We start from the raw sequence: 63,464 nt of genomic DNA on the forward strand, positions 1-63,464 counted from the left end.
TTCATGCCTGCATGGCAAAGAGCTCTCTGAGGAGAAGGGACGTGGACAGCTAGGCTTAGGAAGGCAAAAATGAATGGGAAAGGAGTGGAGGGACTTAATTAGGGAACCATGAAAACCCAGCACGTGGGAATCTGAACACAGGGGAATAACTGAAGCCACACGTGCCCCAGTGGGCTGAAAGCTCAGCTCAGTGACCACCGCGTTGTTTGCACGTCCAGTCTTTGCACCAACAGGGCGGGTTTACCAGGTGGAGAGTGTTTAGCGTGCCCCCTTCCACCTCCTCATCACCAAGCACACGATTCATCTGCTTATCATGCACAGCCAGGAGTGACCACACCAGCTCAGGGACCCAGTCCCAGCTCAGAGCTCACGTTCTCAATGCCAGCGACCCCTTAATGCTCACACTGGTGCCAGCCAGCAGTGGAGGGCTCTCTCGGTGTGGGAAGCCGAGGCGCTGCCGGGAGCAGAGGGGATGTTTTTCATCTGATTTGACAGCTACCGTGGATACAGTCAGCTCAAACCTTCTCAAAGGTTGCAATGTGGCAGGATGTATTGTGGGGGTCTTGCGGTGAAAAGCACTGGGTTTCTGGGGTGTAGGTGGCATGTTCCTGTGAAAGGTAGCAGAAGTCTCACCACAGCTGCTTTGAAATCACTGGGGCTTCATCAGAGTTAAGGAATTTAGATGAATGAGCTGCTCCAGGATGGAGCAGTAAGGCTCTGAAAACCACCAAGCGTCACTGAGGGACCAGCTTAGAATTTCTTCCGGTTAATAGATACCATGGGGAAATTTTGAAAACTCCAAAACCCGTTTTATGCCTTTGAAAAAATCTCCCCCCCCAAGCCTAATGCTCAGCAGTTTATGCAAATTGGAAAGCTACTGTAACAGCCTCTGAGAGGAGGACTTGCTCTAGCTAATGGTCATGGCCTTACCTCCTTCCTGCTCAGATTTGACTCAAAAAGCTGTGCTAACACTCGTAGCGATATGGTGAGAATGGAAAAATATCCCTACCAGCATTTCTTTTCATTTGGATCATTATTAACTGCATGGCAAGAATATTAGCCATGTTAAAGCACTAATATGGCTTTCTTCTTTTGGTGCTAAATGTGAGGACTGCAGTTTACTATAAACCCATAAAATATTAATTTAGGCTGTAAGAAACTGTTAAGCTTTCCCAGTCCACATTAGGTCATCTATTCAGGAAAAATTCTTCAGTAAAAATTCAATAATGTTTCTTCAAGAGGACTCAAACTGAACATTTTTCTCCTTTGATCTGAACCGTGGTCATCGCAGCAACGTTGATCTCAGCCACAAATCTGTAGCCACACCTGGTCCCAACTTCGGCTGGATTTGATCAATGGAATCCATACAGGAGGGGCATGAGAGGTCTGCCCGGCAGACACATGCTCAGTGGGAGTGAAATAGTGATGACTGTCAGCACTTCCCTTCTTCAAAGGGCCCCCAAACAGTGAATTCTTGATCTGCCTCAGGAGTCTGGGTCTTGCTCTTGGGGACGATTTATTTTCTTTTTTTCACAAATATTCAAAATTGTCGTTTGGTATCCTTAAAGTTTCACCATTGATGAGGTAAGAAAAATTTGGCCTGGGAAGCTCTTGTTTCTCCATCCCTCCTGACGTCTCAATGCTAGGCTTTGTTTTCTGTTTTGTTTTTGGGTTTTTTTTGAAATGCATTAGTTTTTTATAACTATTTGGAAAAGAAAAAAGTCAACTAGCTGAGAAATGTATTTAGCTGTTACTCGTCTCTAGTCAGAGAATAGATTTGTATACATTATAAATAACATAATATAATAAATATAACATAACATAATATATGATACAACATAACATTGCATAGCATAACATAATATAAATAATCTGTACATACTATAGTACATATTATATATAAAATCTCTCTGCCTCCCATTTTTGAGAAACTGGTGATACCTAAAATTAAAACAATAATATGAATGTTTTCTGCAGGTGTGGAGGTATGGTGGGAACAAACCCTGTTTTGTAAACGTGAGCTGTGTGCATCAGGGATAAGCAACACTTTTAAAAGGGACCATTGATTTTGCTGCCTAATTTTTAACAAGCCTTGAAAATGCAGGATTTCTGCCATGAGAAAGGTTGCCTTAATTCCTTCTTAGATTTTCCCTCTAGAAACCAAGACACTCTTTAAATGTGTAGCCACCTTCTAAACGTCAGGCCAAGATAAAATTTTGTTTAGATCAAAGAGTTTCCTTGTGGGAGAGCCTTCTGTGTCTCTGTAGCAGAGGGATTATCAACTAGTCTCTCATATCACAGCGTGGCGGAGCACATAAGGCACCGATGTGTAGTGATTCATGTCCCCAAAAGGCAGCACAGCCTTATACAGAGATTTCCCTGGAAGTCCTTCTTGGCAGAGGGGAAGTTGCTGCTTGTGTTCAAGAAAATATGTTGGGAAATACTTAATCCTCGAGGAACCACATTGAGATATAGTGAGTCACACCAATGTTGGGAATGTAGTGGAGAAGGGAGACAGGGAGGACATGCCAGAATGGGGGCTGGATTGGCTGCTGTACCTGGAGTAGGCTGCTTTGTGTGGCGTCACAACGCGTGTTTATGCCTCTCCTGGAAGGACTCCTCATCTGGACTGCGTGCAGAGCCCAAGAAGCTGAAAAGCTGCAATTAAACCCAAGTGAAAATAAACGGACAGCCTGTCTGTTAAGAGAGAGGTGGCTGGGCATTCCCCTCCTCTTTGCTGCCAGGGTCGCGGGAGCGCAGGGCTCTTGTACGAGAACCAAGCTGTAACCATATGCTGGGACTGTCAGATTTCCCTTCCTGAGCCATACCCACAGCATGAGGCCACCACTCTATTCTAACAATCCACTTTTTCTCAAGGTGACAGTCCCTGGGATATGCAACTTTGTCTTCACAAGGTTCTTGTTTCGGGGCAATGGAAGGTCTCAAAACACAGGAGTAGGAAAAGAAGCCACGGCAGTCCCTCAGAATCCATTTCTCTTCTTCAACGCTGTAGTAACTGTGCAGCATTACACATCTGAGCTTCTTCCTTTGCATTTCCCCTCCAATGAGCACCTTCTCCTTGTTTATCTTCTTTTCTGTGTGTTGCTTTTGTCCAAATTGGAGGCTTCAAATGGATACCAGAAAGTTAATTTGCGCAATGAGGCTTTCCCCCAAAAGAGGCTCGTGGTTCACCAACAAAACGTTGCAATCAGGAAGGTCCTTCTTCCTCAGAAGTGATGACGGTAGACTTTGGTTTGGAAATGAGGAGACTTTTTGAAGTCATGACTTGTGAACACATTTCCCATTCTACTCAGTACAGACTCAGTCAACAAAGACCAGATCTCACCTTGTGCTCCAGAAAATTGCTTTAGAAATCATGGTGGTGAAGTGAGTGAGACTGATCGTATAAGAATGTAGTCATACTACAGGATTATTTTGTCATATTGTCTGCCCCCTCTGACTCTTTGAAACGGTCACAGAGATGTTGCACGAACCTATTTATAAACTCAATTATGATTGTAATTACTAAAAGTTATATTGGGAACACTTCGTCAAAGGTTCTGCCATGGTCCCTGGGCACAGCAGACAAGCTGAGTCAAGAGCTGTGTTTTTCTTGGGTCACTGTTGTCAGTGGTCCATGAGATTTGATGATAGGATGTGTAGTAACCTGTAACATCTCTAATTGATCCAGAAGGATATATGGCACATCTTTCTTCTCTTTTGGGCCTTCACTTAGGATATTAGTAGGATTAGAGTAGGATATTAGAAAAAAAGTGTGAATAGAATTAACGTTTTTATTACATATATTAATGGGATACAGCAGTGGAATGAACATTGTACATTGTAATAATGACATATTTTTTTAAATAAGAAACAGGAAATACCAAATGATAGTGTGGAAGGAGAAGAAATGAGTTAACGTAGCTAACCACTGGATGGCACAATTGCTCTATTTAACTATTGCAAAACTGGCTTGTTTTTTTCTTCAGATGCAAGGGAATAAACAAATCAACCCAGATGCAAGATACTTATTTACAGTGTAATAAACCAAACTAGAAAAGTAAAGCCATACACTAAGTGGGAAGTACAGTTTGTCGTTGTGCAATGTATGATGTCCCGCAAACATTACTACTTTAATAGGTCAATCAACCAAACCCACTATTTGAACAATTGTCACAACAAAGAACTTTGCTTTCTCTCCTGTTTATGCAGCTCCACTGTCTTTAAATTAATAAAAAAAAAAAAAATAGTAAAATGGATGAAAATGTGGAAGTATAAAGATCTGACAAAATGAAATTAGGCTTCCTGGTCAAATACTTATTTTTTAAAAAATAAATTACAATTAATAGGTCTAAACATTGAATTTGCAGAAATGTCCATAATTTCCCAGTTGAGATTTTTGGAACCCCATTGCCTATTTTGTTTCAAGGCCTCTGTTTCATGGTATCGAGTGTGCTGTAATTACTTGATTTTTTTCGTGCTAACATTCTTTGGGTCCACAAATTTTTTCCTCCCTTGAGGAAAAGCGAGGAAGATTTCTGTAAGTCATAGCACAGAAGGCTATGACATACGATGTTCGCCTCCAGTGAGATATCTTACTTGTTGCCCAAGTAGTATTTCAAGAACAAAGCAGTCATATAAGGCTGATATTCAACCTTGGTAGTACAATAATACAACCTTGGTAGTACATAGCAACAGCAGCAGCATCCTTTTGACAGGCTTTACTGGCAGCCTATTGCTCATATGGGACCTCTCCCCAAATCCATTTTCAGCTGTGATTTTGACTGTTTTTTCATGGGGAGAGGTAAACTCAGTGACAACTGCAAAGTGGGTGGGCACCGTTGTTAGCCCAGATCAACCATGGAAAACAGCTTAAGAAGTGCTGATTTAACTTTTATTGTGGTTTTCTAAAGAATAACAGTAAAAAAAAGCAGGAGAAAAGAGAAATTTGCACGATCACATTGTTTTTCAGTTGGCTGCTTGCCTTTAATAACTTCTGAAAGATGACAGCAGCCTACAGTTCTTAAATATAGAAATTTCTCCCAGTTTGGGGTGGGATAAAATGGTACCTGGGGACACAAGACATGGAAACAGCAGTGTCCCCTTACCCTTTCCGAAAGCTGGCTGTTGCTGGCCTGTCAGCACAGCAGTCTGCTGATCCTGTGCACACATTGCTTCAACCTCTGGTCTGCCAACCAGCCAAATTGGGCATGGGACAGGGTGCTGGAGTTAACAGGGAGTGATGGGGAGGCTTCTGGTGGATGGAGAGAAACCAGACTTCATTGGATCCACAACTCATGCTTTTTAAACTTGTTTTAAAGTCTTAAGGGCACAATCAGATGCCTAGTTTCAGATGCACATCAAAAAAAAAAGAAGAAATAAGTAACGACACCCCTGAAGGCTGTGGAAGCACGAAGCCATGATGGAAAGGCTGAGAGTAGCTCCAAGGGTTTGCATGTGGAAACAGTGGCATGTGGCCAGTTCCAAATCCCAGGGACGCCGCTCTCGCAGCAAAGCAAATTCTTTAATAGGCATAATTCAAAAACAGAGGAATAAACAGTGTTTGTATGAATAGCTAACCAGTTCATGTGTGGAGGAGGGATCCCCTTGACGGGGAAAAGGAGTAGCACCCCAGAGACCCAAAACCACTGGATGAAACTGAAAAAAAGCCTGTACTTAGTATTACCAAAGACTCCTACACAAACACGAGGCATGAGCATAAAGGAAGAGTTCGCTTTTCTGTAAGGAGAAGAGAAGTCGTGGCACACCACCAGTCTCTAGTGCACAAGTTGGCGCTCCTATAGAAGGCATGTGAGTTAGGGATCTTTTTTTTTTTTTTCTCAGAGCATTTAAAATGCAGAAAAACGAGGTGAATAGGAGTATGATACACTAACAGAGAGGGCAGCTGCTGACTTGTGTGGGCACTGCTATTGCTGAGCAGAGCAGCCACGATGATGGAGTGCTGGTTACAGTGCCCAAATCCTGAGCTGGGGCTGGGATTCCCCTGTGGGGCTCCTCCCGAGCTGGCCCTCTCTGACTGTGGCCCCCCGGCACTGCTATGCTGCTCTCATCCCCCTCCTGCTTTATAAAACAGCTGCTACAGAAAGTGAGGAGGAAAGTACCATAGGTCCGAGAGGTCCACCTCGGGGGGGGTTGGCTCGGTGTGTCCTACCCAGCCCTCTGCCCTCCTGCCTGCCCTGCTGCTCCACACGCATCTGTGCCCGCCTGTGTGGTCCTACCCAAACGATGGAGAGCAGGTTCCCACCCTGTCACTCTGGGGCACCCACCAAATGCCCCCAAACCAATGCTCCTCCTGTTTGCACCATCCCAGATGGATCATCCTGACTTCGATGGACGCCCAGGGAGGGGACTGTCTTTTTGCCTGGGGCTTGTGTTGCCCACAGCACAATGGGTGGGTAACCAGGATCTTGGCTGCTTTTGTAGTATAACTAATAACCCCACTTTGAACAGAGTTAAAGGTACACACAGAGTTATTTGGACCACAGGCAAAATCAGCAGTTTTTTTGGTATCTCTGAAATTAAAGCTTTGTGGATAAAAGCCTTCCATTCTGCACATTCAGTGCTTATTTCTCATAAAGAATTTAAAGCAATTGTCAAGAGAATAGAGCCCATAGAATAAATATACTGTAGGCCCCTAATTTATTCTCAGAGCTTTACTGATGCCGCAACCCACAAACAGCAACAGATCCCTTCGTGTGAATTAAAGCTTGTATTCGGTTACAACCATCTGTTTACAGTGCGTAGCTTTGAGGCCTGATTCATTATGGCATAACTCCATTTTTGCAAATGGCATTTACAGTAACATTAGAATGATGCTTGGATGAATCTGCCTTTTAAAAGTTTTAATAGTTTGTTTTTCCTTCACTATCAGAGTTATTACCTGTTGAAAAAGTAACAACTGACTGGAACTTTCATGGCCAGAAGAAATACACTGCAGGTCTCCTACTGCTGCCTAAGAAAAGGAATGTGACTATGGACTAAGAATTGGAATGTGTTATAAAACAGAAGTGTTGTGCAATGTATTTGGGATAGTTAATATTTGTCATGGTGTGCTAATCTGTCACATGAAGACTTAAGCGTGTGATAGCTTTGTGGGATGTAAATACAGCATCCGTAGGAAGTTCATGAGACATCTGTACTGGCAAGCTGGTGTTTTTCATGTTTTGCTCTGAAGCCATGTCCTCCTGGTCACCCAAATGGCACACAAAACCTGAAACAAGCCAAGCGGCTCCCCAGGAGGTGAGACAGCCTTACTCATGGCGCACTACTATTGCCTTTCCTGCGATGCCAAAGTGACAGGTCTGTGCTACACAGATTACACATGAAGAACCCATACATCCTGGCTGGAGGCACAAAGGGCTCTCCTGACACCAGTGACAAAACAATGCGAAGAAAACCAGTATGAGCTGTCCTTAAGGTGGCTACCTTCCCAAGTTGCAACACTGAGTTTCTTGTAAACCTGATGAAAGCGCAGTGTTATTGACATAAGAGATCTGCTATTGATTTAAGTCCTGCCAGATTTCGCCCTTCCCGTTTACTATCCTGATGCAAAGTGAACAACGCAAACGTCAGAATCTGCACCTTGCCAATAGGGAGAACACTGGTCTCACGAGTAGTTTGTGTCCGTTGTTCTCAGGTGAGGACATAATCTATTGCAGGATTAAGTTGTAAGAAAAAAAAGTTAAGAGTTTTGTGGTTTGTTTTTTTTTTTTTTTTTTAAGAATGCTTTTCCCACTCCAGGTATCTTCTGAGATCTTAAACTTCCTCATATCCATTAAAGAAAGGAAATATCATGGACTACAACCATGTGATTTGCCATCATCATGACCTGCTGATAAAGATGTGGGTCATTGGTCACATCTCTAAGTCTTGTCCTTGCAGACCCTGCCCAAGGAAGTATAAGTTGACCTATTAGCCAGGAGTATTTGAGAAGAGACCAAGTTTGGTCAGATGTAGCTGTTGCACTCATGTTTGAAAATGTGGGAAAATATAAGACAGTAAGTTGATGACATGTATTTCTCTCTATATATAGCCCATAAAGTAACAGAAATCAGGTCTTGTTTATTTTAATTTTAAACATTGCAAAGTTAGTTGCAGCTCTATTTTTTGTTAGTTCCAATTCCTACAGGTATATGCTGTATTATATTTTGAATTTCAAGGAAGATTAAATGAATATGTATTGGTTTAGAATTTATTTTAAAGAACGTTTTATTGGAGCTCCTTTACAGATTAAGCTAATAACGCATATTTTTGGAAAATATTCAGTTTGTGTCTTAATCTTGGACTTCTACTACTTTTCTTTAGCCTCATTGTTGACATTTTTATTACATAAAATGAGAAATTAACATCAGATTGAGAAATCTCCATTCTTTTTTTTTTTGCTTTCCTTGAAATATCAACATTACTGCAGTTTCACTTTAGACTGTCAATCAGTCCATTTTTTGACAGGAAAAGAAAACCATTAATAAAATTATACATATATCTAGTGTCTTTTCCTTCTTTTTCCCTATGAAATCAATCTACCTTCCCTGATGTAGTATCACAGTGCCTTCCTAAAGTTATCTTGAGTGGCATTACATTTTGCCTTGTTTATAGAATCTCTCTGTTATATTCCTCTGTTTAATATTTAAAATAGCTTGGAGCCTGCAATTTGATTCTGAAATGCAATAAAATATTTGACAGTGGATTAAGCTTTCTCATAATCATACTTTTCCCTGCCAAACTCTGTTTTTTTTATAAACTATCAGTCAGCAGTTAAGGGCTTAAGTCTCTCCCTCAGTTATAGCCATCCCTGCAGTTGTTTTCACCTCAAAAATTTATGAGAAGAGTTTTCCCCTCAGGAACCCAATTTAATAAGAAAAATGTTACTGCTGCATCACAATAGTTTAGGCAATATTATAGATGCCCAGAGGGAGAAAAACAAACAAACAGAAAACAACAAACATTTCTGTATGACCTTGAGCAACACGCATATGTATTTTATGGTTTCTATTGCATCGCTTCAAGATTTTTACATGGAAAACTCAACTGTTTTTTCCTGGTCTGTTCAGTGCATGTTAGTAATGACTTGCTGCCATACAACCCTGGGCTACAGTCTTCTAATATCTAACTAGGGTCACACCTGCTTGGTGCCTCTGTGAGAAACCTCCAAGAAAAATGAGGGTTTGGGAGGAGGTGCCCGTGGGGCGCCCATGCCCAGCAGAGCAGTGGGGACAAGTGCTGAAGAGACATGAACCAAACGCCACCAGCACCGAGGTGCCTTGCTGAGCAGAGGCTCAGCTGCTGGACTGTTAAAGCTGGTGTGTCACCCATATTTCATCTCGTGGCATTACAATCTCTCTAGTTAAATTCTTGCCGCAATTCAACTAGGAGAGCCTTTTTTCATAGCACCCCCTCCTCAAGCGCAGCAGCGTCAGGCGGCCGTGGTGTTTCACCATGAACATGACTAAGCTCAGCCCATGGACACAGTCATGTCTTAGGACAAGCCTGACACACTTCGCTGTCATTATTCCACTGAAGACAGAATATGGCCTAACAGTAAGTTACTAAGAGTAAATTTTAACGTGGAGTTTGTAAATACGCTTCAGGATCTTCTGGGCTGAAAATGTTGCAGTTGTAAACAAGATGTTGCTGTAGTGTAAAAGCAGTCCGTGCTGCGCTTCCTTCTGCGCTGCAAAGCAGAGGCACTTGCTGGTTGGGCACGAGGGAAGGGATGAGATGTTAGAAGGTGGGATAAGGCATCTCTACCCGCTCCCCAGCAATTCCCAGTGAGCCTTGTGAGGGGCCACCCGAGCAAAGCATGGGCCTCTGTGTGTGTAAACTCATTCCCTCCTCCCCCTACCCCCTGCCTCTGCCTCCAAAGGCAAATCAGACCTGATTTCACACCCACCACAAATGCCGCGGCAGACAGACAAGGCCAGGACTGGTTCAGAATGGCTGTAAGGTTCAATTTTCAAGTTTTTATAATGCTACGTGAATAATTCTGCATAACCGCTTATGCATATCTAGAAAAAAGGCATCTATGCCAGCTGTGTTTATTTTGTAATATTTTATCTTGCTAGCTCTATGGATTCAGTCTGTACCTGGCTTTGGACACTGCAGTCAGAACAGATCTCGTGTACTCACAAGGCTCTCCTTGGGAAAGCCACAGGAGCTATCCTGTCCATGGAGCTGGGCCCGGTGAGATAAGGCCGAAGTGCATTTCGTCCTGTGTTGTTATTTTCTTATGCCTTGTGGCAGTTGCCACTTCTGGCCAATGTTAATATCATATAGAAAGTTTTCTACACTGGTACACCTTGTTGACATATGGTGGACGTCACTCTGTTGCGAAGTTTCTCATACACATGCAATATATCCCCTTTAAATTCCAGTAGTTCTAAACTGCAGTGAACCAAGATATGCTTTGCAGCTTCGTGGACATGGATGATGTTACCCTGGTGTAATGGACAAATTTCAGCTTAATGCGGGAAGGAGAAGATTGTGAGAAGGGACATTTTCCATAGGAAATGCGAGAATGGACTATATGAGGAACATTTGGCACTTCTCTGATATGTCATATATATTCCACAAGCTTTTCAAACCCAACTCATGAGTGGGAAGAGAACATAAATTACAGAACAATTGCATAATATTTGGTCTAATACCGCTGTGTGACACTTTTGGCCTGAAACGATCTTGTGAGTCTTTCTCAAGAAATCTAATTAGGCTTCAAAGATGTTCCCACTAAATTGAACTCTATAAGTGCAGCAACAGGAATGACATCAGAACCTTTGGAAAGGAAAAAGATGAATACTGCAAGAAAAAAAAGAACGTAGGAAAAAAGCTTTTAGGAGGCTATTGACCATGGGCCAAACCATGCCCTCAGCTATGTATATGCTATTCCCATTGAAGCGAAGGGGATTTGTATATGCCTCAGAGCAGAATACAGTCCCTTGGTTTAGATGGCAAAACTCTTCTGTGGCCAAATGAGAAATACACATTCAAAAATCAACATATGCTATAAATTTCACTATATTGAGTTTCCTTATTTAGCTATTTCTTCAGTGAAGAAGATCTGTCTGCTTTGCAAAGGAGTTTGAAAATCGCAGCTTTTCCTTCCCAGCAGATTCTTAGTAAATTGTTGCTAGCAGTACTGCTTACCCCTTACACATAGCAAGCCTCTTGAAGTAAATGTAGGTAATAAGGAAGGGAACAACAATGTATTCTTTGGAGTTAACCAGGTTCCACATCTATCACAGGCCTATTCAGGTTGGAAGGGACCTTGTGAGGTCTCTAGTCCAACCCCCTGCTCAAAGGAGAGTCAACATTGTATCAGATCAGTTTGCTCAGGGCTTTGTCCAGCTGGGTTTTGAAAACGCTGAAGGACAGGGACCACAGAGCTTCTCTGAGTAACCTCTTCCAATGCTTAAATCCCCTCAGAATGAACATTTTTCCTTATATCCAGTCTCAATCTCCTGTTGCGACTTATGTCCATCATATCACCATGGACCTTAGTGAAGAGGCTGTCTCCATCTTCTTGTTAACTTCCCCATAGGCCCTGGCAGGCTGCTCTTTGGTCTCCTGAAGCCATCTCTTCTCCAGGCTGAACAAGCCTAGCTCCCTTAGCTTCTTCTCACTGAGCAAGCACTGCAACCCCAATCATCTCAGTGGCCCTCCACTGAACTTGATCAAGGTTCTCAATGTCTTTGTTGTACTGAGGCCCCAGAAGCGAATGCAATATCTAGATGTGGTCTAATGAGTGCTAAGTAAAGGGGAACAATAGCTTCCATCATTTTACTCACTATGCTCCTGTTAATACAGTCCAGGATGCTGTTAGCTTGCTCTGGTGCCAGGGCTCCCTGCTGTCTCACATTCAGCTCGTGTCCACCAGGACTCCCAGATCCTTTCCAGCAGAGCTGCTCCCCAACAAGGCAGACCCTGGCCTGGATTGCTGCAAGGGGTTATTTTGCCCCAGGTGCAGGACTTGGTATTTGCCCTTGCTGAATTTCATGAGGCTCCTGTCAGCCCATTCCTCCAGCCTGTCAAGATGTCTATCTTAATCCAAATACTCACCCCATGTGGAAAACCCTTACAGATTCATGCTGTGGAAAATATCTTAATAGATTTCCGCCGTACTGACTCTTACTTTCAGAGTTATCCCAGTAGTCTTTTCTCGTTTTTTAATTTTCCACTTCTTGGGATTCAACAAACGTAGGAGTGCATTTCGGCTTGTACTGTGCCAAAAGTTGGAGGGATCTCTGCCAAAGTTTTTAAGTTCAGAACTTTAGACTTCGAATGAAGCCTAGGAGTGAAATAAGGTCCCCCCAAAGACCATTTTTAAGGTGGTAGTCACTACAGTAGAGGACACGATAATCCTTGTTTTAACAGTTTTCAGATAGACCCTTGTTTCTGTCTCATTTTAATTTTTGTCTTTGAAACAATCCTTCCCATTGCCATAGTTGTGTCTAATTAAAAGGTAGCTTGTAAATCAGGGAGCCTCACTTACCGAATGACGTGGTTATCAGATGATATAATTCACAGCAGGACAGTTTAGGGCCCATATATAAAACTTCATCTTCTATGTGACTCAGGCATAATCCCTTAACTCTGCCCCCCTAACCTTGAAGCCTTTCTAGACTCTTTTTCTAAGATCTACCGAATTTGAATCTAAGTTATCAAACCACAGATTAAGGTTGGTATTTTTTTTCCCCTCCTCCCCCAAAAATACTTTTGCAAAAGTTCTGAAGATAGGAAGGGATAGATCCCAAAGAATACAGAATAATTGATGCACAGGAAACCAGGCTTACACACTGAAGGACCTGTGCTATGAAGCATGGTGAATGGACAGAGAAATTTAGCCAGGAGATAGCAAATTTGTTGAGTAATTGTTGTGATGTTATAGGTACTTTCCCCATTGTGGGAAGTTGTGGACTGGCTACTAGGTAGAAAAGCTAAAAAGAAGTAATAGGCCGATCTAGGATCTAAAGAACTTAGTTCTGTTACAAGAAAATTTAAAGTATTGCAGTCCTTTCAGTTGTAAATCTCATTGTCTCCCTAAATAAAATTTGTTTCCACATCCCTCTTACAACTCTGCAGGCTGTAGGACTAATTCAATATCACATTTAAGAAATTTTCCCTTTTTAAGAACCCTCTGTATGGAGGTGCTAATTAGCCAATCAAGTAGCCAACCAAGGGCGTTCAAGAACAGCAACCCAGTCTGGGAAGAGTTTGGATGGGAGTAAGTAGGAGGAGGGCAGCCAGACACAGGTATAGAGCCAGAGGCAAGGCAAGAATGCCCTCCTCTGTGAAGGCCAGCTCTACCACGGAGTGAGTAGAAGTCTAGAAGTGAGTGGCTGGACAAGATTTTTCACTTTTCTAGAGTCATAGGAGCAGAAGAGGTTGGTGGCTTTCTGGTTTTTGTGCTATGGGAGGTTAATGGAAGAAGGAGCAGATGGCAAAAGAGACTGCTTTAGGAATTGCTCTTGCACCTATTCAGAAAGGGCAAAGGAGGGAAGAACTCTAGAAGTACTTTTCCTGCAGGGAGAGAAGGAGACTTATAGAAGTGCTTCCCCTGTGGGGAAGCCAGCAGATGTGTGTATGGGTATCAGGGTAGGATAGCTGACCCAGAGGAAGGTGGGTTAATGGAGATGTTCATTGAGGACACATTGAAGTTGCTGAAGAGTTTAGTCTTCAAAAAAGCAATTTACTTCTGCTGAGACCTTCATTCAGTGGTTTCAGAGCTAAACACAGTAGGATGGTAATTCAGTATGAGACCTCTGTTGAGGAGAAAGACATAAAAACTCTGTATCAAATGAAATCATACAAATGTAAGGAAGTATTATGAAAGGAATAGTAAAAGACTCACGTCAGTATCTTCCTATGTAAACAGGTGGTTCGTCTACATTATGAATCTTGAAAATAGGTCTATTCCCTCATCCTTAAGCGAGGAAAAAAGATGCCAGTGAGGATCAGAAAAGGGCAGCGAGTATGATCAAAGACAAGGAAAAGCTTCGGTATAAAGAATGACCACGTATGTTTGGATTCTACAGGCTGGGAAAGGTGACTTGAGGAGATGTGACAAGTTCTACAGAAGAGGGTGGCTGAGGCTCAGTGTCCACTCTGTTTGAACGCAGGAGCTATGGGCCACCAAGCGAGTGCTGGATTCAAAACAAAAGGAAGCAGTTCTTCATGCAGTAGTTCCGAACTCGGTGATATTTTTTTTTTTAAGTAAGTTCAATGGCACATACCTGAAAGTGAGGGTTACTGATTAAACAAACTAATCAGATGTAGGAAATTCCCTAAGCTGAAAAATGATTGGAGGCTGGAGGAAACTCAGGGAAGTAATATACACTCTACTGTTGGAGACAGCTACACTGGGCTAGATGGACTCTAGGTCTGAAAAAATGTGTATATTCTCATGAGAGACTGGTATAAAAAGTAAGCACTCTTGTCAGAACATGGTTCTGGTGCTGCGAGAGCACTCTAAGATAAGGACGGCACAGTGCCGCTCACCTTCCTTTTGAATACTGTAAATGGAATCATATTTTAACCTCTTGTAGGGAGGCACCCTGGGGAAATGAAGTATCTGAAAAATATCATTCCAAGGGATATCTCAAAAAGATTCTAATTTAAAAAAAATAAATTCTTCAAGCAAGTCCCTCATACAAGAATCCTTAGAATCAGCAAGATTTCAGGTATGCTACACCAGTGATTTCAGGAGTAGCTGTGTATAGATTGACTATAAATTTTACATTCAATAAAACTTCAATAACCCAGGTGTTGTAATCATAGCAAAATTATAATACCATTTTCTTTGCCAAAGCTTGCTTAGGAACAGCAATTCCCTTATCTCACTGGTTCAAAGGACGTTGCAGACTTCACTTTGTTGGCAAGCACCTGCCTCGGCGTGGGGAAGCAGCAGTGACTGGGCACTCACCAAGTGGGGAGTAAAATTTGGAGAGGTAAAAGCACTTGAATTCCATAGGAACTAGGTCACCAAGTGTATCAAATAGCTTAAGTGATAGCAATTAAACTCAGTAACACACTTTCCTTCAGGACGTTTCAAGTAATGTTGACAGGCATTTATAAATTTTTCCTTCCTCCCCCCCCCCCTGCAAAATAACTGAGTACATTAATACACTTGACAAAAAGCCAGCTAACTAGACAAGTAAAATTCCTGGGTAGTACAGGAATTTACAGTGAATTATACATTGCATTATTTTCAGGTAGTTCAAATCCAAACTATTCTTTCGGTGAGTGAAAAGGGGATAAATAGAAAATGTAAGAATACTCCACAGTAGTTGCTAGCATAAATTCTTTGTGATCAAAGAGGGAACATCAGCTAAGACAATAAATAAAGCTTCTTATGTTTTGGTTTGCCAAACAGGTTCTGTAAGATACCATTTTTTTTTTTTTTGGAAGAAGGAATATAACCCATGTTACGTTAACATTCCTAATCTGTTATATATCTGATCTCAAAAGAGACCTCATGGACTTGATATTCAAAGATGCTCAGATTTTTCACTCCTAATATAGTCTGCAGCTGAACGGGCACAGAAATTTCAAAGGATTGAACCTTGGACAAAATTGTTGAAACAAAAGTTTCTTTTTTTTTTTTTGTGTCCGGAAATAAATCTACTTGGTTTTCTTTATAGGCAGCATGAAACACTCTCCATCTGTCATATGACAATAAATCTTCCTTCTGAGAATGCCACTTTTTTTTGGTTTGCAAAATGATCTGTCTGACACACTATCTTCTCCTCCTTTTGACCTACTGCTTCTTTCCTTTTTAAAAAGAAAGACCTCACTTTCAAAGCCACGAGGAATAAATTGGCTAAATTGGCTAAAGGAATATTAATTCACTATTTTTAACATCATGATTACAACCTACTCGAGAACCAAGAATCCCTTTGTAAGGTGCTGTGTCTGTCTTCCATGCTTTAGGTTTAATGCGCAAGGCAGCAGCTAAAAAAGATAAAAGCGCAAAGACTCAGGAGATGAACATTGGGGAACACTTCAAGTTGCAGTTTCAATATGATAGCAGCGTTGCCCTTAACAGAAACTGGGATAGGTATAGAATTTTTCAAAGGAAGATCCTGCTGTGCATGAGAAATTAGGAGAGGAAGCCCATTTTAAATATATAAAAAAAAAAAAAAAGTGAGACTATATTTGTATATATAGTACATGTATTTACACAATTTGGTCTGACAGGCTATTTAGCAGTCAGAGATGCACTTCTTGATGCTGAGGAAAAGTTAATTGGGATGGAATATACAGACACACACACACACAAATGAAGAAATATCTACAAATGGTAACAATTGCCATCAAGATGATGGTACTGGAAGAGAAATGGGTCTCTGTATGTTGCATACACCTTGCAGAAGCTGTGAGGATATCAGATTTAAAGCTTACAGGAGGAGAATCCCTGTGAGTATCTGAGGACTGGCTAATTCACCAAGAAATAGCCCTGACTGCTTAACATTGGAACAGAGCAGAGGAATGTGACTGCGTCTGATCAGGTTCAGAGATGCTCCATTTAGCTTTGCACTACAGACTGTAACTTGTTCCTGTCTGCCCCCAAAATAAAAAAGCTCTCCTTATCACTGATGAAGTCCTCTGATTCAGTGTCTGCAGTTTTTGAAGAAGGCACAGGGCGGAAGATTTTCTCTGATAGCCCAATTTAGATACGGAAAGATGTACATGAAGCTGAGAAAGACGGGAAGTATTTATTTTAGCATGCTTCCCCCCCCAGGAGCCAAACCACAAGCTGTACACCTTAAACACTGCTGAAGACAAAGATAACCTAGGTAGAGAGCACCACGTCTTAGTTGCAGAAGTCTTTACAATTCCTGCTTTGCCTAAAGCAAAGAGAAGGTGTGTCTAAAAACTCTGTGGAAAACCTATTCACTGACATGTCCCCTGTCTCCTCAGCAGTTCAGCCATGTATCTTAGAGCCTCGGTGATGCTTTCAGAACAGATGTCTTAAGGCTATGGTTAAAGGGTAAAGAGTCAGAAGGGGGTTTGTGGGAGAGGCTGCTCCTGTCAGTGGCTTTGAGAGCAGAAGAACCGCACTCAGGAACATGTCCTGGGCTCTCCAGATTGCTGAGGCATAAATGAGAGGTTTAGGATGAGGCTTAGGGCCACAAAAGGGGGACTTGGCAAGCTGCAAAGCTGAAAGAAATACATCACATGCACCAATTTCAATAAGCATATGTGACAAAACTTGGCAGTATTAAGCTTTTGTGGTTAATCATTTAGTGTTATCAGCTTGCATACACATCATCTTTATTAAACAGTAACTGTCCTTCATGAATCATGCAGTTCAAGGCCAAGAAAATAATCTGAGGCCATATTATGCTCTGGGCTGAGCAGATGACAGAACGGTTTGCAAAAAGGAAGACACTGCTTTCTGCCACCCACCACTGTCTCCCTGGGGTGAGGGGCCAGGAGATGAGAATGTCGGGGCCCATCTAGAGCTAATAAGTCAGACTGGCAGCCTATGTCTGGGTAACATGAATTCTGTACAGTCCAACCCAGCTTGGACCACCCCAAGACTCCCAAGCAGAAGACGAGCAGCCAGAAGCCCCTACACCACACTGACAGTACTTGTGCACAGTACCTGTGCTCTAAACAGGGCTTCAGACCATTTGGGTTTCTGTGAAACTAGAATTTTTATTTAATTCATACAATACATTTAAACTGTTTGGTTTTAAACCCAGGGTAGCAGGAACGTATTTTCAAGGTTCTTGTCTTTGTTGTAGACCTGAAAGCAGAAGAAACCACTCACTTTTCAGCTTAACTCCTTACCAGTTAAAATTAGTCTGTTAAGAAAGTCTTTAGACCTAATTCTAATTATTGCCTTTTGGTTGTCATCATGCATATTGAGATCTTCACTCAAACCAACTGTCCTTCATGATAACCGTTCTCTTTCCATCCTCTCTGTATATTGGATCAAACTCTGCACCTACCACAAAGGAAATCATGCAGGGAGAGAAATTCTGTAATAGTGTGCACCTACATGACTGGTGTCAAAAAAGTGGCTGAAATCAGGATCTCTTTCCTCCTCCGGCTTTAGAGGCTGTAACTTAGGTTTCTTCCCTCTTTGGAGAGATTGAGTGGCAAGCCTTTTTCTTGTCAATGGCATCTGCAACAAAATAGCAGTTTTGTTACATTAGAGCCAAATTAGGGCACTGTTGTGCCCTCACTGACAACTTCGTGGACGTGAATAAAAATTGGCTAAATACAATGCCACTAGTGTCAAAAATCCTATCTATCATTATCTGGACATTTAAAGGTATATAGGCATGATTTAATCGCTGGATTTAAGGACACAGAAAGAAAGACAGACTTCGTACAGGTCACTTACCATCATTCCACAACATATAGGGTACACAACACAGCTTGGTGCCAGGATCACTGTCTACAGGAGACTTAAGTGTTAACACTAACCTTAGTTTCAAGATTACTATCAAATGGCACAATGAAGCTCTATGCCTGTACCTCGAGTTACGTGCTTAAACTATGTGCCTGAAATTCAGATCTAGATTTATGTTTACTCTGAGTTGGTGACAACATTAATGCTCCCTCAGTCAAGAGCTTTCAAGGAAAATGTGTATTTCTTAGTTTGTAGGACTGGTGGTATGTGCTTGCTCTGCCTGGCATTGAAGGCTGATGACTGCTTCTGTGAGAGGAAATTTCTCACCCTCAATCTCATCGGGCATATATTGGGATTACGTTCCTTGCTTTGATGGAAGAAGCAACAAAGATGAACAGATTGTCCTTGTAATATTCACTTATTTTAGTTCCTAGTTTTGCTGGACACCTTTCCCCAGGTTTTTCTATTGTACTGTTAAGTCCTGGACACTAAGTGATGTTATGACTGAGCATATACCAGTTGTTGCTCTCTCTCTCATCCCCAGAGCAAAAACCGGATCATGTGAGAAGCGTGAACAACTAGTTTGACCAGTGATGTCTGTCAGGTGTCTTAATGCCACAGCTGTCTCTTACTGAGGTGTCATAGACTTACAGCACAAATTTTGCATGACCTTACACACAGCATGTCTGGAGTAATTTTCATGAGATATTTCATGGCATTGTGCAACACAGACGCTGTTATTGTCCCTGCTCAAGAACAGAATGTGTGTTATCTTCCCAATCTAGCGATGCGTTTTCACCAGTACTCATAAAGCAACCCAAGCCTGAAGCGAGTGGCATAAATGAGGCATCTGCGGAGAGATTTACCCATTCCCAGAAAACCAGCTCCTCTACCACCCTACACAGCAAAGCAGAAGAAAGGCTACCGTAGCCACCTACCAATCTATAGATTGTATTTCAACAAAATGTATCTTCTTGTCCCCTACAAAGTGCGAACACCTCCTGGTGCATTCGTGTTTCAGTTGGGTTGGGGAAGGTAAACCCGCTGCCCCACCGAACTGCTAACTGCTCTCATGTTCCTTCCCACCTTCTCAAAGTTCATCCTGAATGTGCATTCATCTGTTTGCCTACATCTGATAAAGAGGGTATTCTTCGTATTTTATCTCTCCATTATTCCATTTAAAAACAACTGTAGTCATATGCTTCCCTTTGCAGACATTTGTGCACCTTAATGAAAATGCTTTATATTTTTAAAAGGAGGTGAGCATCTCTTCCTTAACTTATCACAGACATATTAAGCATTAAAAATATGAAAAATCCATATGGATTAAATATTGATTTTATTTTTTAGAGAGCAAGTACAATGATGTTGCATTAAAATAATGCTATGTCATAGTTGTTACAGCTCTGATAGAAAAATAAACATCTCAATATACTACAGTGTCAACTCATTAATAAATATCAAAATAGAAGTTAGTAGTCAACTGAAATTAATAAACAGCTATAAAAGTATACTATTTTAAATAATAAAATATTCAGTATATTTCCAGACAAACAAAAGTAGTGATTTAAAATGTAAAATGAACACTAAGAAGTTATAAATTTTTTTAAAACCTCTTCCCTTACTAACATTCTCTATGCATAAAATCTAGAGAAACATTATTTATCTGTATATACTTTTTTACAAAAGGTAGTATATGTTAAATAGAAAGTTAAAAACTGTAGTATTATTAATAGTTGTCACACCATTGCTAAATAAGACACTTTAAAGTAGCTTTCTTTTTTGAAACAGTAGTAGGTAAAAGTGAAGAAGATGTGAATTCATCCAACACTAACGCTTTCCCAAAAGAATCTTTCATCTTTCAACAACTCCCTTCAAAGTACAACTGAAAGAGCCCAAACACAATATAGGTATCAGGATGAAACATTAGGATTTGGGTAGAAGCCATTATTTTAACAAACGCCAGATATTTAATTTTTTTTTAATAAGTAGGTACCTTTTTTAAAAAAAATGTGTGCAGAAAAGGAAACAAAGAGAACATGCAACCCAGAGCAGCATTTCTAAAGCTTAAGAATCTATTAATTTTAGATTTTTTTCTTTTTCTTCTCCCTCTGCCCCAAAAAGGCCAACCACTCTGAGCTGGCTTGCACTCAGTGAAACCCCACTGATTTGGCTCACTATAGAAATGCATTGAGGCTGGCTAATTTTAACCTTTTTTTTCCCCTCCCCACAAATTCCAATCCTCTGTAAGATCCATGAGATGTCTGTGCATCGGAGCAGCGTCAAGATCATCATTAAAAAGTAGTGTTCTTCTTAACTGTGGCTCCATTTCTGCTTAGCAAATAAATCTTCCCCCTCTCTTGCAAACGGACAGCCAGAACACTGGCACTACGCTCCACTCACAGTCACAGCAGAGTAAGTGTCGCCCAGCACTGACTCAGCACGAATGCCCCGATGAGAAGTGCCCTTTCCCAGCTACAGATTACAAAGGAGATCCTGGGGCTGGTGGGAAGTCAATGGGCAGATGCCCAAAGATGTCCTAGAAGCCTTATTGGAAGTCGGCGGCATCCAGGTTTACAGTATGTACTGGCACAGGCGGTCCCTTGCTATGTCACATGCAAGCATTTTTTGATGAGCAAAGATGTGAAAAGCCTGCAGGGCTGAGGATAGCGTCTGGCCAAGTGCCTAAGACAAAAACTGTACCACCTCTGTCAAGCCCACCTGCTTTGAAGAGGCTTCCCACCCTGACATATGGAGAAGTGTGGTCTCAGAGCACCATCTCTGCAGGGGTGCTGTAGGATCATTCCCGATTCCGGGAATTGTAGGATGTATTGCGCCTGCCGAGGACGTCATCCCTCTTCCAAATCCCTGCACAAGCAGCAGACCCACCCGTGCATCTCTCTGCCTTGGGCATCTCTAGGCCTTACGGCTGCTTCCAGGACTAAGGGTTGTTTGAAGCTGCTTCACATGTTCGCTCCCCCAGTTTGCAACACACGTACATTTAGGGATGCACACTAAGCAGGAAACAAATATTGCATATGCTCAGAGTGGGAAAATAAATTTTTCCACTGCGTTCTGAAGAATACTTTACATAGCAGGTTTTCATGACACCATAGAGAGGAAAAAATAAATCCGGTTGATAAATACATGGATAAAATGTAAACTATGCCTATACAAACGTCCTTCCTTTTTAAGGTTCACTTCCAACATTCCTTGTGAACGTAAGGGAATTTCAGCTGGGCACAATGAAAATTCCTCGCATACCACGTGCACGTTTTCTGGATGAAACAGTTATTTTCCCACACACTTCTGTAGCAGTGTTATTAACATACTCATGATGCTTGGAAATAATCAATTCGTAGTATTTCTTCATTTTAGAAGAATCTGAAGTAAAATGCATGCTTTTTAATTGCACAAACATGTAATTTCTGAAATGTTAGACAAATAAGCAGTTAAAGGTAAAAAAAGTGGGATTAGAATTTGAAAATTATACATATGGATTTTAACATTAACAAATCTGCTGTGAAAAGTCATCTAAAACCAATTCCCAAACCCAATGATGAGATGCAACAGTATCTGCCGGTATATTTTTGGGTATAGGCATGCAGTCGAATTATTGACTTTTTTTTTATTTTTTATTTTTTGAAGAAGCCCAGGATAAGAAGTTTTATTTAAAAAGTTTGGAACGTTCTATTCTGAGGCTAGATATTTTTTCCTCTATTTTTACAAGCATCTTTGACGCACAATACATTGAAAACTAATATGAACTAATTTGTCTTTAATATCTCCCATACTAAGCACTATAGGAAGCAGAGTCCTTCTGCAAACGCTGAGGAAATTCCTTGTGAATTACAGGCTGCTTTCTCATTTAAGGTCATGTGCTGAGGGAACACAGCTCCCTAAATAGTGAGGCTTTTGTTGGGCTATTCATCTCCTGCAGCAGCTCTTCTGAAAAACATGGTCAAAGGCAGAGGGAAACAAGTACCAAGCAAAGCCAGAGTTTCTCATGGATAGATTCCATGCCTAGAAACAAAGCCTTCTCCCAAGGATCCTGCTCTGTATAAGCTCCCCATGGGCCTTCTAAAAGCCTTGACCTGTCACATTAGCAGCAGCTTACTCTTTTTCACTAGCCTCCTCCTTCACAATACAGCAGAGCCAGGAGGGAGATGCAAGAAAAACTTTTTTTCTTATTTTTTTTTTTCTTAACAAACTTTTTTTTTTTTTTTTTTAACCTCGGGACACCAAGCAGCTTACGGTGCACTTTGTCCTATGAGCCTGCTCTATTTTGACCAGAGCATTTTAAATGTTCAGGCAGATATCCGATAAGGAACTACTGGCCGTGCCCCTTCACAGGCAGCACTGCAGAAGAAAAGTAGTAGCAGTGCGATGTGCCTGGAAGATGGGTGTTACAGCTCAAATCTTTCTTCCACAAAGACCCCAGCTCCATTATCCCCTACCCACATAATTTAACTCCTTCTAGCAGTGAAAAGTAGTTTCTAAAGAAAAAACATTAGCTATCACTTCAGTAAATGCTTTAAAGGCCATTATGGGAAATACATGTGAGGAATCTTTTTTGTTAAAACACACTGTTTAAAGAACATAATCACATCTTTTGTTATATAGTCAGATATTGTCCGCTGAACTTTTAACTATTTTTTTTTGGTTTGTTTTGTTAAGTGAAACAGATAACCAGAGACTTTGTTTCGTACTCACTTAAAAATACTAACGTATTGTGACAAGGACAATAGTGGGTAAACTTTTATCAACCTCTTATCTTAATACCACTGAAAACAGTGTGTTATAGAATCTTTTAATTTACATAAGAGGAAAATGGTTCTATATGTTTTGAAAGAAAATGAAAGTTTAAGGTATACTTGATAGATTACAGAATTAATCTATAATTAAGATATTACAATGAAGCTATCACTAAAATCAGAGTCAGTGCAAGGAAACAGCCTTTTCTTTAAATGAGACACTTTTACCTATATTGTAGAAAGCCCAGGGACTACTTTAGAGACTGCTTTAGAAACATTTTATAGTCCAGTTTATATTTAAAAAAAACCCAAACAATTTCTAAAATCTAAAGCTTTTATGACAGTTTAATGGAAGGCCCGCTGTCTCTCTATTATTTTTCTCAATCCCACTTGATCCATGACCCAAGAAACTGTGCACACTCACATAACGCTTATCATTTGTTCTGCATCCTGCCTTCCTTTCACACGTATAGCCCTCAGATTTCAGTGGGAATTTACGGAATAAATACAGAGCAGGAAATACAAATAGATACTAATTTCTAAAAACTGCATATAAAGAGGTCCTGCTTTGTTTCTGTAACTCTTATCTATGACAAGTACAGACCAATGGACACTTTCAAGATTTAGCTGGGCAGGGTGCTGGGCCATTTTGTCTAGACTGTGCTTTTGTCCATGAAAGGTTGGACCAGATGATCCTTGAGGTCCCTTCCAACCTGGTAGTCTATGATTCCATGATTCTATGATTCAATATTTAGTGTCAGTAATTAATGTTGCAAAAATGATACGCTGCATACTGTCTTTTGAGATGATTTTTCTTTTTGCTAGCAAGATTTTAGTGCATTAGAGGTTGATCAGATTTTCGTAGGGTTTTGGCAGCATAAAGTTAGTAAATCAGACCCTTGGCTGACTTTTCCAACTAGCACAGAACAATAACACATCTTCTACCACTATAGCTGTGTTCGGGGTAAGAAAATGCTTCTGCTTAACCTTGTAGCTCAAATTCTGCTCTCAGATAAATCATATTGGTCCCGCTGTGTTTACGAGAGTTCTGCCCATTTCTAAAGGTGGAATTTGATCCCACACTTACGAAGTCAATGAATGTGTTCTCTTGAGAAAGAGACTCCTGTTTTCCTCACCTTCTTCCAAACTGCAGGTTCTTTTCCACATCACACTGGACACGTTTCTCAGTGCACAGTCACAAAAACTGAAGTGGTTATGTAAGGATTCATGAAATCTAATCCTGTCAACTAATACACGCAGGAGAAAGGAGCATGTGTGTAAAACCAGACTTATGTCTGGCACCATACAAAAAGAACAAAGGCCTTATTTGGCAAAACACTGACATGTAGCTAGCAAACCAAACACAGCTCTGGTGCAATTTATCTGCTTGCAATGGAGTTGATGCTGCTGACCCCAAAGGTGAAGTCAGCCGGCAGTGATCATCGTGTAGACTACGCTGTTGGACAGAGGAACTCATTTTCTGTAGCCACTCAGTTTCCAAATACCTTAAAATTCATATATAAATGTATATGTTGAAACAAGTACAAAAGCTAAAAATTACTCTTTAGCAGATATAAATTACCTTTAAGTGACATCATAACATATAAAAAACTATATACATATATAATTTACTTGTGTGTGTGTGCATGCATGTGTGTGCATATACACACACAACTATACACCCACACCAGTAACTAAGCACTCATTAAATCCAGTCATTTTTATTAAGTAATGAGGAGAACCTAAGAGGCTAAAGCAGACAAATCAGTGGAATTTAGTCAACTGAGAGAACTAGAAAAGTACCGTTTACTCTATTTAAGAGCATTTCAATAGTTTTATCTATTGCTATAATATACAGCAACGTTAATATTTCAGTCACAGTTTTTGTCCATTCCCACAGAGCACATCAGTACTAGCTACACATAGAGTGAGATCAGTGCTTTGTCAGACCAGTTCATATCTACATTCTAGGCCGTAACTAAATAAATTAGAATACGCTAAAGTGCTACATCAACACTAACGTTCCTGAACAGTAGTAACGCACATTTCTCTTTCAAAAAAAAAAAAAATACAGCAGCTATCGTTTCAAACATAGTCACATTACGTGAATATGCTTACATGTCACTTTGTTACAGTATTCAACAAAATGCATGACACAAAACCAAATGGCAACAGTCAAGACTCCCACAGAGTACAAAAGGCAACTTTAAAAAAGTTGAGCATGATGGAAATAGACATTTGCAGAAAACACACTGTCTTCAGAATTCACACTTGAAAGTTTCGTTTAATCGTAACTTGCTGATGTCGATATTTATTTCCTCTGGTTTGTCACGTCTGTATGTTACAGTTCTTGTACAAACAGTAGGCAAAAACATCTTATCCTTGAAGGAGAAGATACAATTTTTGTCAATGATTAGCTAACTTTTATGTGCAAGAAAAAGATTACTGAATATGATGGCTCTGAAATCAATTACCTTCTTTGTTGCAGATATTCTGTAATCAGCTGAAGATTTAACTTTATTGCTACTCCCCTGCAGAATTATCTGCCTGATGATAAGGACAACAAGCAACCCGATCAGAAAGGTAACTATAAAGATTATGGAAAAGACTCTAAAGTAGCTTCGTCCAGAGAAACATTCTGCAACAAAAGGAAAACACAAGTGTAAAGCCTAATGTATGGAACACATTCCCGAAACACAGTTATACTTACCACTGCATAGTAATGTCTCATAAATGTAACAGGAGCCTAAAAAAAGCTACGGGAAAATCACTTCAGGGAAGTTAAAGGGAAAAGTTGCCATATGCAAGCTTTTAAAGCGGGGCATATTGGGAAAGACAATTCCGATTGAGATCCACTGTAGAAAAATGCCAAAACTGTTATTCCTTTCATCTACAGAAGTAAAACTAAGGCTTCGCTATGTTGGCCACCATAAATTCTCTGTAAGCCATCGAGTTTATAGCTGAAATAGAGGGGATGAATAGTTAGAGTTGTATGGGGCCAAGACAGTTTAATCTTCACAAGATTATAGTGCAGATCATTGACAAAATATGAAAGAAAATGTGATTTCTTGAATCTTTGTTCAGTGCTCTCCTCACTGGTAAACCTCTCTCATACATCAAGTTTTCCTTTAATTAATACTAAAGTTATGAGACAAGTATTCGCAGTTAGTTTTCTCATTTATGAACAACTGTAAGATAAAAAGTCATACAAAAATGTGAAGTGACAAAAGGTAATAATTTACCTGCATTTTTGTTGCAGCGTGGACTGATTAAGCTTTATGAGATTTTATTTAAAAAGATTTTATTCTTCCACATAACGCATACCTGTGCATTTTTTTTATACTTGAAAGGAATATTTAAACATTACTGAACGTGAGGTAAGCATTCTACTGCATTCTTCCTCGTTTCTGGTAATGTCAAATAATGTAAGCATATCCAAAGTAATAAAACATACAGATGCCATAACAGATTTTTATAAATATTTCTTTAAGCATTGCTCAGGAAGGATTCATTATTATTAGATGCGACTTCTCAAGGAGCTGGGAAATCTGATTTAGCAATGCTTGACAATCACATTTCCTGTTATTATTTATCTTTTACTTTCCCTGAAGCTATGAGTGATTTTTCTCTTTTTCCCGCTGTCTTTGTTATTGTAATAATATGACACACTTTTGAAAGACATTGTAACAGTGGTGTATTCAATTATTAACCTCAACAGATTTTCACCTCTTCTTAAAATTACCTAGAAAATGTCACATACCTGAAGTTTGGTCAATATAATGCAGCAGGTAAGCGCATGAGGTTGTGCACTGGTCAAGTTTAGCTTGAGATGCATTGTTAGAATGATGGCACTGAACACAATTCCTGTAAAAAAAAAAATAATTAAAAGTGCATGTCTTTCTCCCCACTCCCCTTAAAGAGATTTGCTGACGTATCACTTGCACATAATGCTTTCCTGTTGCTAGTAAAAACATTGCGACATTTATTTATTTTTTTTCTGAAATGTGATGCCTCTCAGCATTTTATCCCGGTGATGATTCTCGAAACCAGCTAGTAAGAAGTCATGAAGTAATGTCAACATGTCTTTGGCTTCGAGCCACCTTCATCTGGCCCCTGCTCTGCATTTCGTGATGCGTGCTCTTCAGGGGATGTAGCTAAGGGTCTAGCACCCTTTCTTCAGCTGTCAGCCTCTAGTTCAGCCCTCGTCTTTCTTTATCTATCAATGTCACTAGGATACACGCTGGGACTGAAGGGAAGAGATAGGTGTAGGAGACGCAGTTTTGTTGAGAATTTTTTGGATGCTCTGTTACGACAAAGCCACATAAGGTCCCACTGTTGGCCAGTTTGGAGGGTCAGCAGCACAGCGGGAGGCAGCGCTGTCAGTCTTGCCATCTTCACTTTTCAGCTTTGCGGAAGATGGACGTCACAAGTGATCCTGAAACAGCCCTGACTGAATTTTTAAAAAAAGCTATGCCATCTTCTGAATTCATTAAAGGCACCCATTTCACAGCGACTTTGAACAAGTGTCAGCCAGCAAGGCTAACTGCATTTTATCGACCGAAGTCTTAGCAGTCCCCTTTTCAGAGACGGCCCAGCTTGTCTCTCCAGTATATTCACCAGATGAGCTATAATTCAAATGAATATGAATAAACCGGAATTCTGTTTTGATGAAAATTCCCTTTCCAACTAAAAGCTGATCTCTCACCCTCTCAGCCACAGTGGGATGTGGAAGACTATACGTGCTGAGGGGAAGGTGTAGAAGAGCCGTGCCCAAAGACAGGGCTTCATTGGCTCTTCAAGCCAGCACCAGCCAGCGTGCCACTGACCGCTTGGTCTAGCTTCTCTCCTCCTTGGGCTGCTCATTTTGACCTCCACACTGTCCTTTCCTTTACATGGCTAAGGAAAAATGGTATGTTTTAAACCTAGCACAGCGAAGACTAAGTGTTTTAAAACTGAGTAACAGAGAATGTTGTTCTCTGGGGAAGACCAACTGCGCTGCTGACTGATGGCAATGATAATGTGCAGGTACCACTCTTGTTTCACGTCTCCTTCTTTCAGCTGAGATGCACGAGGTGTGTGCAAAAACAAACTTGGAGAATATTATTGGACTCGGTGGCATTCAAGAGTAGGAGCTACTGTCCATTTTTAAAACTCCACCTTTATGGGCTTTATTTCCCACCCAGAAGATTTCACATGAAGAATCATCTTTTAATAAATATACGAAAAAAAAGATACTCATAGGACACACTTCCTTTGACTTCAGAAAGCTGAAAGTTGGACAGAGTGCTGAACACAGATAAGGACATGCAATTCCCTTAATTGCCAGTGTGAACCCCTCAGCTACATAGAGAAAAGTCTGAAGTATGAATTGTTTCAATTTCCTACAGCCTAAATAGCTCAGAAATATAGCACACATCTAGCCAAGCAGAAATATTTCTCCTTGTTTCAACACTACAGAGTTAAAAAGTCAAGTCCAGCACAAGAAACGTACCAGTTTTCTTCACAGGCTGTGTTACAAGTAGGGCAATATTCACACAAACGGCCAAAACTTCTTGGATCTGTGCACTCACACTTTCCACAGACGCATTTTCCTCTTCCACTGCAAATCTGGCCCTTTGAATTCAGGCAGTGCTTTGCTGATTGTAACGAGCACTGGCAACGGTCACCTTCCCAGCCAGCAAAGCATTTGCATTTACCAGCTTCACATTCACCATTACCTACAACATCAGACAGCCTTGAGTCATATGCTTTTATGAAAACATAGAAAGTCAATTTTTATATGCATACGTTGGTATTGATGCTGCTTTACGTTAAGCAGAGCTAATGTAGACCTTGGCTTGCTAATTAGTATTTAAGTTAACAATTTGGGCTGAAGTTAAAAGCATCATAGATATTTATGACTGCGGTTTGTTGTTGAGCAAAAGCTGCTACCTTGATGTCATCCTAAAACATTTTACTAGAATTTTCCCTGTTGCCTTGGATCAAAGCAATGTGGATTAAAAATTACACAACGACCAGGAAAACAGTCTTCAGGCAAACTAAACAAACATCTCTTTAGCAAGAAAGCATTCAATTCAAATAAACAGCAAGATTCAGTGGAGGAAGAAGTATCAAGTTCATGTGCACATGCCAGGTTGTTTTTTTTTTTTTTTTTTCTCTTTTCTTTTGAGGAGCACACACGATAGCACTGCTTTTTAGTCTTTCTAAAGGACAGATGGCTGAGCTGGACAGGTGGGGATGCTGTGCTTATTGCCTGTAGGCTGTTTAATAAGAACTTAAAACACACAGCCTCAAGGATTCAAAGGCTATGAAGAACCTCTGGTGGCCTTTACAATTTTCCAGGCAAAGCAGTGGTAACCTTAGGGGAAAATCCGTGTGTTTCCCATGTTGTAGCACATTTAGGCAGCTGTACAACTGACATGCTGACAATGTTTAGCCACATTTTTACAGCATGGGAAAGCACCTTTAGGAAATATAGAAACAGAAAGCACAGAAAGCACAGGCAAATCTCAGGTGGTCTCCTCAACTATGCCTCGGCAGTACCTAAGTTCATATCTACATTCTAGCAGCTGCAGGAAGCCAGGCTATTCTAGCAGACAGCGTCCCCTAAAAGGGAGTGAGGTCAAGGTATAGGCTGCCATTTTTTTCACTTGGGCCAGGCAAGATGGAGGGGGGATCATAGGACGGGGGATCATAGGCCACTTCAGAGCAAGGCTCTGCAGTGGAAAATACCCCATGAAGAGACACACTGCTCAGCCACGGCCCCAGGTGGCAGGTTCCCCTTGTGGTACCCAAGAGCAGGACTCCATCACATGTGACAATCTCTAACACCTCTTAGACAAAGACCTCCCTGTCTCCTCTGCCAACCAGGGCAGCGCATCTCAGGCTTTAGGAGCTTGTAAGTTTGAAAGGTCTGCTTAGGTTAAGAAATAGTAAATTTGAAAAGTTGGTTGGGGAGAGGGAAGAAGAGTGAGAAGATGAACCATAATTCTTTGTGTTGGAATGAAGTATTTAAAGGATCAGGTAACATTATTTCTCTTCATTTCATGTAAAGTTCACAGTCAACAGTAGAGCAAAACTGAAATAGTTCTACTAAAGTTCATGGTATTACCCTAAATTTATCCAACTGCAGTCGAAAAAATTGATCCCTCAACTGGTCCCTCAGTATAGATTTTAAAATATTTAATTACTTTGTAAAGGGGAAAAAAAAAATTCTGGTAGAGATACAGTAATGATACTGACTCAATTCCATTTTTCCTTAGTAACTTTAACTTAAAATTACATGCTTTGTATTTTGTCCATATGCAATTTCTATTTGCATGCTTCCTTTAAAAAACATAAAGTAGACCACAAAACAAATAAGAATTTCAAACTCTCCCTGTTTATGTTGCACTTCCACTCTCCTTTTTGGAGCAGGTGTTCTGAACAGTGTTAGCATATATGTCAGTATTTGAAATCAAGTGTCACTGTAGCTCTGAGAAGACTCATTTAGGGTGTTAGAAAATCGGAACCTCATTTGGAAGTTATGATTCCTCCTAATCTCTTAGTATCTCACATTCCCATTAGACTGAAATGTACCAACTTTCTCGAATAATGTTACTGTTTATCAGTATCATTACCTCTGAAGAAGTTTGAGATTTAAATCTTAACATAGCTGAGCATAGAAAAAACTCAATAAATCTCCTAAAAAGCAGCGCTGAAGCTTAGAAGACAGTGCATACCTCTGTGGTGAAGAAAGCTCAGGAGCTTGAATTCCTACCAGGCTGTTCAGGACATTTCACACACTAATTCCGCACACACAGTTCTTGTACTTGACAGCCTTCTATCATTGTTTTCAGCTGCATCATGTATATAAGCTTCAGAAAACAAAACCAAACAAAACCAAATCACAGACATAAACCCCTAAAGCTTACCAGAACATAAGTTTCCCTGGTGATACGGGCAGGAAAAATCATCCATTTCACAGTACTTGCCATACACCTTGCCTAGCTTGTTTTTGTAGCAGAAACATTTTCCATCTATGCAATTTCCTTGACCACTGCAGAGGGGCTGGTCCTGGTGTCGTCTGCACATCTCAGAAAGAAGTGTATCTTTATTAGGGCTACAATTATTGTCCCCGCAATGGGACTGTTTGCCATCAGAAAAAGTTTCATCAACCCATACTCTTTTGTGCCTTGCGCTGTCTCCATACTGACAGGCACAGCTTTTCTGCACATTGACGATGGCAGTTTCATTGAAACCAATAGGCTTAAGTATTGCATATTCTCTTCCTCCAGTTGTATCACATCCTTTCATTGTAACCGATACATTGAAAAGTACCTAAGAAGAAATAAAGACAGATTTTACATCATCATCTCCTATAAATTGCTAAAAAATTTTAACACATAAATAAAGCAGAATCTTACATTGTATATGAATGTGCACTAGCTAATAACAAAATACACAGTGGCCATTTGTCAAATATGATATATTAGCAATGACAGGCATCACAAATACGGTTTAAATCCTAACAATAGACGATTGACAGCAGTCTACTTTTCATGCTAAGAAAACATAGTTGCAGACGACAAGTTTAATACAAATTAAATAGTAACAACAGAATTACCATCATCGTATGCTGATCTTATTTAACGTGCACATTCTGTTATATTATAGAAAAACTCAGATGAGAACTGGGACTAGACTGAGCAAGACAATACACAAACAGAAACAGAGATACTTTTCATAAAAAGAACCTATAACGAATGTTCTTGCTGCAGAAATGGTCTGTGCAAATAGAAACGACACAGGTTTTTTGGATGGGCCTATCTACTCCTACTAAAACACAGAAACGGTTCACACCTTAGTATCAGCTTATTTTTCCCAATTCCTACAATGGGGATGGAGCAAGAGAGTCTTGCTGCTCTTGCTGTGGTCCCAGGCAAACCAAGTGCTGCTTCAGAGTGGACCCAGTGCCTAGCTCCTGGCCGTGTCATGGCCATAACCACCATGCCCCAGGTCCTCACCCCAGTAGTGCTCACTGCAGCAGCAGCCCCCATGGATTTCCAGAGTCCTGGCACAGGACCCTGGATCACTTTGGTCATTAGGTGACCGCCGTAGAGTTTGCATCAATCACTACCAAACCTCTTTGACAGCATTTGGTCACTGGATCACTTTGGTCATTAGGTGACCACCGTAGAGTTTGCATCAATCACTACCAAACCTCTTTGACAGCTCTGACATCTCTGATACTTTCACTGGATAGCAATCTTGTATTTCACAATTGGTTTTTTTTGGTTTTTCTTGACCGGTAGGCTTCTGAAAGGGTATTCTCACGAAGGCTATTTAGCTTGCTGACAGAAAACAACTCTTCCTCGCCTCCTCATAGAGAAAACATAACCAAGAGGAAAAGGTGAGAAAGGAGCCTCAGAGAAGCAATGATTTCCAAATTAAAAAAAAAAAAAGAAAAGGAGAGAAAAACTAAGAAACTGATTACATACGAGGTGGAAACTACCCACAAAGACTAAGACCATTCATTTCGCATCGCTGTCTCCCCCTCCCGCTGTGCTCTACCACGAGAACAGCCGAGCCCTTGGGGACAATGGTGGCTTTGTGGCGAGTGGGGCTGCGGCTGCCTACACGGACAACAGGCGAAGAATGCTGTGCAGAAGCATGCACTTCTTATAGTTGTATTGAGAGGGCACACAGGCTTTGTCTCGCCCTTTGCTTTTCTTCTTGTTTCTTAAATGCGCCACTACACACATAACCCCTCAGTTGCCTACACTCTCCGTGCATGAGACGTCTTCCCTTTGGTTATGGGGCAAAAGTGTGGCTATGCACTAATTAATTCATGTGGCAGGTGCGCATCACATGGGGAGGACAGGCTGCAGCTAGAAAACGTGCTTTTTATTCAAGCCAAAGCCCTGCTAGAAAACATCACCTTCATCGACAACAGACTCCTGGAGGAACAGCAGGGAGATGGGAGGGAAGGCCAAAGCATGTCTTGTGTCCAAGTCGTGAAATTTGATGGGTCTGAACACAGCAGCAGAAAGACTAAATGTATTGCAGCTAAATAATACACTGTGAACACTGACGCTTGCTAATAGCCAAAGTTAGTTTTGTGCCCTGAAGGGGCCATAGGATTCTTCCAGAATATAATACACTTGATGTTTTGGTAAGAAAAGGAAGGAAGAAGGATTAGACAATAAAAGGAATGTGAGAATTAAGGAAAAGCATTTTCACTGTAAACAAATACTGAAAGGATGATTTACGGTTAAAATAAATGAATCTCTTGAGGGTGGCTCATTTTCAACAACAGTAGAGGTTCAGGACCACATGCAATCTTTTATAATCAACTGGCTTGGCTTTTTATTAAAAAGAAACAGATCTAAATATTTTTCTTTTCATTAAACAGAACAAATTCCTCTCCTATTTCTTATGACATGCACAGGGAACAACACTGGAGAAGAGATGAGTTAGGAAAAACATAGAAAATCTCCCTTAAACTGTAGAAGTGAATCAGCAGCAGGGTAGGCAGAAAAAATTCAGAAGAGTATAAAATACACCTCAGAAGAGCACAAAAGGCATCTAAATGAACATACTTAAAATTCACACCTTTAGTCTACTGATTTGTTTTGCTATTTCTACACACAGACACAAGTAAAATCACACCAGCTGAAACGTGTGTACATGTCAAGAAGGAAAGAACCCCTTGACCCTGCTCTCCAGAAACACAGACCTCTTCCTGGCAGGCTAAATGAATTACTCTACTAGTCCAAGCAATTAAATAAATATATCAAGGCACAGAGAAGGGAAGAAAACCCTTTTCTGGGAAGAAAACCATGGTCCTTATATTAGCCAGACATCTTCCCCCACATTTTCACGGTGCATGATGCTCCAGTTTTACAATTCGTTTCATTCAGTAGGTGGCACCGATCCAAATGGGGATAAATCATTTTATTAATTTGATTTATAAAATAAACTAATTATCCACAACCCTGATTGTGCATGAAGACTGCTACAGCAAAGAGAGGGAAAGGTGGCACCTAGTACAGACCCAAGGAACACGAATTCCAGTGATTCTTTTCCACCGAGTGATTATCTTTCAATCTCTCTACTTACAGATTTCATCACAATGAACAAGGCCATTGTGCCCAGTGGAGGACAAAGGAGGAGAGTTTTAATGGACGTTAGCTTTCAGGAAAAGCTTTGAGCCTTAGTTCCATGAGATTAGTGAGAATTAAAATAAGATTCAGGAAAAATAAAACCAGAGAATAATAGAGAGTCTGTGGTCATTAATCACATAAATCCATTTTCAGTTTAAGTAAATCCCTAGAAGATTTCACACGATTGAAACCCAACCCAATCGAAAAAACAAGTATTCCACTTCCTTGAAGAACAAAAACCATCAACATACTTCTTCATTATATCCCACATTTTTACATCCTTCCATGCCAGTTTTTTTACTTCCATCAGGACAGATTGCAGTGATATTGAAATGAAGACCTTGGATCTGGTTATCGACTTGAATTTTCACTTCAGAGATTAGTTTCTGTAACCAGAAAACAAGTTTTAGTCACATTGCATCTCAACATAGAATGTGTGTTAGTGACTAACACCAAGTACGGCTACTATGTCTGACTGAAAATGAAGAAAGCTTGTCTGTGTGAATAAAGCAATGAATTAAAGCATTGTTTCCCATATAAAGACCCGATTACATTCCAAATATACACAACCAGTGAACTGTTAATTCTGATAAAGAGGATTACGTTTTCCAGATAAAAACGTTTTCAGCTTTTCTAAAATGGTTTTGAGAGTGTATTTTTTGCAATTTGAAAATCTAGTCTAACAGCCATGCACAACAAAAACTGCTTATTGTTTGAAAGACTACACTGCCTTTTAGCCACATATTTAAAATAAAACAGTAAACATATATACAACTATTGTTATCCAGCAGAAAAAGTTCCTAATTGACTTGACACTTTATAAACTTCTGATATTTTGCATCTGTCTTGGAAAAGTTTTGTCTGAACAAACCTTAGGGTGATCTAAAGGCTATTGGGATTATTCTTATTGATTTATTTGGGCCAGCTAGGACCGTATAAGTCAACAATTGGTTGATTCCCATTATGTTTTTTTACAATATAAAATAAAGAAAAAGCCAGCTACTTTGTAATTCGTGTTTACTGCATGCTCTAAAATCCTACTTCGTTCCAAGAAGGAATATTGCTTCTTGACCTTTTAAAAATCTATTAAAGCTGTACAAACCAACGAGCTGAAAATTGCACAAAGAGATTATCAAAATTCCTGGTATATTAGTATTAAAAAAAATTATTTAGTGGGATATTTTTACTGCTACAAGTGGAAATTTAATTACATGAATCTGAGCACATGTTTATCTTCGTAACTTTTTGAAAATTCGTGACTCATCTTTGGCTTTTTAGCCAGGGATTTTCAGCCAGGGTTTTCCACAACTAAGCCTAAGGTTTCCCTGCTTAGAACAAGAGTGCAAGAGGCTCACTGTCATCAAGCATCAACACTAAATTTATTTTCTTATCTAAGTACTTTTGCTTTCAAGAAAGCAAAACATTCAAGCGCTGTTCACCCTGTGTTTGTATATTACAAGTCCCTAAAAGTATGATAAAAATCTCAAAGTATCAAATCCAATGAAGCTTAGGATGGGAAGGAAGATACTGTGTAAAAAATGAAAATAAGACAAGAGCAAGCTGGGGGTGGCTGGAACAGGAAAGTCCCACAGAATCTTCTATTGAGCTAAATCATTATTTTGTAAATTTTCATTTCCTCTCCTTGAATGTTTGCCCTGCACAGTGCTCTAAAAACTGGGATACAATTTAGGATGGACAGTGTAAAAGTGGCATACAAAAGGACTACGATCTCCAAATTTTTTGCCAGCAATTACCTGCAAACCTCCATATTCAAAATGAGATTTCTCCATTTTGTAAGAGAAAGTACAACATCAATGAGAACTTCTCTGCAATTTGATTACGTATCACCTCCTCTGCTTTTGAATGTATTTGCCTTCTGCACAACGTTTCCAACATGACAGTGAGGAAAATGTACACAAACCCACTCTATTGACTAGGAACAGACATGGGACTTTGCTCTTCATTATAGCCAATTCTCTGAAAGCAAAATGGCCTGATTTAGATGTTTACCCTAGTACAATGGATAATTTCAGCCTCCTATGCACAACTGATTAAAAATAACGTGATACCCGTTGATACCTTGCATTTAGTTTGTAACTGATTTTTCAACTTTTGGAACTTGCATGTTTGTGTAACTTGCACACCTTAACAGCATTCAACCATCTAACCCATCATGTTAATCTTGATGTTGCTCTATGGGCTCCCTATGCTCTAGCACATCGAATGTATAGTACTTGGCTTCATTTCCAAAGCTGTTTATGCCCCCTTTCACCAGGTTATCTTTCATTCACTACCAAGATGCCAGTTTCCATTTCAAGCTGCCATTCCTTGTCAATCATTTGTGGAAAACGACTTTATGCTCTTTACCATACTACTGCTCTCTCTTTCCCATACTATTATCTTCAGTTGAGAACTCCAGGGAAGAGTTCACAATGCCATTTGCATTGTTGTCTCCCAGATCCCTATCAAAACTCTTCTTCACTGCCATGCCTCAAAACCCTGAGTCATTACGCTGCTTTGTGCAGTGTAAATCCTGCTTTCCACAACATCCACTGTTGTCAAACTACCTCCTCTAAATTCCCACCTGTTTTCTATTTTCTAAGAATTATGCTGTAAACCCCTCTTGATACTGCACTAGCTTTTTGCTTGGAATTTATATGGTGCCTAGACAGTGGTGTCTTGTCTGTAACTAAAGATCTGAGATGCCAAAATTCAAATAAGTCAGACATTTCTTTTGAAGTGACACGGCAACAGGTGCAGAGAATCAAACTGCATATTTAGAAGCATCCTTGGAAAGGAAAAAGTGCTAGTTCTTGGCTTTGAGACCCCAACAGCCTGGGAATTTGAGAATTATCGTGGGACAGTGTCACCCACCAACCTGGACATTCATAAAAATAGGGAACTTATCCCTGTGGACTTCAGGTAGAAGCCAACATCCTGGAAATTCCAACTTTAGGCTATGAAAGGTGAAAAATCCCGGTACAAATACGGCACACAACATTGTCACTGTTATCATACCTGATAGGCTTCTACCACCAAATCATTGAGATTTGCTGCTTGCGATTCTATCTGTCTTGCAACAGTACCAGGCAACAGAGGTAACAGATCCTACAAAAAATACAATCGTTTATGCACAGTTTTAATTTTTAATATAAATATTGTGCTTTCAAAACTGGAAAAACAAATCAGGTTTCTAACCTACTTTATACCAATGGAACTGGCTTCCTTGAACTGCAAAAATAACATTGATGTTATTGTCAATCAATTTTTCAGAGAGCTGCCCAAGAGATGGATGCTCCTGCAAAATGCAAAAGAAAACAAAAGACTGCAAATTAGTAGGGAAAAACATTATATTTCACATATGACACAATACAGGATTCCAAAACCACCCCAATCCTTATTTCTAAATGTACAGAGCAATGCTAGGCCTACATCCAAAAGAAAGTGGGACCAACCAAATAGATGATGAGAAAAAAAACATCATCAAGGCATCAGCTAGACTGTGACAGGCTTATCTGTTGCCAACTATGCAGGGGTGCCGCACCGTGGGAGGACTAACTCATACAGTACTATTTTGTTGGTTTGAGTCTGATGCTTAAGAAATATGGATATGATGCTGTCCATGGTCTGACAGGAATAACAGGATTCCTGAAAATGACAGGTGGGTTCTTGCGCAAAAGTCAGAGCGAAAGTACAACATGAGGGCACTGAGATGAGGCGTGTTTTTGGGAACGGCTAATTGAGTGATTAAGTTTGTTTCTCGGAAATGTATTTTGGCACCAGGGATCAGACACACCAGCTAAATGCAGCCACTGGGCCAGATTCTAGCAATGTTAGTATTCTGTACACATCTTACTTAAGGCTGCCAGCTTTCTCCTTTCTATGTCCAAGACCTGCCTCAGGAATGATGCCTCCAGTCCTCACCGCGATGACCTGCTACATTTTCTTAACCCCACTTGTGCTTGAAGAAGGTAGCATGAGTTTCATGTCTCTCCCCAGTAATGACATCGCTCTGCGTCATTAGAGAGAAGTGACTGGGGCCTTGGCCTGTGTTTCCCATTACGTAGATTTCATCTGGACACCTATGTCGCGTTCTTCAACCTCTTTACCCCAAATACTTCTGCTGTCTTTCTCTTCCTGATATTTTTCACCATCTGCCCCACATTGTCTCTCTCTTGCACAAACACACTCTGCTTCCCTGCACAATTCACTTCTCCTCAGAGCGCCACTTGTTGCTCAAGGCAACCTGCAAGTCAACTGCTCTCCTAACAGTAATCTGAACGCTAAGACAGCTGAGACAAACTTATGCAAGGGGGCAAAATCCATTTTCCATCATAACACACCATTATAAAGAGCCTCGTATGGAAAAAGAACAAAGGAATTTCTTGCTGCAGTTTGATCTCAGCCAGGGTCCACACCTCTCTCAATTTTTCTACCCTTTGGTAAGAGATTATATTGCTTAAGATAAGTGGTGAAAGGCAGCAATAAACGGATCTTCTTACAGCTGTAGCTGGGGAGTGCACCGTTCGCGAGGGTCCAGTAAGCATGCATTCCCACTACACAGCAGTTGTGGGTGAACTGCAGCAGCAGTGGCTTTGTTGCCATTCTCAATAGCCCGCAACACAGTACGACAGCCTCCTGCCTTCTCCATGACCACAGACCACAGTGGTGGGGCCTCCATTGTGCTCGCACAACCCTACAGGCCACATGCAACTGGCTGGCAGATCAGATCACAGACACACCAAGTGGTCCCAGGACACGGGCGAGTGAAGCCAGACGTTCTGTAAATCCCTCCCACACTATAAATGTGTGAATGACTGGGACAGTGTTGAGAGATCATGAGATGGTGGTCAAATAAGTCAGTCTTCTGCTTAATACATGACACTAGACATGTCTGAATTCCAGCAAAGTGGCCCTTCAACATCTCTGCAACTAAGGGCAAAACTCTGGGATCAGTGGTATCACAAATAGGTTTCCAAGCCCTCATGAAACAAAAACTTGTTCAGATGGAGCTTAGTGAAGTCAAGAGACAACATGCATAGACATACAAAAATGGCAGGGACTACAGCCCCAACTACCTAGTCTGCATACAACTATACTTGTCAGCTCTAACTCACTAGAGTGTCCAGCTTGGTTAGTAGTACATTAAAGCCTCACTTCAGATTAGAAAGAAAATTTTTCTTTTTATTAGAAGAGATTAAAAAAAAAAAAGCATCAAAAGACCCACAGTATCTTTTTCATTTTAAGCATGTAAAGAGATGACATAAGAACTGTTGGTCACTCGTGGAGCCTCATTTTGCTTGCTGTAAAATCCTTGCTGTACTTCATGTATTTTTATCTTATCTCTTCCCACTACTACTCAGGCGAATGCACTTTCATTTTAGATCATCTTTCTTGTTCCAATTACATCATTCATTTTATTATTTTAACCTACTGTGTTAAGCTGAGACGATAACTAATACAGATGTTAAGTATTTCAGAAAGGGAGTTAACCAAGCACAGATCTAATTAAAACGGACTAGATTTCTTTCTCATTTTATGCTTTTTTGCTGACCTCTGCATGACAGCTTAGCAAAAGTTAGAAGGAAACAGGCAGAAAAGTGACTAACTGGAAACAATGCTGATATAAAGGTTAAGCTGCTGCCAATAAATAAAGCAAAGTCCTCTTAACTGGCACAAGGAGGAAATAAATATATGCCAAAATACAATCTTCTCAAGACTACCAGAAGCTAAGAATCGAAGTAGGAAAACAATGGGATTACAGACACCTCTAATTCAGCATAGCACGACAAAATTGCATTGATAAGGAAAAAAAGCAAAAATGTTTCATATGACGTATTTTTTAAAAGCTGAAAGCCTTTCATGACATTTCATTTAAGTAGCAAATAGTGTTCCCCACCTGATTTTACTTGTTCATTTGAAGTTCCTTTATGTATTTCTGTGATTAAAATAATCACAGGCTATATACTGCTGAGAAGATAAAAAAGCAGGAAACCAGTACACCTACCCTTACAGACACTAGTGTGTTATCATGTCAAATCTACTCCAGAAAATATCTAATACTGAGAAAGATTTCCATTCTACTCCTTTTCTGCTACTAAGTGCCTGCCCACTATCACGCGTGGGCATGCAAGAAGTAGCCCATGGTTGAAAAAGATACGGGCTATCAGCCAGAAAACACATGGGCCAACACATGCCACCACAGATCTAAGCATCTTTCAAGATCATTTCATTCGGGTAGCTAAAAAGACTGCCTCATTTCACAAAAGGCATCAACAGCAATAATCATGGAGATTTCTTATTCCATATTGGACAGTAAAATCATGATCTTTAAGCCCACAATCCAGAAAACACTTTCTTCAGTCAGCCATCAATCTGTCAGAGTTCCTTAGAAAGAGATTAATTAATTTTGTCTGTTTTTTGTATTGGTGAGTTTTTTCAGCTGAAACAGAAGTTAATTTCTTAAGTTGGACAGAAAATAAATATAGTTGTTTTTTGGTTTTTTGTTGTTTTTGTTTTGTTTTTTTCTGAAAAAGACAGTATCTTTATTACCAAAGGAATCCTGAACACCAGAGTAAGATTTGCACCTTCAGCAATTGTTAATTAAGCAGAGCAAAATTCCTCTCATTTGTAGCACTGAAATTAGGGGGGTGAGGGGCGGGGGAAGAAACAGAGATAAGGACACCATAACCTGTAAGTATGCCCTGTTTTGGGAAAGGAAACTTTCAGGATTATTTGCTTTAAGTAGAATAAGGCAGGGGTTGTTTTTATCCCAGGGACACTGTAGAAATACTGAAACTGAACAGACTGGCTGGAGGGAAATAAATAATCCTGACATCTGTGAGGGAATATCCAAGAGGTGACAGAGGGAGTATATGAACGCAAGAACATCTGATAACGTGAAATCCAAACAACCTTCCTGTTAGCACACGCTCAGCTGCCTCCTCCGCTCAGCAAAGTCCCGAACACCCAGCGATTCCCAGAAACCTCCCGTATTCCATGATCACACACCATACGGCGGTCACTTCCTGCTGGCCCATCATCCTTGGAAACACCAACTGCTGGGATGGAATTCAGGTCTAGCCTAATTTACACGTAGCCCTCACCGAGTCCACTAGCACGTTGCTGGCTTGGGCTGAACACAGGCTGTACGCTCTCACCACACGCAGCTAGCACTGAGAATAAAACTGTAATGTGCTCTAATGATACCCCAGTTCATATTTCTCGTTTCCAGTGGTTACGTGGCAATTAAGCAGCGATTCATGTTTCTTAAATAAATAATTCATATTTATTTAAGGAAATAGACAAAGGAATTAAAAACTACAAATCTTAGGAAAAAAATATTTTGAAAGCTAAAAGTATCTGCTGAAGGCGTATTATTTTGCTACGGCAGATTTGACGCAATTTTTTGCATAGGTATGTATTACCAAACATTGTCTTTATATTGTGAGATTCAAATGTATTTAATACTACATCACCACAGAAAAACTTTGTGGCACAAGAATATTTTCTAGTCCATCATGGCTGAATAAGCTCATTGCTGTGGTACATCTTCTGTTTCACTCTTCCCAAGCATTTTCAATCAATGCACCTGTGCATCAGCTGACCATAACCATGAGCACTACATTTGCCTTATTAGCGGGACTGTACAATTCTTACATATTACTAGCTGCTTCTTGTGCCAAATACCACACCAGACACTTCCTACGTATATTTTATAGAAAATGTGTGTGATTTTTATGAGATGGTAATAAAAAACCACACCAAACCCAGTAACATATCCTCCTCTGCTGTGTATTGTTGTCTTGGACTCCAAAATACTTTGTCCCAGACAAAAAGAATGTCAATATTTCCAAGTGATTGATTCCTCATTTCACAACTTGCCTACTTGGAAAAATACTATTCTAATAACTGAAATAAAAGTGATGCTTTGACAGCTAAAAACCTCCTGTATGCAGTTTTACACTGCTTCCCTGAAGACAGAATCTATGACATATACCTTACCATACTCGTAGCTTTGACGTACACATTATCTTTCAAATGACAGTTTCCATCATGGGGAATTACAATCCCCGCTAATTTACTATCAAGGGCCAGATGGGAAGTTTGATCTGTCATCACGAGAAGCAGCCGTTTTGCTTCTTTACGCCATCCAATATGGCTCTAAAAAGAAAACAAAATTAAGCATAAGAAAGCAGTAACTACCTATTTTCTAAAATAATAAATAACAAAATGAAAAGTGAATGTGAAAGTCTACTTTCAGATATTACACTGCTGAGCAGCACTGAGTTTAAATCAGGCTATTTAAAGCATTTTGTGTGGAAATATATATCATGTACTACATCTAAAAACTACCACTGCAAGTTAACCACTTTGCTTTTTAAAGAAAGATCTCTCAAAATATATAAAAGTTATGCATTACATAGTGGGCTCGGGTAACAGCTGCCACATCGTGTGTGTCACCATTACACGCAAATGCAGATGCGCAGCATTTGTAAAATTCTCTGGGATCCAAAAAGCATTACAACCAATAAATATGCATTCATTTGTATTGGTACTTGGTGCCCTCTTCTATTTCTACTTTCTATTTATTTACTTTATATTCTCATCATTCTATAATTTCCTTTTTCCTATACAGCTTTCCAGACAGGACATTGGCACGTGATCAACAAATCAATAAATTAAAGTTTGAGTGTCTTCATGCACCTGCAAATTGAGAAATTCCTCATTATGCAGCAAAATACCACCATACGCATCTATCCACCATCTTAAGGGATTAATAGTAGTGGTATCTGCAAGGGAGAATTTAATGTGTTTTAGGAATTCAGTGATGTAAGGGAAGCAGCAGTGCAAACTTATATCTAAACTGGGTTAGGTGCCAATTTGTATTTCCATAACATTTGTTTCCCTGCAAGCAGTAAGTGGCTGCTTTAAATCAAACTTTAGAGGTACACATGAATTACCCCATATTTTTTTTCATTATTCCCCCTCTAATTACTCCATCTTCTTCTTCATTAATTCCATTTTTCCTTCTTTTTCCTCTTTCCTTCCTCCTCCTTTTCTACAACACAGTCCTATTTCTACCATTTCCCTTAGCACTACCAGGTATCTCGCATCTCATGTGAAAGTGTATCATCTGCAATACAGTCCCTGTCCTCAGCCGGTCTTTGTGACTTATTCTCTACCTTCTTTTTTTTTGCTTAGCAAAGAGTGATTTGCCTCCCTTCTCAGGCTCATTCCCTGCTAGCTCTGAATGGGGATTAACTATCTCACAACAGTAGGGATAATAAGTACGGAGGGCTGTGGCGTCTTTTCCAGTTTACACGTTAGGCATCAGCCTCCCTCAGACAATCCTAGACAGCATTCCCCTAAAGAATGAGTATTTTAAGTTTTAAACAGGTTATATCTTAAATACTCCCAAATTCTTCTCCAGCACTGCAGAAACTTCTTGCTCCTGAGACTCCATCATTCCACTTTGTCACCGCAAGACTCCTACCTACATACGTCACAGCAATCAAAATTTTAAAGTGCTTCATGTCCTAACCTGCAACAGGGATGTATTGGTTAAAGCAAGATGGAGCAAGTCATAAAGCTCTATTGTAGGCAAAATGAGTGCACATTAATGTAAATTAGAGTTCATGATGGTTGTTATGAATTGCACATTGTTCTCATCTGTTTTGGTTCACAATTCAGTTAGCAGGAAAGCCTCCCCATTCTCATGAATGTTTCCATTCTATTGTTTTTTGAACCTTATATTATTCTAGAGCTCAAATGTCATAAGAGTGGAATGTGTCCAATGAGAAACACTGAATTTTAAAGAATTTTTCCAAAGCTCCAGAATAATTTTTTTCTGACAGCTGTGATCACAATGTCTACGAAGAGTGGCTTTTATTTACCTGTTTTACAGCTCATCAAAATTTGAAAATAAAATTGGGCCAAACTATTCACTTTTAGCATAGTGTGCATTACTTTTTGTCCTAGACTCACTCTGCTGCTCCAAAAGAAAAGGAATGTGAAGAGGGACAAGAAAAAAGAATTGCTCTGACATCATCCCAAGAGATGAGAAACACAGCAAGCCTGTGATTTGGACAGCAGTTGAATTACTTTCTTTAAGAACCAGAAAGAGTATCTTACAGAGTTTAGCAAAGCTTTCAATCAGCCAGCTTTCAAAATTTCTATTGCAGTACTACGCATAGAAGGAAAAGATGCAAAATAGCCCTCTAGAGCAAACAAATTCTTATTATTTAATATGCTTATAGCTCGGAAACCACTGATGGAGATCTTTTTCATCCTTTTCCACATGGCAGGGATGGTGATGAAATTTTATCAATACACGAAAGTTAACTTTTAATTGATTTGTATCGGTTTTGATATAGATTCTTTAAAAGCTGAGATAACATTCAAGTGCATTTGTGTTCTTTATCTACGCAAGCAGATATGTAACTGATCCTTCAGTTTTCAAATACATTAAGTAGAAGAAATGTCAAATGGTATGTTTTCGCTCTTAGGAACACAAGGAGGGCTTTAATGATTTTTGAAAATAATTTTGTAATTGACCGAAATTAATACATGTGTCTATTTAAGCAAGAAGTGGTTGCTTTCATCGTCCATCCTATGTTGGTTAAGTTGGTTAAAGCCAGAATTTGAAGAAATCATTAACTGATACTGAAAAATATTTCCTTAAGCTCTCCTTTTTCAGTTTCAATGGGAAACAATTATGTATAGCCAAGGGGGAAATAATGGAAAGGGAGGCAGAAATCTTACTATTATCAGGCTTAGAACTGACATTTTGAATTCAGGAACACCGAGCACATTTGTACCGTATATATATGTATGGTGCAATACATATACCTCCGTGTCTGAATTACCGTTTAGACTTTTGTTAATAAGCTCCTTACCTGGCACACCGCTGCTTGGAGCATCGCATCAAAACCCCCTTCAGGTGTATCAATATTCCCAGAAATTTTTTGTTTATTCACTGCATTTCTGAATTCTGCTATATTGTCAGTCAGGGATAGCACGTGAATATAACCATGAGGAGGCATACAATCTAAATTATAATCACTGTACAAAAACAAAACGAAGCAAAAGTCTAACACATTCCATATTTTCCATTGGAAGATGTAAATATTGCATCCCTATTAACCCATAAAATCCTGTAACTAATGAAGATGTATATATGCACAGTAAAAGAAATACTTGAAGAAAGAATAAGTCCACGTGAGATTAAGTTCGGTGGGAATTAGTTCTAATTTACTATGAAAAATGTATTTTTTTGGTATTTTATGGAAATTTACATAACTTAGTTAATATAGTAACAGCACATATATAGTGTTTCTGTACAGAATGATAAGAAACACAATGTGAGCGATGGTATGATCTCAGAGAGTATATAATCCCTTTTGGAATGTCTATGGAGCAGTACAGCTTTGCTTTTTATTATCCTGACAAAAGGCTATCACACCACAACATTAGGATCCTTTAATAGCTCAATACACAGGCTACTGGATCAAAACTAAATAAAATTTAAGTCCCTACATCCACTAGTAGTAAGTAAATGTGCATAAAATTAATGTTGAGATTAGTGACAGTTACCTCATTAAAGGGATCCGAAACCCCACTAACATCTTCGTTGTAAATGATACTTTTTGAAGTTATGTATAAGGGAGAAAGTATGAAGTTTGACATAAGTAAGCTAATTCTCACAGCACTTATATAGGTCATTGCTCTGGGATCCATTTACGGCAGTGGGATTTACAGCACACGCTGAAATGCTCATCTGATTCAGAGATGCTGAGCAGGCTTCAACCCACTGAACTTCTGTCGCATCCAGACTATAACCTGCACGCCCCCAACTCAATTTACAGTCAATGGAGAGAAACAGGCACAGTAAGGATTAATACCTCTGCAGATGTCTACTTTTAGGCAAAATGAATCGTGTCTCAGAAGTGCCAATTGATCTCAACTCATTATATAGACAGTCTAGATGACTGCTTTATACATAGACATTTATATCTATCTAATGAATTCCACTACGAGTGCCCAATTCAAAAACCACTGAAATAAAAAGATACTTATGGACTTCACAGAGCTTTGGATCATGTCTCCCCAGGAAAGATAGTAATGAGCAAGAAGGTATGAACAGTTAATATTCACTTTTCCCAGTATTATGGTTTATACAGATTGGAATTTTTTGTGAATGATCTTGTTCTCCAGAGGGTTTTGGAAGTGATCCCTCACTTTATGTAAGTGCTGATCACAAGGTATAAAAGACATGGCATGAAAAAAGAAATGCAAGCCAGAACATCTTTCTTATTTAAAATGGGAGTTCATTCATACTACAACTGTGGAATGAGATCAGAGGATCACTTTTGCTCATTAAATGAGCTGAAAGAAACTGCATGACAATGACAAAAGTAGAGTTTTAAGAAAAGAGTTTGTGAATACACGACCACACATCAGAAGAGAAGTTCTAGGTCAGAAAGTACAAAACTTTGTGATGAATCTAGGCAACATATATCCAAAATACTAAGACCACAACAGTTGACTATAAAATTAAATGCAAAACATATTCAAATATGCCAAAGCAGCATGTTGTTTGGCTTGTTTTGCTAAAGAAAATACAGCACATTTTTTCTGAAACCACTCACCAGATATTTCAGAAGTAATCACTGCATAATAATTTTCAGCATTTTCTTAGGAACTTTGCTGAAGAACCAAGGTATAATTAAACAAAGGCAGATCCTGAAGAGGTTTAAAAATAAATCTGCATAATGCATATTTGCATAATTAAATAATTTGTCAGTGGTACAGCACATATACAAAGACTACATACCTGCATTGGTTATGGATTCTACCTGGATGAATGCTAATATAGGGTGACACAGTTTTATCCACATAGGATCCAAATCCAAGTCGAAAATCAAGAGAAATATTGGCCATCTTTTTAGATAAAGCAAATCCAACGGAGTTTAGTTTTTCTATATTGTTGTGCATAGAGGCTGAGACATCAACCAAATAGTAAAGATCCACAGGGTATTTCTCTAGAGGACGAACTTTTAACACAAAGTTTGCTTCACTTCCTGATTCAAAGGAAACAAATAAGTTTGTTTACTATTTTTGAATGGACACTCTTAAAAATACATTTATTTTTGCAGCAACCTCAGCACAAAGTTGTTTGTGTCAGCAAACAGAAAAACAAACAAACAAAAAACCTCCCAAGAGTAAATGAAACCTTGAAGCATTGCTCAAAAATAAGCCATAAAGGAGCTCTTTGTAAAACATTTTGCTTTTTTTTTTTTTTTCTTGCAGGAGCACTCTGTAATCTATTGTAAAAATCTGACTTCTCCCCATTTTCTTTTAAATTCCTGGTTATGCAATCCCTTTGGCATTATACCGAAAAGCAGTTATGACTCACAAAGGACATACATCTGCATACAAATTGTGGTCAGTCACTTCAAGGTTAATATTTCTAAGTATGTAAGGTTATGCTGCAAACAGTTTGTTATATGAGTCTAAAACTACGAGTGTGACATAAAGGCAGCACAGCCTGAAAAACACACTTAAACTGTGCTTCAAGTTATACCAAACCACTTACAAAAATTCAATGAGGAAACTCAGCAGGATCAAAATATTTTTTAGAAAAACAGGTTTTAATATTAAAAAAAAAATCTTTTGGTGTATACAAAATAGAACTCATCTTTTATTTCAGGATGACAAAAGTCTGTCTCTCCTGCAGAACCGCATCATGTTCACATATGTGATAAAAATGTTAATGCTTTGGCAATCACTAAAAATAGTCCCCACATTTTTGCTTGCCTAATACTCTGTAAAGCCAGCAAAAAGAGTGAAGTGACTGGAGTATGGACAGCATAGATATAGCAATACATCACTTCAAATTGTTCGTTATTCTGTGTCACCCTAAGTGTGAGCTCATAGAATAAATGAGGGAGTAAGATCTTCGTGTGAGGAGTGTGGAATGTAACTCAGTATTATGCAATGAAGATACAGCAAAGGACAGGAAGAAGGGGGATGTTATAGAAGAATTAAGCTTTTAGTGAAAACCTGCAATCTAAACACATTCAGAAACAGACTCACTAAAAAAAAAAACCACCTGAAATGTGACTTATCTATTAATGACATTTACTAATGCTTATGACATGGCCAGATAGCACAATTAAAGTACACGTAACAAAGATTTGACCCTGAAAAGTTAAACAGGCAAAGTACTTTCTTCCAGTGGTCTTTGAAGATAATCCACCTGAAAATATCAGGATTTGTCTGTATCAGGCCTTGCATAAAGAAAACAGAATTTCAGTGTGCTGTAACTTATGTTTCCTCTTTGCCAGTGTAATTCAAATAACTTTTTGTAAATGACCCTTGCAGGTCGCCAGTTTGCATATAGTGAGCTGCTGAGTGCAGCTTTTATTCTTTTCCCACGTAAATCCTGACAGTTGGGTATATGTAAACAATGAGTAAAAACCTCAGTATAAAAACAAAACCCATCTTTTTCTGCGTGATTACACTGTATCAAATTTCTGTTTTGAGGCACAGCTATAGCTGTATATCTGTGTATTGCCCTGGGGAATAAAATACGGGCAGGATGTCTATATATCAGAAGTTATTCTTCTGGAGCCCTTGGAATTGCATTCTTCTGCATCCCCGATGCAAGAACTTCCACAAAGCATATGGAACTCCAAACCCGATTTCACTATTTGCTGGCAAAAAGGTTCATTAAACCAAAGTTTAGAAAGCAAAGTTTTTTCTAAGAATCCAGTATGCCTTTGGAAGTAAATGGGATTACAGACACTCCTAGTTCCTGAGACCATTTCTCAGTACAAAGCAGAGTATCAGTCATTTCTTTGGAGTGGGGAAAGGAGAAGAAGTGCTGAATTTGCTTTCTTAGTTTTATTATTATAAAGATGGAAAAACAGAGTTTCTTTGCACTTTATACCCATGCAGACCCTTCCTTTTTCCCCTGTAATTTATAGAAAATTATCTTTTATACAGCGAAGGTCAGCAAGATACTTTTCCTATTCACTTAACGTTTTTCTACCAAAGATTGATCCCTCTAAAATGACATATTTCTTTCTCCAACTATAGTTTGCAAAAGAAAGAAATAAATTAAATTTTATGACATGAAACATACCCTGCATCCCTTTATATGACCTTCCACTTCTGCTGTTAGCCACAGCTATTTCAGAGACAGAGAACATACGTTGATTTAACTCAAGTTCAGTTGAGGGCAAATAGAGACATCCTATGAAATCTCAGATCCATAAAAGGGCTTGTGGATTTTATTAGGGCCAGGTGTCTCACATTTTATAAATTAAATGTTAGGTGGTAAATACCTAAGTCTGCTTTAGGAATTCAGTCCTTTCATATATAGTGGCTTTGATGACTTCATAGTTGTCTAGTCAATGCACTTAAAAATAACCAAATATTCAAGGAGCTTATCAAAAGATCAATTTAGGAATTCTAGCCCAATTTACTTTCAGTAAGGAATACAGTTTATATGCGTGTAAGGGAAAACTATTTGTGTAAGTGGCTAAAGAAAAAGAACAAATAAACCACAACAGAAAACACAAAAGACGACCTAAAATCCCTTTTCCACTTATTACTTGCATTATTCTGACCTTCAGCTGTGTTTGACAGAAACACATCTTGCTGAAGACTGTACTTGAATATGGAAGCAAAATCATCATAGTCCTACAATATAATGTTATAGCATCATTCTTCAAAATAATTATTCCAGCAGCTTCTTCACAAAATATCTGTACTTGGTGGTACTGTATCTAGTTTAAATTGACTATAATATCAATGTGTTAGAGACAACCCAACCTGGACGCAGTTGGACTGAAACTTTTCCTGGTGTCACTTGTGTATTTGTTTCATGGTCACCGGGTATTGTGACATGAACTGTGGGATTTTCCACAAAATCAGATTGGCAGCCTCTTTTCATTAAGTTGAAAACAGTGTCACAGCGTCCTTTCTGTGTTGCATCGGCCATGAAATCCTGTTTTATAAGAGACAAAAAGTACAAAACAATCTGAGCTGAAAAAAACAACTGTAATATCTTCAAAGGAAAGAGAAAACCAAAAAAAAATAGTCTTTGAAACAATAAAATGTGCTACTATAATTGCATAAATTGTAGAACGAGTTCATGGAAGCCATATGTTTTTAATAACAGCAATGACAAAATATTTAAATTGGAAGTTAAACCTAATAGCCACAATGATTTTTTTCTACAAAGGACAAAACTTTTGTATGAGAAAGAGGATCTTGCACAATCAGAACAAGCTGACTTGGAGAAAAAGGAAACTATGTACTGTCACTAAACAAAGTTCTGTGCTATGCTATGAGTTAGTTACAGTTAGTTAGACCAAGAAAGTGTCACTCACACGACATCAAAACAGGTTAGTTTTCAGAGGAATCCACTACTAATGTCACTCAGGCTAATATTTAAAAGTAGCAGCAGAAGTCAGCTTTAGATTTATCTAACCTGAATTTGTCTATCACAGATGTTGAAGTTTTACCCCATATCCCACACCAAATCCAAAGACTAGCTGGACTATATCATTTCAATCCCCAGAAAGAGGAAGCTATGTAGTACAAGACTGGACAGTTTAAGATGCCATCAACATAAAAAAAGCCCCTCTAACAACAAAAAAGTGATTAGTAGTCGCATGATCTCAGAAGCAGCACATCCTTTGTTGCAGTGAAAGGGCAAAGTTGCCAAAATTGTGCCAACATGACCCAACGCAAAATTCCTTCCTGACCACAAATCTGATGATTAACATGATCTTGATCATGTAAGGAAAAAAAAAGACAAGATCCTTTGTACTCTTTCGAAGCATTGGTCCATCCCAGCCGCAGCTGGAGACCAAACAATAGACAATCTCTGATATTTCAGATGCAGATGGGGAAAATAAACAATCAAAAAAGTGCATACAGCCAACTATGTATTAGAGAATAGTCATCCAGACCCTGAAAAGACCAGAGAAAGCCTCTGAAGAATAAGACTCAACAGTCATGTACCGTGTTTTCCAAGTTCCAACTCATTTTTGTAGTCTACCTCTGATAATTTTTTTCCATAACCTCCTTTAATGTAGACCACAGAGACAACTTTTTTAGGTTACTGCTATTTATATACCCTTCCTGATGTACATACATCTCAAAAAGGTAGATTTTTAAATGTATAAAGAACTTAGTTACTCACATTGTTATCATGAATGATTGATAGATATGTGTAGCATTTTCTGACATTCTCTGTGTTGGGGGTATGAAGTCAAAGCGTCTCAAGTGTTGGGATGATTTTCTCAGAAAAAACAGCGTTTAGACAAAGCAGGCATGCTAAGCTGAAAACTGCCCCTATAACTTTACTCTGGAAAATTTCTATCTGCATTAATATGGGTTTTGCCATTCTACAACCACGGACAGGTGCGTATGTGAACCGGCTACCAAAGCATGGTCTAAGAGGGTTTGGCAAACCCTTGGCTTCCACGAACAGCTCTCAGGTTAGACATGAGAAGTGAAGCAAGAGAAGCAGGGCAGAAGTGAAACCTGGTCAAAGCTGAGTGCCTAAGTTAGAAGGAGACCTACCTGCTCCATGGCAGTAGAAAGCTAAGAAGTGCTGTTCCGTGATAAATACAGATGTAGCAGGATAAAATTATGCCCTTTGTAAGACAGGACATCAGGCCACAATAATGGACCACTCCACATGGTAATCCATTGTGCCATCTACACATCCCCTAAGGCTTGTCTTGGAAAACAAGCCCTCTGCACCTCCATTGCATTGCTTTTCCTTATACTTGTTCCAGACTAAGTTAATTATTCCAAGACATGGTATCTCAGATAAAGTTACACCAGTGCCTTTCACTCCTTATCTCTTCCAGGCACACCCTAGGAATATATCTACCTTCTCTGCTAATGAATGCTACTACAGATAATTTGCATTCGACCTTGAAGAGCAAATGAGTTTGTAATTGCCACTGATATTCCTAAAAACCTTGCTGCTCTGAAGTGCTTAAAATGGTCCAGCCTTACTTGAAATCATGTAATCAGCTGGTTTTTCTGTCAAACAAGAACAGAAATTCCCATATTCTTACAGTTTACAAAGAAATAACAATTTCAGAGTAATTCTTGCTACCTAAGATCTATCTTCTGTGATAAGTCTCAGAACTGATAGTTTCAAGTGTCAAAGTAAGAAAAGTATCATTTTTTCCATTTGCAACAGGGTCATAATATATGGTGAAGTCAAAGTTACCTCCACTGTTAGTAAAACCTTTTGCTAGATGCAACAGGCATATAGTCTTGCTCTGATATATAACGAGGACTTAATATAAATTACTGATAAGTAATTTTGCTTTTGAAGCCAAAACCAGTTGAACTCTCAAAGTTACTTTAAGTCTGCCAAAGCTGTCTACAAAGCAGATGGAACGCATTAAAAGTTCTCACTTTATTTAAAATTACTGCAATTTTCCAAATAAAAGGTTGTATTTTCTCCTTTGGAAACAAAATATATTTCACATGATTTCTCAGGTTCTGTCTCCAGAGGTCATTTAAAGATTTTCTTGCTATTTCTTACTATAATTTTCACAGTTTAAAAGTCTTTTATCGTTATAAAGATCAGAAGCAGTTAAAATATAAAACCAAAAGTAAATAAGCAAAATGCCATACCTCTTGAGCACACCATCCACACTCTGGACCCAAAGCAAGACACTTTGTGCATGTTGCTGCATTTGAAGTGGCACATCTGTTTTCCGCTGCAATGAAATATAAAACCAGACATTCGTGATTTATGATGATATGTGGGAATTGTAAAATACCTAATTTTAAATCAAGATTTCAAAAATTACTTCACCAGATTAACAGTGATGACAACATATCCAAACAGAAGTAAAACAGAACAAAGGCAGCCCGGCGAGGGAACACTTGCGGCATTTTTTTTTACCTACAGTCTAGAACTATGTGTACAGATTGAATAAACTCCATTCTAAAGGCCAAATTTTTAAGATCCTGCTTTAGAGTAATTTTGAAGTGAAAGTTTATCTTTGGCATGTACCTTCCTCATTTACTGCCTAACAGAAAAAAACTTACCAGGTAGCTTATCTTTTCCTAGACATTTTCCTTTTAAGTCATTTACACTTGACTGAGTTATTCATTATTCACTCTGTACGGAACCCAAGATATTTTCTCACCTTCTATAAATATTCCCCCTCTGCATTTTCTGGAATGAATAGTTTCCCAGAAGAGGCAGGCTTTTTTGTTTTTCCAGAAGCAAATACAAATTTATCCAACATTACGTGTGTCGCAGATTGAAGACACATCATTCTGTACTAAGAACTGCAAAAATTGTGCCTACGAACAGGTCTATCAGCAAAGTCCTTTATACCCTTTTCACACTTTTGCTTTATAGGTCATTGCTTAAGTTACCACTCTTTGCTATGAAACTTTGGCGGTCGGAATTGAGACGAAGAGATAGCCTTTTCAAGGGACTTGGTCAGCTCAACTTGAATGTCAGCCTTAGCGTATCCTTTCAGCACGTTCAGCACAAGTCTCTTGTAGACCAGTGTGCCTCCCCACCAGACAAAAGTCGCCTGCCAAGAGTTATGCGGAAGGCGCATAATATGACTCTTCAGCGCACAGCACAGCACTAGTGCTGTTTAACAGCACTGCTTTGTGGCATATTCAGCATGGCATACTATAAAATATACTGGAAACAAAATTAAATTAATTACTGTATACTGGAAGGGCTACTTCTGTTAATTGGTCCATAGTGATAACATACATATCATCAGACCAAAACAGTTTGAAGAAAGGTTTGGTTTTCATTTATAGTTTTGGCTACATGTACTGCCTCTCAGATCATTTCTTTCCAATCTGCAGTAATGCAAACCATCTCTCTTTTTAGAGTAATGAGACCAACTTCTCACAGTGAAAAGCTGTATTAGGAAAACATGTACTAAAATATCTTTTTTTGATCTTTAACTGATTTCAGCTATGGATTCAAAGATGAGATCCTGTATCACCTAAACAGCTAGTCCTCAATAGGTCATTTTGAGTAACTGATGATCCAAGGAACTAATCACAGCTTGCAAGTTATTAGTATCAACAACAGATATACCATTATCAGTATTAGCAAGATAGGAAAGCCTAGGACAACACAATTGCAGCATTATACTGGTAACATACAGCTTAGTGGCAATTTCATTAATTTCAAAGGTCAGACCTATATTCCATTTCATGTAAATGTCTGCTGACAATTTTTACCATGCAGGCAAGGTGAGAAAAGAAACGTATACGAAAGGGAGAGAAACTCTTACAGACATGATAGAAACAATAAGCTGAAAAGCAGCCCAGGGACAGAGGGAAAACTGATTAAAGGGTGGGAGAGGTGGGCAGGGATAAAGGAGGAGTCGCTACGGAGAGAGAAAAGAAAAGACAAAATCCAAAAGGTTTTTGTTTGCTTGTTATAAAAACAAACACAGCCAGTTTGACTTGGATGTGAAATGAGAGCAAGCTCATTCAGCAATGACACAATAAAACTTCTTTGCATTTATAAGAAGATGGCAGCAACAGCACTTTATGTTCTGCAGTCTGAAAGAGCAGACCTGGAGACCACAGAAAAAGTTACTGCAAACCACAGGAGAGGAGAACAAGGATGAGGATTCTGGGTAGGTACCGACACGCACAGGGTTGTAGAACTTGCCACAGATCCCCTTCTAGACAGTATTGGTAAAGCACAAAGACACGGGATGAAAAGTTGTTGAAAGAGTAAAAATAAAAGGAATGTAATTGTTCTTGGCACAGAAACATCACTCCAATCTTCAACTGGATACTGAAGACAGCAGAGATGAAAGGCATTAAAAGAAAAAGAGAGTAAAGTGATGGATTCAGTAAAAGACTCAAAGGACAAGGAAAGATATGAATTGCTGATATGCAGCATAATAGTGGCTGAATACCACCACAGGGCAAAATAGGGAGGAGATGACGTAAACTTTGAAGTTACCAATCAAATTAACATCCACCATAAGAGACAGAGCTGTTCGGATAAGAATAAACAGTTGACAGGAAGAAATGAGAGACCTGTGTTTCCAGTTACGCAGATAAGGAATAAGTCAAATTAATTCCTGGTCATTGTAATCAGTAAACCAAAGTAAACCAAATACTGAGTTTGGCCTAATTAATTTCCTGCAGTAATCCCCGAGACCCCTTTCCTAAAATGTGTAATCCTATCTGCATAACAAACATTTCCCAAAATTAAATGCCATTGACCATGTAACAAAACATTAATGTCTTATTGTAATGTGCGCTTGCTAAAAAAAAAAATAGTATGTCTATGATGCATTGGAAAACTGTCTGAAAAATAACTGTCCCTTTTTTTTTTTTTCTTGTGTTATGGTTAGTTTATTGAATCTATTAAAGTTTGACTTAGTTTCTTAATACAGCCTGTCTTGTAAAACATTGAGGGTGTGTGTGTGCATCTTTCTAAACTGCCAAGGCAGAAGAAAAGATCTCAAAATCCAGTTTGGGTTTTCAATGTGATCATAGCAGATGAAATGCTTTAACAAACGAGATATACAGTATTGCTGGATGCAAATCTCCTTGCTGATAACTCTCCAGTCTCAAGAGTTCCATTTTCGCAACATGAAGTCATGGATTGGCAATTGACAAGCTTGGTACCATTGGCTCAAAAAGTTGATTTTTTTGGAATAAAGAGAAACTTCAAAAAGGTTTATTAATGCCCAAGACACATTCTGGCTACATCACTACTGTAGGTCCCAAGCACATAGTCCCTTATAGCAGTAACATTTACGGACGTGCTTTCATTCATCAAGTGTTTATTATTTACTTATAAGCCTACTCTAAAACCATAACGGATTTAGTATAAACTTCTCAGTTTCTTTTAAAAATCATATGCTAAAGCAAGAAATTTTTTTTATGAGTTGGCTCAAAAAAAGAACTGAGATTTTTCCTGCCACTTCACCAAAAACAGAGTCCAGACAAGACTGAGTTACTGTTCAGCCAAAGCTAAGGGCAAGTTTCTACTGGCTTAGTTATAACTGATGTATGCCAAAAGGTATTTCAGCAAGGGCCAAATTTTGTGCTGGGAACTGCATAGGCATATGCGTATAATAAAAAGTGAGTGCAGCAGGTTAAGCTGCACTTTTCCAGCCTCCTCTACAAAATACAACCGTGCTCCAAAGGCTGCAGCTATTTACAGTGATCACAGGTGTGGCAAGCCTCAACTCTCACCAACAAGAGGGATCAAGGCAAGACAAATATCATGTATGTTATAACCATATCCTGCCTCCCTATTATGAAAATAACTCTATCACGATCAGGGTATTTATCTCAGAGATGGGATAACAGTAATGCACATTGGCGTTTGAGAGGGGATGTTAAACAAGTTTTCAAACAGACAGCACTTTGTTCAAGTACAGCCAAGAATTTGGATTTGTATCAACTTCACTGTTGGTACACGTTTGTGCTGTTTTTGGAGGATGTACCATTTGCTTTCTTAAAAGAGAAAGCCAAAATATAATTAGCAGTTTATACTCCCTGATCATGGTCCTCAGACTGTTGAACACTAATTAAGGCAAGAAGACCCCAAATTCCCTAGCCTCTTCAGTGCCTTTTCCTTAAATTCTGCATCCAATCTTGTTCTAGGGCAGCAATCAGCCAGGTTGTCCCTCTCCACTGATAATGTGGCCTTCAGTAACTTGCGTGTAGCATCACTTACGAGGAAAGCCGCAGCTTTTATGCAGTATGCTGCAGTTACCTTCACCTTTCTGTCCTCAGGAGCTAAGCAACGTGACTCCCGCAGAGGGGACAGACAGTAACTGTCCCAGCTAACACACAGCTTACCAGTTCACTTTGGCTTAATGTGCAGATATAATGAAAAGCATTGTAAAAATGCTACAGAGGGAGATTTTTCCCCCAAGATTATTGTGTCTGACACTTGCTTGCTGAGATTACAAGGAAAAAAATGAGTGCCAGTGCTTTAAATGCCAATCCTAAAACCTAAACCTGGAATAAGGGGATTTCCCCCCTTTTTTCCAAAGAAGCAATAATTCTCTCTACCCTTTGTGCACAATGCCATGCTTTAAAAAGACGCTTTGTCACCACTGGTTTTATCAAGAGGGTTACAAGGTCCATGTCAAAATCAGCTTTAAGAGGTACTCACCCTTGCCCAGAAAAGGAGATTTCAACTTGAATACTGTACATCTATTACGCTTTATAATAAATTCCTGAGATTATTTGAGCAAAAATACCAGACAACTTTTCTTCCCTCTCCTTTTTTTTCTGTTACATACTAGATTTGTTAATCGGTTTCACTTCTTTATTAATGGTGGTCCACTTAAGTTTCACTATTCAGACAGGAGCTAAGCTCCACATCGATTTGAAAATATTGCTTACTAGCAAGAGAAGCAGCAGTAAAGTAAAAGTAAGCATGTAAGAGACACGTGTTTGCTAAGAAAACTAAGATGTGTAAAAGAAAGATGAAAAAGATGACTGGCACTGTTAAATCCTGAGCCCTGGAAAAATACTTCTGTAAGCCTGGCAAGTGAGTAAAAGGACAATACTTCTGTAAACTTGGCAAGTGACTAAAACCACCTTTCCATTAAAACAATAAACCAAAACGAAAACAAAACAAATTGCAAACCAAAAAATACCCTAGACCTTCTTTTTCTACCAGTTATTAAAAAAAACACCAATAATCAAGTCCTACAGTGTTCCTAAAAAGAGAAATGATGTATATTGGAATAGATAAACCATAACGTGGTTACAGAGAAGATAAGAGATATAACTGAGACATAAGTAAGAATTATACATGCACATCCGGATAAATGCAGTGAAAAGCATCACTGGTGAACAAGTCCTGATGATTGATACGGGCTCCCCTTCCTAATTCTACCAATACCCCCCAGATAGTTTTGGGGTTCCCCAATTAATCTGCATTACCATATGAACACAGCACCCTATGAACATGAGGGGCACTACTGAGAGCTACACAAATGATTTAGAAAGCCATCAAAACGCAAAGTAATGCAGCAGTCCGCGTCATTGTATGAGAGTTTGTGCCTCTGCAAACTACGCTGCAAAATATCCAAGATCCTCCTCCGCACATTGTGCAAGCTACGAGTGACGACACTGGAGAGAACTGATGCTGGGTATCAGCTGAAAAACGCAAAGGGTGAGGAGGAAAAGGGGAAGATGTCTGTCAACACAGCGTTAGGAAAGCCCTGGCAGAAAAGGACAGCTGTAGTTGATGCGGGAGGAAAGCAAATGTATCACAAATCTGCTGTGTAATGGCACGTGGAGATGGAATTCCCAAGCAGTGTGTGGACACTTCCATAATTAGGGAATGATATAGATTCTGGGTCTCAAGGAGATACTCCTGACACCTCTCTGAGCCTACACGTGTCTGTCTTAGCCTCATCTCTCTGAAAAGTTCCATCACTTATATGAAAATTTCACATCATTCAGGAGGAAAGCCTGGAGAGCAGCCTCACACAGATACATACAAACTCAAGATATTCAAGTATATATATCGATTTAGAGGATTTTTAAATTTTGTCAGAAAGATGCATATAGCGGCATTTTGGAAAAGGTACTACCCAAAACAGCTGCTGGTACAGCAGTTAGGACTCACAAACACAACATACACAACATTTAAACCACAGCCTCAAACGTGACCTTGGCTGTGGGAGACGGAGCTATTGACTGCTCCAGACTGACTTTGTTCCCAAGCTGCAATACAGAATGAAAACAAGCAATGTAACCTTGAAATTTTTCACAACACGCAATTTTTGTTCCTTGGCCAACTTTACTTGCAGCCTCTCCTTTCTATGAAACTTCCTGCTTTTGCGGGAGATGGTTAAATTTTGTTGATGCAATCCACGCCAGCAAACAATGAGTCAAAGACTATTTGGTTTCTGAAACCAACATATTCTGTCTCTTGCAAATAAAACCATACAGGACAATTTACTCTTATTATGTCATTAGAAGAGACTCATTTCCCACAGCCATTAGCTTTTATGGTGCAGGTTTGATGGTCCTGTTTGCACAGCTTTGCACCAATAAAAATGCAAAGCATACGTAACCGGAGAGCTTAAATCTTTTTTTTATTATTATTTATTTATTAAATCCCTTGATTTAAAGGGAACTTCAGGATGTGAGGAGCTGTGTTAATTCCCTTGCTTCCTAGGAAGGAACATGGGCATGGGAATCGTTAGACTCTAGCCATTTCCAGCTGCTAGAATCTCCCTCGGTGGATACAGTCATGCTGCTCGAGCAAAGCTTGGAACGGTTACTGCCATATTTCATTGCTAATTTAATTTCTTGTGTATTAGTAAGAACTGCTAGCTAGCAGCATATCAACAACCTAGAATGGTCAGTATATTCCTGTATATACTACAAAGTCTTTACCTAAATGTGAGGTCACGTTGAATATAAAGGCAGACACAAATGACTATTTTTCACCTCCTTAAGAAGTTCAACTTTGAATAAAAGACAAGTCCAAGCTTCACCTTCCACCATCTTCTATAGCTCCACCTCCTCAAAGCAGGCCCTCAACCCCCAATTGCCTCCCTAATCTACCTTTCTATCGCATATCTAGTCTTCTCCAAATTCTTGCTTCCTGCAGCTTCACAAATCCAGAAGCAGTGCAGAGGATGGGCAACAGCTCAGAGCTATTTCTTCCATACAGAGTGTCCGAGTGCCACCGCAGACCGCCCCATCCACAGGTTCTTAGTCCACAGCCATGAGAACAGCTCAATTCACTTACTCTTCTCTGCATACATTGTGAGGTGGAACAAACCTACTCTGTATTTCAGACCGTAATTCTGAAAGCTGAAAACCTAATGAAACCAGTCCCTCAATTCTGAACACAAAATGATAAGGGAATTGTGCTTCTACAGAAGTTTTTCCTGAAACAAACCAAAAGCCCCAGACAAAAAACTGTGCATGTTGTATATATTAGGAAGACATGTCAGGGTTAAAACAAAACATTGAACGCATAAATACATAGTTTACATTCACAGTGAGAAAACCTCAAGAATATTAAATGAAAGCTAAGACTGGTATCAGAGAGGATAACAACCACTCTTTAAGGACTTGTAGTATGTAATGCACAAGTCTGGGAGGAGCATTTATTCAGCAGGGTTATTTTAAAAATTTTATTGCCTTCTGGAATACAAAATGTTTGGTATTTGTTATTTCAGTAATTGGCTTTTCAATAGGGTTTTCCATCTTCAAACATGGTTGTTGGCCCTGAGACAAATGGTACAAACTTTTGCGATTTTCTTATAAATTGTTTTTGTTACTTTTATGCTCTTTGCATGCAGAAACAATTAGATGTCATATTTTAATTACCTGCATGATAACTGCACAAAAGACTCCTAAGATCCCATTTGATGATTAACAGCTGAACTACAAGTCCTACAAAGGCAAGTTAAACTGCAGTGCTTTTCTGAATATATAGATCAAAAATGAATGAACACAAAGATCCCCTAAGAGAATACTGAGAAATTAGTTTCTCAAATAGGAGATACATGTATTGTCCACAAACATACAAAAAAAAACCCCAAAACCCAAACCCAACCATACCTGTCTAGGAACAGACACTGGCCAACCTCCATTTTAGGTTTATATAAGCCTGTTGTTAGGTTTTTCTCATTTGGGGGTGAAGATTACACAAAACATGACTGCAGGCTATAAAATATGCAGACTTGCATAGTAGCTATAACTACTGGTGCACGTATACGCGCATGCTGTTTGAATGCAAGCTTCTGCTTGTGCTTCTGCAAGTTAAGTATTCACGTATGTGTACGGTGTGCAGGTGCAGTTTCAATGTTCTGGAAGGAACAGCCTTCAAACACACAAATTCGAGATTTTAAACACGAAGTGGTTTATTTAATGCTCTGAAGTAATGCCACAACATTTTTGACAGCAAAATGCAATCCAACAGTTCTGCTTAGATTGGAAGAGCATGCTTGCTGATGTCATTAGTTTTATTTAGGTAATTTTGCATCATTTGTGCCAGAGTGTAGGTTGTCTCAAGTTTTATTATTTCCTGGGAGTCCTGTTTGTAGAACGGATCTCGGTTCAGCTTTCCAGCACCAAACTCCCATTTGAGAGAAGCAAGTTGTCCTCGGCACAGTACTAACCCCTGTCATCCTGCAGAGATGAAATGGAAATAAGTCGTGCTCTTAAGTACAGTAGAACAAGTGGAATTCAGTTAGCCTAATTCCCTTGAACACCAAGAAGGAACAGAATTTATTTTGGAAAGGGCACTTACTGGTTTAATCAGACTTGGACTACTTTTGTGATGCCGCCATACATCATGCAGCTGTATTCATAACACAGCTACAACAACAGCAAAATACCAAAAATACTTAAGTTTTCAAGATTTTAACCCAATGAAATACTGCTGCTAACAACTCCCAAGCCAGGGGGCAGGGAAGGGGCTTGAAAAAAAGTAAAAATCGAGCATGTGGGAACATCATTCCACCTGCCTGAGGCTGAAGAATTCTCCTCCTTCAGTAACTGTAGTTAAAATCTCTGTCTTAGTATCTTCTGATACTTATAAATACTTCAGACTCATTACTGTCACCATGGGTAATAGCAGGAAGAAGTCACCACAGGCATATGACAATGAAGTCAAGGGAAGCATAGAAACGTATGAAGAAAAAAGTCAATTATGAGCTTTGCAAACTTTTCAATTCAGGCAAATATAGCCTCAGCTAGAAGTTGCTTTTTTGGCAGCTTTCTAATGCTGTAAATTCCGACCATCCTGAAACACTTACATTTTGCTCAAGGGGTTATTCTTGTTCTGCCACCAGAACAAGGGGGAATCCTGAATGGCTGGCAAGAAACTTACTTTTCTTCTTGAAGAAAGGTTCCATTACAGTGGACAGTGACCTAATTCATTAGAGCCCTGTTTCCTTCCCAAAAGCTAAACTAAATACCCAAGTCCATTAATGTAAACTGCCAAAAGAAAAAAAAAATCTTTTAATAAAGTTCAAGTGCTTAGAAAAGAATAACAGACCATATCCTACTTTGTCCATCATAAATTACGCCTATTTAAGCAGATCAGAAAGAAGTATTACATCTTTCCACTGCTCAGACAGAAGTCAGCAATTAGTAATGGACACATACAGGAGCTTTGAAGACAGATATTGCTGGAAAGGAGGACGTAAGTAGAAAGAGAAACGCCAAGAACTTAAGAATTTGATTTAAAAAAAACACAAAAGATTTATTAACACAATGGAATTGATATTCTTCTCCAGAATTTTGGTTTCAGTACATTCAACGTGAGAAGCCAGATTTATACCAAGATGATTCTTGAAAATACAACATATGATTTTAGTGTCATGAATGTATTTTAAGAACACTGAGCAAACTTCAAAGCTCAGAACACAAAGCCATTCTGCTTGCCCTTCTTACCCTGGCAGGACTCATTAAATCCCTATCACTGCCTAAGATATACACCGATCTCAATACTAAAAAAGTATGGGTTTGCTATACACAGTTTTTAAAATGTACATTGGTGATAAATAAAATAATTCATGTACCTAGTGTACATTTTGTTTGTACAATAAGGCTAATGTTTCTTACATCAGGCTTATTCTAAAGAAGTGAGATCCCTAGCTTCCAACTAAGGGCTTACTCCCAGAAATGATGATGATGAATCTGACTTTCTGAAACCAGCAGCCCATGTCAATTTACCCAATTTGTAAATACAATATCTTCTGTTTCTCTTCTCATACCTCCTTTTGTAGATTAGTAAATAATACAAACTGTCCCAAATTCAAGACACAATTAACATGGACATGTCATCATGAGCTCTTTCTAGGGACCTGAAAAATATTACCAGAATTTACGCACTTTGTGAAGTATAAGGGAGGCTGTAAGCTGATGTTATAATGTCCTCTTGTTGAACATACAACCAGGTGAGGGCTGATTTGATCAAGATTTCCTTAAGCTTCCATAAAGCTCACATTCTGCCATCTGTCTGATGCTCTGAAGAGGTAAATTAAACTCAGATTGTACTTTAATGGTAAATCAAATGTATTCATTCCGGCCTTTTGACTAATGGGGTATAATTCCTGCTTACTCAGCGGCTGCAGTTCCAGCCCTTGAAAATTCAAGGACCAGAAAAGAAGCTACTGCTTCTTCAAACTG

The 63,464-nt window shown here is 39.3% G+C and overlaps 1 protein-coding gene across 1 annotated transcript; it reads right to left on the reverse strand.

The window, feature by feature from the left end:
* Positions 1-25,074: 25,074 nt before the first annotated feature.
* Positions 25,075-53,032, reverse strand: ITGB8 (integrin, beta 8). The gene is made up of 13 exons (XM_009879554.1): positions 52,953-53,032; positions 50,115-50,289; positions 47,110-47,356; positions 45,173-45,338; positions 42,279-42,437; positions 37,477-37,572; positions 37,293-37,382; positions 34,526-34,660; positions 31,044-31,449; positions 28,622-28,847; positions 26,891-26,994; positions 25,605-25,768; positions 25,075-25,511 (listed from the first exon to the last, which is right to left on the reverse strand). The coding sequence occupies exons 2-13, from the start codon at positions 50,281-50,283 to the stop codon at positions 25,389-25,391; spliced, it is 2,085 nt and encodes a 694-aa protein (XP_009877856.1). The 5' UTR covers positions 50,284-50,289; positions 52,953-53,032; the 3' UTR covers positions 25,075-25,388.
* Between the last annotated feature and the right edge of the window lie 10,432 nt (positions 53,033-63,464).

The sequence above is a fragment of the Charadrius vociferus genome, unplaced genomic scaffold (genome assembly GCF_000708025.1).
Source record: "Charadrius vociferus isolate BGI_N301 unplaced genomic scaffold, ASM70802v2 scaffold262, whole genome shotgun sequence".
Taxonomy (NCBI): domain Eukaryota; kingdom Metazoa; phylum Chordata; class Aves; order Charadriiformes; family Charadriidae; genus Charadrius; species Charadrius vociferus.

Coding starts and splice junctions, on each gene's coding strand:
- ITGB8 (XM_009879554.1), bottom strand. CDS start 50,283: ATGGCCGATGCAACACAGAAAGGACGCTGTGACACTGTTTTCAACTTA. Junction 47,357..50,114: donor TTCAGTCCAACTGCGTCCAG/GTTGGGTTGTCT, acceptor CCTTTGAATCAG/GAAGTGAAGCAAACTTTGTG. Junction 45,339..47,109: donor AGAATCCATAACCAATGCAG/GTATGTAGTCTT, acceptor GTTTTTGTACAG/TGATTATAATTTAGATTGTA.